General features: G+C 42.8%; 1 protein-coding gene across 1 annotated transcript; it reads right to left on the bottom strand.

The window, feature by feature from the left end:
- Positions 1 to 35,936: 35,936 nt before the first annotated feature.
- On the bottom strand, positions 35,937 to 53,739 carry LOC131190163 (16 kDa beta-galactoside-binding lectin-like). Its single transcript, XM_058167214.1, has 4 exons — positions 53,556 to 53,739; positions 47,646 to 47,725; positions 44,675 to 44,846; positions 35,937 to 36,296 (listed from the first exon to the last, which is right to left on the bottom strand). Exons 2-4 carry the CDS (start codon positions 47,720 to 47,722, stop codon positions 36,153 to 36,155), a joined length of 393 nt encoding a protein of 130 aa, XP_058023197.1. The 5' UTR covers positions 47,723 to 47,725; positions 53,556 to 53,739; the 3' UTR covers positions 35,937 to 36,152.
- Between the last annotated feature and the right edge of the window lie 18,350 nt (positions 53,740 to 72,089).

Below are 72,089 nucleotides of genomic sequence, written 5' to 3'. Positions count from 1 at the left end.
GGCATAAATGTGAGGATGGTCATAAGTGCAAGGACCGGTCAAAAGTGCAAGGACCGGTCAGAAATTTATTTTATTTTATTTTTATTTATTTATTAATCATATTTGTATCCCGCCCTTCTCCCGAAGGACTCAGGGCGGTTAACAGCCAATTTAAAAACACAATATCCAACAAGTTAAAAACAAGATAAAATTAATATAACTTATGGCCGAATTATCTAAAAACTAAACAGTAGCAATCTAAAACCCCATTAAAACAGCATTTTTAGGCTAGCCCTGCTTGATGGAATAAAAGAGTCTTCAGGTCGCGGCGGAAAGTCCAGAGGTCGGGGAGTTGGCGAAGCCCCGGAGGCAACTCATTCCAGAGGGCAGGAGCCCCCACAGAGAAGGCCCTCCCCCTGGGGACCGCCAATCGACATTGTCTAACCAATGGTACCCCGAGGAGGCCCGCCCTGTGAGAGCGCACAGGTTGATGGGAGGCTGTTGGTGGCAGTAGGCGGTCCCACAAGTAGCCCGGTCCTAAGCCATGGAGCGCTTTAAAGATGACAACCAGCACCTTGAATTGCACCCGAAAGACCACCGGGAGCCAGTGCAGGCCACGCAGGAGAGGTGTCACATGGGAGCCACGAGGTGCTCCCTCTATCACCCGCGCGGCCGCATTCTGGACCAGTTGGAGCTTCCGGGTGCTCTTCAAGGGGAGCCCCATGTAGAGAACATTGCAGTAGTCCAGGCGGGATGTAACGAGGGCATGGGTGACTGTGCAAAGGGAAACCCGATCTAGAAAGGGACGCAATTGGCGAATCAAGCGGACCTGATAAAAAGCCCCCCTGGCAACGGCTGTCAAGTGATCTTCTAGAGACAGCTGTGCATCCAGGAGGACGCCAAGATTGCGAACCCTCTCTGTGGGGGCCAACGACTCACCCCCAACAGTCAGCAATGGAGTAAGCTGACTGTACCGGGAAGCCGGCATAGCCACTCAGTCTTGGATGGGTTGAGCCGAAGCCTGTTTCTCCCCATCCAGACCCGTACGGCTTCCAGACACCGGGACATCACTTTGACGGCCTCGTTGGGGTGGTCTGGGGTGGAAATGTACAGCTGGGTGTCGTCAGCGTACAGGTGACAACGCACCCCAAAACCACGGATGATTTCACCCAGCGGCTTCATGTAGATGTTGAATAGAAGAGGCGAAAGGACTGACCCCTGTGGCACCCCACATAAGAGTCGCCTCGGAGTCGACCTCTGCCCCCCTGCCAACACCATCTGCGACCGGTCGGAGAGATAGGAGGAGAACCACAGATAAACGGTGCCCCCCATTCCCAGCCCCCCGAGCCGCCGCATCAAGATACCATGGTTGATGGTATCGAAAGCCACTGAGAGATCTAATAGGACTAGGACAGAGGAACAACCGCTGTCCCGAGCCCTCCAGAGATCATCAACCAATGCGACCAAGGCTGTCTCCGTGCTGTAACCGGGCCGGAAACCGGACTGGAGCGGGTCTAGATAGACGGTTTCATCCAGGTACTGGGGGAACTGTTGTGCGACCACACTCTCAACAACCTTCGCCACAAAACGAAGGTTGGAGAGAGGACGGTAATTTGCTAAAATGGCTGGGTCCAGGGAAGGCTTCTTGAGGAGGGGCCTCACCACCGCCTCTTTCAGGGCGGCAGGGAAGACACCCTCCATCAAAGAAGCATTAACAATTCTCTGAAGCCAGCCTCATGTAACCTCCCGGGTGGCCAGCACCAGCCAGGAGGGACACGGGTCCAGCAAACATGTGGTCGCATTCACCCTCCCCAGTAACCTGTCCATGTCCTCAGGAGCCACAGTATCGAACTCATCCCAGATGGGAACATCAAGACCAGCCTCCGCCATCCCACCTGACCCTACCCAATCTACGTCCAAACCTTCCCGAATCTGAGCGATTTTATCTTGCAGATACTGTACAAACTCCTCAGCTCGCCCTTGTAAGGGGTCTTCCAACGCCCCCTGTTGAAGAAGGGAGTGGGTCACCCCGAACAGGGCAGCTGGGTGGTTATCTGCCGATGCAATGAGAGTGGAAAAATTACTCCCGTTTTGCCACCCTCATCGCCACCAGAAATGACTTTTTTTAGCCCTCTGAGTAGTCCCTATGCACATAGCCACGGCCACCCGGTCACATGACCAGCTAGCCATGCCCACCCAGTCACATCACCAAGCCACACCCCAAAATAAGCCATGCCCACAGAACCGGTTGTTAAAAAAATTGAATCCCACCACTGACTAGAACATATACTAGAACAGTACTCTTCAACATCTTCATCAATGACTTGGACGAGGGGATAGATGGGGAACTCATCAAATTTGCAGATGACACCAAGCTGGCAGGAATAGCCAACACTCCAGAAGATAGGCTCAAGTTACAGAAAGATCTTGACAGACATGAACATTGGGCGCTATCTAACAAAATGAAATTCAACAGTGAAAAAAGTAAGGTTCTACATTTAGGCCAAAAAAACAAAATGCACCAGTACCGTATATGTGGTACCTTGCTCAATAGTAGTACCTGTGAGAGGGATCTTGGAGTCCTAGTGGATAACCATTTAGATATGAGCCAGCAGTGTGCAGCAGCTGTTAAAAAAGCCAACACAGTTCTGGGCTGCATAAACAGAGGGATAGAATCAAGATCACGTGAAGTGTTAGTGCCACTTTATAATGCCTTGGTAAGGCCACACTTGGAATATTGCATCCAGTTTTGGTCGCCACGATGTAAAAAAGATGTTGAGACTCTAGAAAGACTGCAGAGAAGAGCAACAAAGATGATTAGGGGACTGGAGGATAAAACATATGAAGAACGGTTGCAGGAACTGGGTATGTCTAGTTTAACAAAAAGAAGGACTAGGGGAGACATGATAGCTGTGTTCCAATATCTTAGGGGCTGCCACAAACAAGAGGGAGTCAGGCTGTTCACCAAAGCACCTGAGGGTAGAACAAGAAGCAATGGGTGGAAACTGGTCAAAGAAAGAAGCAACTTAGAACTAAGGAGAAATTTCCTGACAGTTAGAACAATTAATAAGTGGAACGACTTGCCTTCAGAAGTTGTGAATGCTCCAACACTGGAAATTTTTAAGAAAATGTTGGATAACCATCTGTCTGAGATGGTGTAGGGTTTTCTGCCTGGGCAGGGGGTTGGACTAGAAGGCCTCCAAGGTCCCTTCCAACTCTGATGTTATGTTATGTTATGTTATGTTATGTTATATGTGCAAGGGGAACCTTTAGCTTTTTACTGTGTGTTCTGCTTATTTCATATTTTCCCCTTTTAAACAAATTCCCTCTATATACCATGATTTAGCAGTGTTCCAGTATAGTCACTATTTGATGGATTAGACTACAAAGTTTTAAGAGAAACAGGAAAAAAAATTCCATTCAGGTAAAGTTTTTATTTGCTTTCTTCAGCAGTACAAAACCTAGCTTTCAGCTGTTGAAGGTAATAAGAGAGATTTCAGGAGTAAACAAAAATAAATCCAGCCTCCACCACATAATTTTGTGAAAAACTTTTATTTACTTATATTTCCTATTTTTTAACTGTCCATCTCCTTCAAAGAGGGGTTGTTTCCTTCACTTCTTTTCCTCTTACAAATATATTTATATAGTACCAAAGGTGAAATTATTTTTTTCCAAACTTGTTTAAAATTTGGTAAACATGTACTCCAAAAATTAATTTCCCACTTATCACCCAGCTGCATGGGTTTCGATCCTTGGTCCAATCACTTTCTCTCAGCCCTAGGAAGGAGGCAGTGGCAAATTAATTCTGAAAAAAACTTGCCAAGAAAAGACAAGATTGATGGGAAAAGCCCATCTGCAGGTTAGTCAATCTTCACGTTTTCAACCAAGTAACCATGAAAAATGCACACACACACCCCATTAGCCAATTGTGAAAATTAAAGCACAAAAAAATTGAGGGTCAGTTTATTGTGGATGGGCTTATCTGCAAGAATATATATGATCTGTTAAAATACATGCACCCATTGCTAGGTATGATACTTAACATAGCAATAGCACGTAGACTCATATACCGCTTCACAGTGTTTAACCCTCTGTTTAAGGATCAGAATATTGCCCCCAGTAATCTGGGTTCTCATTTTATCAAACTCAGTGGATGAAAGGATGAGTCAACCTTGAGATGAACTGCTGGCAGTTGGTAGAAGCATCACGGCTTAGAGACAGCGGTACTTAAAATAAATATTTATTCATATTTGCTAGTATCCAGTGCTATAACCTAATCCAGACAGTTATCCTTCTAAGGATGAGCAACAAAATAGTGCAACAAGATATCACAATATTGCTGTTTAAGGTACACGTAGATAATATCAAGGATACTAAAGAAGCCACCTTATGTATATATTTTTCCCTTCCCCCTTTTTTTCCTTTTGCATTTTTTTTCTTTTTTTTAAAAAAAATGCTTTGTATTAGAGTTGGGGTTTTTTTTTTTTGCATTTTTAAAATTTTAATAAAAATATTTTTAAAAAGATAGTATCAGGAAGGTTACTGCAAGTATGAAGCATAACAAAGAATCATTTCAATAGCTGATCAAAGCATTCAGAAGAAGGCAGACTTATTGAATTCTTTTTTATTTTACTGTTTCAAATGTTAATTAACCAAACCTATATAATCTGAGGAATGTTTTGCTCTGGAGTCACTTTCCTGCTGTAAGTGTATTTCAATAAAGTATACTTCATTGCACCTGTCTCCAAATGTTTCAGTTTTAATTTCATCTTTCCTTTAACCTCAGAACTCGGTTATTGTATTTTTTGGACATACCTTAGTTTTTGGGGAGGAAAATAAGAAAAAAGCTGATTGGCGGGTGGATGGCCTCCCGGAATACCCTCAATCAGCTGTTTCCAGAGGTGAACTTTAGTAACAGGTTCGTTGGTTGTGAGCTCTGTGCCTTACTTTATTTATTTATTTATTTTATTTATTTATTTATTTTGTCACAACAATATATGTAACTATCATACAGAAAGGTTATATAGTATATAAAGGTATAGAAGAAAAGAAAAACAATAGGACAGGAACGGTAGGCACGTTTGTGTGCTTATGCACGCCCCTTATGGTCCTCTTAGGAATGGGGTGAGGTCAATAGTAGAAAGTACTTTTTTTTCAGCCTTTGAAACCTCCCTTTAAGAGGCTTTTTTCAGCTTCTGAAAACTCCATTTCAGAGTCTGGGCAGGGCTACATTCGGTGTATAAGACGCACCCAAATTTTCACCCTGTTTTGGGTGGGGAGAAGGTGCATCTTATACTCCAAAAAATGCAATATATTGCTAAGATCTGAAAAAGTAGTTGACTTATTTGCACCACAAATGAAGAATGGTTGGAGGAATTGGGTATGTCTAGTCTAATGAAAAGGACTAGAAGTGACACGATAGCAGTGTTCCAATATCTGTCAGAAAGAAGGGATCAAAAAAGAGACTTTATACAGTTGATAATTTTGATTTTTGGGAATGAGCATTTGATCGTTGGGGATATTGCTTCCTCACAGCCACCAAGACAGGTGCATTCACTGCATTGTTTTGAGGACAGAAAATCTACACTCATACTCAAGTTTATTCCCGCAGCAACTTCCCAGGCTTCCATTCCTCTGCAGGGGATGAAACGAGAGGGCTTCATCCTAGAGCGGCAACGCTCCTCATGGAGAATAGTGTAGCTCACTTCCTGTCCTCGCCTTCAAAATCCCCCTTCAGCCAGAAAGGGAAAAGGAGAGGAAGAAAGGGAGGGGAAATAAGAGTAGGAGAGAAGGTTAGAGAGGGAGGAAGGAAGGAGGAGGGGGGAAAGGAAGAGGAAATAGAAAAAGAGGAGGAGAGGAGGAAAGAAGTAAGTAAAAGAGATAGAAGAAGGGGGAAAAATGCTTTTAAAGGATTCTGGTGATTAAGCAACTCAGCTGGGATCGTCAGAACCCTTTAAAAGCTTTTTTTCCCTCTGGCGATCCGAGCTGAGTTGCCTGATCATCACAGACTTTTAAAAGCATTTTTTTACAACCACTTCGGCCGAAGAGGTTGTACAAAAAAAAAATGCTTTTAAAAATACATTTTTAAAAAAAGTTGGCCACGCCCACCCAGTCACATTACCCTACCACCAAGCCACACCCACAGAACCGGTAGTGACAAATTTTACATTTTACCCCTGGGCGGGCCCCACCCGCGATCTCCGCTTCCGGTTTATCCAAACCAGCTGAAAAACCACCTCTGCCCAAAGATGCTTTTTTTTTTCCCCCGGAGTCAACTGGATTTTCTTATTTTTTTTCTTTGAAGACGACTTGCTTCTCATCCAAGAAGCTTGTTCAGCTCTAACAGGATAGTGGGGAATGGAAGCTCTGAATTCTGTCGGAGCTGAAGAAGCTTCTTGGATGAGAAGCGAAACATCTTCAAAGAAAAAACAAGAAAGTCCAGTTGCTTTTTGGGGAAAAAAGCATCTTTGGAGACAACCATGACCCAGCTGACTGAGAATCTCTACAGGCTTTTTATTCGGTTTAGCTACATTAAAAGCAAAATGAGTTGGTAAATGGAGATTCTATGGAGATTCCAAGTCATCCAGGTCACAGCTGTCCCCAGAAATGTTTTTTCCCCCCACTTGCCTCTATGTTCACTGCATATAAAGAAAATCAATATAAAATGTTTTATAGATGGCATATGCCACCTGAGAAACTGGCAAAAACGTTTAAAGATAAATCAGCTAAATGCTGGAAATGTCACCAGTTATACCAGGATCTTATTATCATATCTGGTGGACATGCCCGGAAGCCAAAAACTATTGGGAGAAAATAAAGGGTTGGTTAGAAGAAATGACCCAACAACACACTGATTCAAAACCGGAGTTGTTTTTATTGGGGATCCTACCAGAGAAAATTAGTAAAGAAAATATTTATTTGATTATACATGTAATTACAGCAACAAGAATTGTTTTTGCGCAAAATTGGAAAGCAGAGAAAATACCCCTGGAAGGAGAAATTATTAGAAAAAATTTAGATTGTGCAGAAATGAATAGATTAACTTTGATGATTAAAGAAAGAGAGGATTCAGAATACTTTAGTATGTGGGATAAATTTTATTACTGGTTAGAAGAAAGGTATAGACGAGCAATGGACAATTATAAGAAAAGGATAATAATGTATTTGTGGAAAAATGGTAATAGTTTAAATTGGAGTAAAGAAAGAAGAAACAACAAAAGACGGAGCCAGGAAGAAAACACCGAGATGTCACATGAAAGGAATTACTGATGTTTTAAACGTATGTTTGTCTGTAAAATAAATAAAAAAACTTTTTAAAAAAGGAAAAGAAAAAGGGGAACAAACAAGTTGGTCCCCTTTGGGGAACAAACGATTTGCTATTTTTCGAGGGTTGTCATACAGGGCGTTTGAACTCAAATAGCATTCAATAGTTGCAAATAGTTAATAGATTTCTTATGGTAATAAGTCTTTTCCCGATATTAAAAAAAATTCAGCAATCAACACGTTGAGATTTAAAACTTCAAAGAGTTTTGGAAAATAGAATTTCTGGCCCCATGGTTTCTCCTTTTCCTTCATTCCATGAACATTCAGATTGTCAACACAGAAACCATACAAGGAAGAAAGAAAAAGAGGACTTTTTAGATCAGTGGTCTCCAACCTTGTCAACTTTAAGCCTGGTGGACTTCAACTCCCAGAATTCCCCAGACAGCTTTGCTTTGCTGGCTGGGGATTTCTGGGAGTTGAAGCCCTCCAGGCTTAAAGTTACCAAGGTTGGGGACCTCTGTTTTAGATTCAGGGACCTTAAAAACAGCTTTTCTATGAGGCAGAAATACAGACTTAATCCTTTGTTGCCACCTACTGGATGTAGACAATCAAAGGATTCATTTTGTATAGCTTCAGGAATTAAGAGTTTGTGGCAGGAAAGAATAAACTAGAGAGAGATCTTCAAACTTGGCAGCTTTAAGACTTGTGGACTTCAACCTCTGGAATAAACAATGCAATGCGCCTGAATCAAATCCACAAAAGTTAGCTTCGCTGCAAACGCCAAAGTAATTCGGGGAGGGGGTTCCCCCCCCTCAGTTTCAGGGACGCTTTTAGCTGATCTTTAGTTATTTATTTTATTTATTTATTTTGTCAATCATATATAAGATAACAGGTAAAAGTATAAACATAATTTGGATACATGAAAAGAGTAAGTAAAAAAAGGAATATTAGGACAGGGACGGTAGGCACGCAGGTGCACTTATACACGCCCCTTACTAGCTTACTATGAAGCCTGCAAATTAGCTACAGTCACAAGGAGCTGCTTCTCCCCTTTCTTGCTCGCTGGAGTTTTGCAAGGGAAAAGGATGCCCTTCCTCCACGCAACGACCAGTCTCTTCCTATTTTCCTAAGAAACGGAGGAATCCTCTCCCTTCTTCTATGGGGCTGCCTGTGCACGTGCAGATTTTAACTTTGCACCGTGCGTTTTTCTTTCTTGCACACCACACAGGGAAAGAGAACTAAATTCGGAGATTTCTCCCCTCCCAGGCCCTCCCATCAGTAACAGTAACTGGAGTTGGAAGGGATCTTGGAGGTCATCTAGTCCAACCCCTGCTCACGCAGGAGACCAATAGTAGGGATTCGAACCACCGAACTGCCGACCTTTCTGATCGACAAGTCTTAGCCACTGAGCCACCTAGCCAGGCTACCATACAGATTCCCTTTAAATATTCGCCTTCAGTTAATTTTTGATATTTTCTTTCCGGACAACACATGGACTTTATGCTTGGGATCACGTCTCAGCGATTCCCTTTTCTCACAAGGGAAGCGTTCTTTAACCCGGTCATTCGAAGGGTTAAAATATAAGAGCACTTCTTCCTAGAGAGGAGAAATTCCACCGGGCCACCCTGGTTTCCTCTCCCCGCCTCTATAACTCCCCTTACGTACCACACATCCTCTTCGTCTATCGGCTAATGCTAACCGGCATGGGGCGCATGCTCAGTTCCATTTCGAAGCTAGACGAATGCCAGGTTCGCAATGAGAAGCTGGTTGCCGGATTTTGCAGCTGGATTTTGGGGATTCTCAGAGAAGCTTAGGATCTGAGGATGTACATGCATTTTATGCAAATGCAGTTAGGTGCATTGTGTGAACAGCATTTTAAGTACTGATAGAATTATTCCATTCCAGTTTATTGCGGTCGTACAGATAATAAGCACGCTAAATATTATATAAGTTATTTTACAACTGTAGTACAACACTAACATTTATGAGCGAGATCCAGGATACACATGATTATATAATGGATCATAATTAATATACCATTCATTTAAATTAATATGTTTAATGTACATTATTTCCCCTTTTCTCTGATACAACGTGTAATAGCGTAAGAGCTTTAAAAAAACTGTCAGAAGTTGGGAATCCTACAGAATTCATTTTATATTTCAGCCCATGAGAAGGCTTTAAAATCTTCCTTTTTAGTTTATTGATTGACTGATTGATGAGCCCCTTTACAGCATGGGACAGCATAATTCATTTAACAACTTTCTTGCTTTGCAACAGAAATTTTGAGCTCAATTGTAGTCATAAGTCAAGGAGTATCTGTACTTGATCTGTTTTGGTCACCCAGTCTCTATCCATAATTTCACCCGTTTGCTTTTATGGGGATAAAATAAAGGAGAGGGCAATGTAATCACACTGAACTGCTAGGAAAGGGGAAGAAAATATACATCTGAGAAAGAGGAAGAGATTAACTCCCAGCTTAATATATTGTACCCAATTAATTGTTAGGATAAAAATAAAGGAGTGTTTTGTTTGAGATATTTTACTTCTGCAAGAAGGCAAGCTATAAAAGCAATTAATCAAATTAGGTCCTCCAGATTTGGCTAATGGTCAGAGGTAATAAATGTTTTACTTTAAACCATCCAGAGAACACACTTTGCATATTCTTCTGTATTAATGCTTTTAAGACATAGTAGTTATATTATCTGCTTTTTTTGCAGTTTTGATCATTTGGGGGAGATTTTGACTTATCACAGTTCTAAAATCTTCCCAGTATATGCCATCTCTGATGATTAAATTATACAAATAAAGGTAAAGGCTCATTAATGCTGAATTTGCTTTCATGAGAAATAGAAGTTTGCCCACAAATAGGAAGATTTTCCATCCAATTTACTTAATGAAAATCAAGAATATCATCTGATGGCTTCATAGACCAACTTCCTAAACTCTAAGCTGCACAGGTGTCCATCAGATCAATATTTGGCTATAAAATCAATAGGAACCATTTTGTACATAAAAAAATGTCAAAAATGGATAAATACAACCCCCTGTACACCACTTTGATCTCTGAGGGCTAGGAAAATAAGGAGCAGTAATAAGCATTTTTTTTATTTATAATACATTTTAGCATACTGTCCATTAAAGTATTTCCAACATAGGATAATAAACACAATTGCATTCTTGCAATTTTTACCCTTGGCCAAGTCCTAGTTTCTAGCAGCAACAGTAATAGCAGTGGCACTTATACTTATATACCGTTTCACAGTGCTTTACTACCTCTCTAAGTAAACGGTTTTACAGAGTCAGCCTATTGCCCCCAACAATCTGGGTCCTCATTTTACCAACCTCGGAAGGATGGAAGGCTGAGTCAACCTTGAGCCTGGTGAGCTTCGAACTGCCAAATTGCTGGCAGCAGAAGTAGTCTGCAATACTGCATTCTAACCACTGCACCACCATGGTTCTAGAGGTAGCAAAGTTTATGTCTATGTGCCTTAGGTAGCATCCTTCTAATAGAGTCTTTCTAATTTTTATAGCTTTCTTGTTGTTGTTGGTCTTGTACACTCATCTCGGCTGTCACATTGCAAAAAATACAATGTCTGTATTTCAGACATCAATATATTAGAGAGGGTCCGAGATATTTTACTAGAAGAGTATTCAAATCTTCTGCTCAAAATAAAATTCCTATACTACCTGGCTTGAAATTTTAAGTTTGGATAGCCTCGAACTACGCCATCTATGTTCTGACATATGCTTAGTTCATAAGATTATTTACCAAAACGTTCTACCTGTAAATGGGTACTTTAATTTCAACCGTAATAACACAAAGGCTATCAATAGATTCAAACTTAATGTAAATCTCTCAAATCTTAATTGTAGGAAATATGACTTCTGCAATAGAGTATTAAATGTCTGGAATACTCTACCTGTTCCTGTTATTAGTCTCTAATCCCCATACTTGTTACCGTAAACTGTCTACTGTGGACCTTTCATGTTTCTTAAGAGGTTCCTAAGGGGGCGTGCATAAGCGCACCAGCGTGCCTACCATTCCTGTCCTACTGTGCCCATTTATAGGTAATCGTTCTATGTGTTTATGGCTATGTTTTGCCAATTTATATCTTTTTTTGTGTGTGTGCAAAATTTTTCATCGTCCATGTCTATGTCTATACTGTTACTTATTTCCTTAGCCTTGCTGACAAATAAATAAATAAATAAACTTTCTGCCTTGGCTATTCCTTTAACAAACTTCCGTAATTCCAACCTGAGACCTTCAATATTTCAAATATTGCAAAGTCCACCCCACGTGGTCTTCAGTGGACCCTGTAGTCCAGGGGTATCCAACCTTGGCAACTTTAAGCCTGGTGGACTTCAACTCCCAGAAAGCCCCAGCCAGCTTTGCTGGAAATTGAAGTCCTCCAGGCTTAAAGTTGCCAAGGTTGGAGACCCCTGCTGTAGTCAGTGAAGGCCTATGGGCTTGTGACAGTTTTCAGGCCTCCCAGGACCTCTCCCCAGCCTAGCACCCTTGCGCAAGTGCTTAACAATCGCTTTGTTCAGTGACAGAGATTCTGGCTCCAGTTGTGATAGGAAGTCAAGGATTCCTGTAACAAGAGTGTCAGTGGGTCCTAAATTATGACTTGTAGCAGGGGTCTCCAACCTTGGTCCCTTTAAGTCAGCTTTGCTGGCTGAGGGACTCTGGGAGTTGAAGTCCACAAGTCTTAAAGGGACCAAGGTTGGAGACCCCTGACTTATAGAACAAAACATAATATTTAGAATTTCTTGGACTTCGTTTGGTATATATAAAAAAAGGATTGTCAGCAGCATTTTGTGGGAGATGTAATAAGGATAATGCTCCTTTAAAACACTTGTTTTTACAATGTTCTATACTTGCTAGAAGTGGATGCGGTGGCTCAGTGGCTAAGATGCTGAGCTTGTCGATCGAAAGGTCGGCAGTTCAGCGGTTCGAATCCCTAGTGCTGCATAATGGGGTGAGCTCCCGTTACTTGTCCCAGCTTCTGACAACCTAGCAGTTCAAAAGCACGTAAAAAATGCAAGTAGAAAAAATAGGGACCACCTTTGGTGGGAAGGTAACAGCGTTCCGTGCGCCTTTGGCATTTAGTTGTGCCAGCCACATGACTGTGGAGGTGTCTTCGGACAGCTCTGGCTCTTCAGCTTTGAAATGGATATGAGCACCGTTCCCTAGAGTTGGGAACGACTAGCACATATGTGTGAGGGGAACCTTTACCTTTATACTTGCTAGATTTGTGGGAAAAGTGATGGATTATATAAATTTGATTGAGTGACAAAAGATTAAAAAGAGATAGTTTGGTCTGGTGGTTAAGGTACCAGATTAGAAAGCAGGAGACTGTGAGTTCAAGTCCCACCTTAGCCATCAAAATCAGCTGGGTGACTGGGCCACTTACTTTCTCTCAGTCCAACCTACCTCACAGGGTTGTTGTAGGGAAAATAGGAGGAGGAAGATATGTAAAATCTGTTCACTGCCTGAAGTTGTTTGTACAAATAATAAAGGCAAGATGCAAATAAAGAAATAACATTTTCAGTTTTCCCTTGAGCTATAGATGTGGTGCATGGCATTTGACAAATGGATAATATAAATGAATTCTGTGTGCCCTTACTATGGCCAAAAGACTGATTTTGCAATATTGAAAAAATATATGATCCCATTAACTCAATGGATCAAAGACTTGATTGCACCTACTTCCTATGAGTGCATTGACTATAGATGTAGACCTTGTATAGATAAATATATGAAATAGGGAACTCATTTATATAAAACACAATAAATTATAGATATGATAGTTTAGTTCTGCTGTCAGCTGCCTGCAATTTGGCAGTTCAAATCTCACCAGGCTCAAGGTTGACTTACCCTTCCATCCTTCTGAAGTCAGTAAAATGAGGACCCAGATTGTTGGGGGCAATACACTGACTCTATAAACCGCTTAGAGAGGGCTGTCAAACACTTGAAGAGCACCCGGAAGCTCCAACTGGTCCAGAATGTGGCCGCGCGGGTGATAGAGGGAGCATCTCGTGGCTCCCATGTGACACCTCTCCTGCGCGGACTGCACTGGCTTACGGTGGTCTTTCGGGTGCAATTCAAGTTGTTGGTTACCACCTTTAAAGCGCTCCATGGCTTAGGACCGGGCTATTTACGGGACCGCCTACTGCCACCAACAGCCTCCCATCGACCTGTACGCTCCCACAGGGAGGGCCTCCTTGGGGTACCGTCAGTTAAACAATGTCAACTGGTGGCCCCTTCTCTGTGGGGGCTCCTGCCCTCTGGAATGAGTTGCCTCCGGGGCTTCGCCAACTCCCCGACTTCCGGACCTTCTGCCGTGAGCTGAAGACTCTTTTATTCCATCGAGCAGGGCTAGCCTAAAAATGTAGTTTTAAGGGGGTTTCAGTTTTATTATTATTGTTAGTTTTTTAGTATTTCGGCCACAAATTATATTAATTTTATTGTATTTTTAACTTGTATTTATTGTGTTTTTTAACTGGCTGTTAACTGCCCTGAGTCCTTCGGGAGAAGGGCGGTATACAAATTCAATTATAAATAAATTATAAATAAATAAACTGTGAAGCAGTATATAAGTCTAAGTGCTATTGCTGTATATATATGTGTGTGTGTATGTATGTATGTATGTATGTATGTATTTATGTATAGGTGTATGTATGATATATCAGAGGTGGGTTTCAGCAGGTTCTGACTAGTTCTGGAGAACCAGTAATAAAAATTCTGACTGGCCCCGCCCACATCTATTCTCTGCCTCCCAAGTCCCAGCTGATCGGGAGGAAATGGGGATTTTGCAGTATCCTTCCCCTGGATTGGGGAAGGAATGGAGATTTTACAGTATCCTTCCCCTGCCATGCTCACCAAGCCACGCCCACCAAGCCATGCCATGCCCACCAAGCCGTACCCAGAGAACTGGTAGTAAAAAATTTTGAAACCCACCACTGGTATATGTATGTATCGATGTGTGTGTGTGTGTCTGTGTGTATAATCGGGTGAAATCTAAAAATTTTCCCTACCGCTTCTGTGTGCGTGGCTTAATTGGTGGGTGTGGCTTGGTGGTCAGATGACTGGGTCGGCGTGGCCAATAACAATAAATAATAAAAATAATAAATAAGGTATACAAAACAATAAGAGGTACGAAAAACCAACTTTCACACTTTACACACACAAAATACAACACAACTGACTCACACACAATGTAAAAGCAGCTGCACTTCACCCAAAATGGTCCCTGCAACAAGCAGGAACCTCACACTTTCACACTTTACACACACACAACACAACTGACACACACACACACATACAGCTTTGTGAGATTTTGTGAGTTTGTGTAGTTAGAGTGAAACACTACAGAAACACACCAAATCTCAGAAAACTCCACAAATATTTTTTTATTATTTTTATTTTTATTTTTTTAGAACAGGGGTCTCCGACCTTAGTAACTTAGTTTGTGGACTTCAACTCCCAAAGTTCCTCATTCAGCAAAGCAGGAAGTCAAAGCAAGCTTTTTTTTTTTTCTTCAGTAGCTGAAGAAAGAGTGGCGCTTAGCCGAAAGAGCAGTAATTATAGGTAAGTGAGGAGGGAATTGGCTGGGCATGGGTGGGGCTCTTGTAAGTGGGGGCTGTTAAAAAGTGAGTTTAAAAGCTGTGAGGATCAGGAAACTCCTCTGGGATCGCCAGAAGAGGCTTTTAAAACCTCGTTTGTTTGTTTTTTTTCCCCCTTCGGCTGAAGAGGGTTTTTTTTAAAAAAACTTTTAAAGGGTTTTGATGATCTCTGATCATCAGAGGTTTTTTTTTTTACTTTTAAAGACATGTTTCGGCTGAAGAAAAACTTTTAAAAGTAAAAAAAAAACCTCTGCTGATGGTGCGGCTGAGCAGAGGCGGGGGGGCGGGGCCAGGGATTTTTGCTACCAGTCTTCCGAACCAGCAGCTGCCATCGCTACCTAATCAGGCGAGCTGGTGCGAACCGGGAGCATTTCACCCCTCATATATGTGTGTGTGTATATATGTATGTATATATACACATGCACACATACACATACACATACACACACACACATACACACACATATATATGTAGGTTTATACTAGAAATATAGACTTGAATATTGGAATTAAATAAGTATATTTAGAGTAATAAGTTTGTTACGATACCTTTTTTGTTCTTTTCGGTTGTATTTTTTTCCACTTTTTAAAATCATTTTCTTTTTTTTTTCTTTTTGACAATGCATGCATGTTTACCATAATTATATTAATGTGTTATTTCTTTCATATTATTATTTTAAAAGGAATAAAAAAGAAACTGAGACAGAAGTCAAAACGACTTATTCATTCGCCTTTTTTGTATCTTATTCGGGAAATCCACAGGGTGGAAGTGTGACTATGTTTCATGAACACTTGAAAGACAGAAGGCTCATGTCTCCATCCACTGAGAAGAATTGGGCAGAATTCAGGCCAAGACGATTGGGGAAGCTGATTTCATGTCCATCAATCTTCACCTTTATCTCCCCAGATTGGTAGCAGAGGCACATCTGTTAAGAACAAGCCAACAAGTTAATTCCATATATATATGGGGGGGTGTCCTGTGTCCAAGCCCCCACCAACACAGGACACACCCCCAGCCAATCAGAGCACAAAAAACCCCCATCCAATCAGAGCACAGCCAAGCTCCCACCCAATCAGTTCAAACCCCCACTAGCAGTTAAAAGGAAGAAACAGCTGCGATCACACATTGCTCCCAGAAGCACGAAGCTGAAGCCTGAAGATGACGAATGAGACTTCGTCGAAACGTCGCCAAGACACTTCCAATTTTACGCGGGAGAAAACCCGAATAACCAAAGATCTACATGCAAACACCCGCGAAAACCTCAGAAAACAAATCCATAGGCAAAACTGTGTGTGTGTGTGTATATATAGTTTTGCCTATGGATGACCGAATACATAGTCTCCATTGCTCCAGTTATGGGAATAGGTTATGGGAATAAATCAGCTTGACTAGGTAGCTCAGTGGCTAAGATACTAAGCTTGTCGATCAGAAAAGTCGGCAGTTTGGATGTTCGAATCCCTGGTATAGATCTCCAGCATAAGGAAGGGGTTGGACCAGGAGTGAAATGTAAATTTTTTTACTACCGGTTCTGTGGCATGGCTTGGTGGGGGGTAATGTGACTGGGTGGGCGTGGCCAACTTTTTTTTTTTACTTTTAAAATCATTTTTTCTACAACCTCTTTGGCTGAAGAGCTTGTAGAGAAAATGCTTTGAAAGGGTTCTGACGATCCCAGCTGAGCCGCGCGATCATCAGAGGCTTTTTTTTTTAACTTTTAAAAGCATTTTTTTTGGCCGAAGAAAAAATGCTTTTAAAAGTAAAAAAAAACCTCTGATAATCATGCTCACTCATCTGAAAGTGGGAGGAAGGGATTTTTGCTACCGGTTCTCCGCCATCGCTATCAAATCGGACGATCCGGTCTGACCCGGGAGCATTTCACCCCTTGGTTGGACTAGATGACCTCCAAGGTCCCTTCCAACTCTGTTACTGTTAAAGCTGTGAAATAAAATACAGGTAGTCTTTGACTTACAACAATTCATTTAGTGACCATTCAAAATGTAACAGCACTGAAAAAATGTAACTTATGATCACTTTTCACACTTATGACCATTGCAGAATCCCCATGGTCACATGATTAAAATTTGGACATTTGGCAGCTGGCTCATATTCATGATGGTTGCAGTGTCCCTGGGTCGTATGATCACCTTTTGTAAGCTGGAGACTAAAACATATAAAGAACGGTTGCAGGAACTGGGCATGGCTAGTCTAGTGGAGGGAAGGACCAGGGGGGACATGATAGCAGTGTTCCAATATTTGAGGGCTGCCACAGAGAAAGGGCTCAACCTATTTTCCAAGGCACCTGAAGGCTAGACAAGGAATAATGGATGGAAACTGAACAAGGAGAGGTTCAACCTAGAAATAAGGAGAAATTTTCTGACAGTGAGAGCAATCAACCACTGGAACAGCTTCCCTTCAGAAGTCTCAGAAAAATCTATGAGCCACGGTGGTACAGTTGTTAGAATTCAATATTGCAGGCTAATTCTGCTAAGTGCAGACTACCTTTATTAGGTGCAAAGCTTAACAGAAGAAGTGACTTGAGTTTTCAGATTAAATAAGGGGGATGTAACTCTAATGGAAGGGACGTGTTGGCTTAGTGGGTAAGAGACACTGAGCTTGTCGATCGAAAGGTCGGCAATTTGGTGCTTCGAATCCCTAGTGCCGCGTAACGGGGTGAGCTCCCATTACTTGTCCCAACCTAGCAGTTCAAAAGCACATAAAAAATGCAAGTAGAAAAATAAGGACCACCTTTGGTGGGAAGGTAACAGCGCCCCGTGCGCCTTTGGCATTGAGTCATGCCGGCCACATGACCACGGAGACGTCTTCGACAGTGCTGGCTCTTAGGCTTTGAAAAGGAGATGAGCACCGCCCCTATAGTCGGGAGCGACTATCACATATGTGTGAGGGGAATCTTTATGTCGTGTCCAATCCTCCGCTGACGGCCGGGTCAGGAAATCCGAATCAGGCGTGCCTCTGCAGCTCTGCCAAAGTTCTAGCAAAGTTCTCAAGGCAGGCAGAAGACCAGAAAGTGACTTCAGCAAGATATGTTAGACTTTGCCTGACTCAGAGAATGCCAGAAAGCAGATCCTTTATAGGCCATGGGTGGCTCCATGACTCAGCACTTATCCAGGCCTGCCCCTCCTTCCTACTGTCGCCGCCGCCATCAATTCTTCTGAGCGAAGGTCACACCAGTCTGCAGCTGTTGGTAATTGACCTTCCTCAGGCTCACATGCTGTGCGGGAGGGGAGGTCTAGTTGCTCCGTTTGCCTGGGCATGGAGCCAGAGCTGGGGCTGGAGGTACTTCTTCCTCCTCAGCCTGTCTGGGCATGGAGCCAGGGCTGGGGCCGGGGCATACTAGGACATTCTTCAGCTTTGAAGCAGATAAGAAGGCCCGGCTGTGGTGAAAGCGACACACAACACTTTACCTTTACCTAACTCTAATGGATAAAAACCAATCAAATTGCATGATTAAGGGCAATATGAAGAGCGATGACTCAGTGGCTGGAATGCAGCATTGCAGGCTAACTCACCTTCGAGGTTGGGAAAATGAGGACCCAGATTGTTGGGGCCATGTGCTGACTCTGTAAACCGCTGAGAGAGGGCTGTGTTTTTAAAGCAGAACAAAGGAAAAACACATGAGCTCACTGTGGCAAAACTGAATGAAATGCGGGAAAAAGTCCGAAATCTGACGGCAGCACCCAGGCGTGTCAGTGACATATTAAACAGAGCAGTAGTTGAATTTTCTAAGGAATCATCATGTTTGCAAAAGAACGCTCATCTTGTTATTGAGTGTGACCACGGACAGATGGATTTCATCTCTGGCAAAGGACAGAACAGAATCGATATATTCTACATTGGTGACATCATCTATTGTAATGTATCTCGTACTTGGTTAATGAGCATAGTGAGGTTCCTACTGAGTTTGCCTAAATACTTGCCAAATCTTATAGAAATTGCAGCACGTGTAGTGCTACATGTTTTGTGATGTCCCTTTCATCCAGGCAATTACTTGGGATAAAGCCATTTCGATGGGGTTAAATTGTATTGAGCAGTGACTGCTGTAGGAACATCATTATTGCCACGTGTTTTATATCTGCATTAGAAATATTTTTCTACAAGAAACTCACTCAGTTGATTCTTCCAATAGGCAGAAGATGTAGGTGCTTAGGTACTCAAAATTGACCCAAAGCCTTAAAAGAATAGTTAAATTGAACTTTAGGATACATTCTGGACAAAAACTAAAACCTTAGCTTTGGAGAAATTTATTTCAAGAAAGACCCATTTATGCAGTGGTGGAACTCAATTTTTGTTACTACCGGATCTGAGAGAGTGGCTTCATGGGTGTGATGTGGCTTGGGGGCAGGGGGAAGGATACTGCAAAATCTCCATTCCCACCCCACTTCAGGGGAAGGATACTGCAAAATCCCATTCCCTCCCTGCTCCTGGGGGAAGGATATTGCAAAATCTCCATTCCCACCCACTCTGGGGCCAGCCAGAGTTGGTATTTGCCGGTTCTCTGAACTACTCAAAATTTTCGCTATTGGTTCTCCAGAACCTGCTGGATTTCACCCCTGCCTTTATGTATATATATTGTACTAATTTTCATCTAACTGATGAGTGTGTCTATGTGCCTCAGTTTTGACTTCTGGAAACTGCCTGGATTTAATCCCTGCAGTTTTCTTGACAAGATTTCAGAAAGTACTTTGCCATTGTCTCCTTCCTAGAGCTGAGAAAAAGTGAGTGGCCCAAGGTCACTCAGCTGGCTTTGTGCCCAAGGCAGGAGTAGAACTCACTGTGTCCTGATTTCTAGTCTGATGCCTTAACACTACAACATACTGACTCTTGATGAGTAGCTAAACTTGCATGTATTGTTTGCACACAGAGTTCCTTGCAATTGTGACGTGCGTGGATACTTTTTCCTTCCCGTTTGATAAGGATTGAGATCTAGTTACTTATGTCAATTTATAAGGTTACTATAGTCTAGTTCAGTAGGTCCCTTCATGTTTGTATCTGGCTACTGTCTGTGTAAGGGATGTGGCATAAGGGACATGGTGGCTCAGTGGTTAAGACGCAGAGCTTGTTGATAGAAAGGTCAGCAGCTCAGTGGTTCGAATACTTAGTGCTGTGTAACAGGGTGAGCTCCCGTTACTTGTCCCAGCTTCTGTCAACCTAGCAGTTAAAAATGCAAGTAGAAATATAGGGACAACCTTTGGTGGGAAAGTAACAGTGCTCTGTGCACCTTCAGCATTTAGTCATGTCGGCCACATGACCACAGAGATATTTTCGGGCAGTGCTGGCTTTTCAGCTTTGACACGGAGACGAGCATCGCCCCCTAGAGTTGGGAACGACTAGAACCAGTGGTGGGATTCTACCAGTTCTCACCGGTTCAGTGGAACCGGTTGTTAAGTAGTTAAGCAGTTCTGAGAACCTTGTTAAATAGTTAAGCAGTTAGGACAAATTGTTAAAAAAAATCTCATTTTGTTTTTTTCACTTTACTGGGTTAATCCTGTAAAGACTTACAGCCTTCTGGAGTTTCTTAGCCTAAACTTTATTGCCCTGCTTGCAGAAACTGCCTCTCCATTAGCCTTTATTTCATTCTTGGCAGTACTTCCGGTTCCCGAGCTTCTCCGAGTTTTTTTTCCCCCTTGACTTTCTTAAAGGAGAAGGGTTGTTTTAAGCATTTTACACCGCTGTTGGGAGGAAATATTCCCCTGTTGGAGTTCTTCCAGTCAGGATGCAATGATCAGCTCTTTGAAGAAATAATTGAATAACGAAGCAGAAGCTTTTAATGACAAGGAACCAAGCTGAGTGACATTCAGCGAGGTTTATTGGCTAGCTAGAAAGATTGACATTCAAACGTGAGCTTACATACCCTTTCTGACTTTTGGCCTAAAACTGATTTTTGGTGAAGTTCAATTCTGTGCTTGGTGATGAGATAATTTTCCCTATCCAGCTTTGTTTGGAAGGAAAAATGTTAATTTCTGTTCCTGAAAGAATCTGCTTCGGATATCTGACTAGTCCCTGTGTCTATTTGTTCTGGTAATTGGTTTAACAAGCAACAGATATTCTGTTTGCTCCTTTCCTTCATTCTGGAGAGCTTAAATGGCCTTTCTGCTAAAGGGTTTCACTTTATGAGCAAGAGTTGGCTGCTGATAGTTATCATTGCATTTTAACTATTTTAATTCCTCAAGGTGCTCTGGCACCCTGCTGATTTGCAGGTATTTCTAATCTAATGATTGATATTTAGGGCAGCTTTTTGCAAGCAAAGAAGCTTTTTGTATTTTTGTACAGTTCTTGACTTACAATAGTTTCAATGGCACTGAAAAAGTGACTTATGACTGTTTTTCACACTTATGACTGTTGCAACAAACTGTCATTAGGGCAAAGAAGCTATGTTACATGACCACCTGGCCACGCTGACCAGGTCACATGAAGCACCACAGTTGTGAAATGAGTGACATGGTTAAGAATGCTGCAACAGGCATAAATGATGACCCGTCATAAGTGCAAGCATCGTCAGAAATCACTTTTGTCAGCCCTCTGGGCTCAAAAAGTTATCTTTGACCTGTCCTTGCACTTTTGACCAGTCCTTGCATTTACGACTGTCCTCACATTTTGTGTTTTGCACTCTATTTTGTAACTGTAGTGAAGAGAAGCAGTTGTGAAATGAGTGACACGGTTGTTAAGAATGCTGCAATGGGCATAAATGTGAGGATGGTCATAAGTGCAAGGACCGGTCAAAAGTGCAAGGACCGGTCAGAAATTTATTTTATTTTATTTTTATTTATTTATTAATCATATTTGTATCCGCCTTCTCCAAGGACTCAGGGCGGTTAACAGCCAATATAAAAACACAATATCCAACAAGTTAAAAACAAGATAAAATTAATATAACTTATGGCCGAATTATCTAAAAACTAAACAGTAGCAATCTAAAACCCCATTAAAACAGTATTTTTAGGCTATCCCTGCTCGATGGAATAAAAGAGTCTTCAGCTCGTGGCGGAAGGTCCGGAGGTCGGGGAGTTGGCGAAGCCCTGAAGGCAACTCATTCCAGAGGGCAGGAGCCCCCACAGAGAAGGCCCTCCCCCTCCCAATGTCAACTGGGGACCGCCAGTCGACATTGTCTAACCGATGGTACCCCGAGGAGGCCCTCCCTGTGAGAGCGCATAGGTTGATGGGAGGCTGTTAGTGGCAGTAGGCGGTCCCTCAAGTAGCCCGGTCCTAAGCCATGGAGTGCTTTAAAGATGACAACCAGCACCTTGAATTACACCCGAAAGACCACCGGGAGCCAGTGCAGGCCGCGCAGGAGAGGTGTCACATGGGAGCCACGAGGTGCTCCCTCTATCACCCGCGCGGCCGCATTCTGGACCAGTTGGAGCTTCCGGGTGCTCTTCAAGGGGAGCCCCATGTAGAGAGCATTGCAGTAGTCCAGGCGGGATGTAACGAGGGCATGGGTGACTGTGCAAAGGGAAACCCGATCTAGAAAGGGACGCAATTGGCGAATCAAGCGGACCTGATAAAAAGCCCCCCTGGTGACGGCTGTCAAGTGATCTTCTAGAGACAGCTGTGCATCCAGGAGGACGCCAAGATTGCGAACCCTCTCTGTGGGGGCCAACGACTCACCCCCAACAGTCAGCAATGGAGTAAGCCGGCATAGCCACTCAGTCTTGGATGGGTTGAGCCGAAGCCTGTTTCTCCCCATCCAGACCCGTACGGCTTCCAGACACCGGGACATCACTTTGACGGCCTCGTTGGGGTGGTCTGGGGTGGAAATGTACAGCTGGGTGTTGTCAGCGTACAGGTGACAACGCACCCCAAAACCACGGATGATTTCACCCAGCGGCTTCATGTAGATGTTGAATAGAAGAGGCGAAAGGACTGACCCCTGTGGCACCCCACATAAGAGTCGCCTCGGAGTCGACCTCTGCCCCCCATAAACGGTGCCCCCCATTCCCAGCCCCCCGAGCCGCCGCAGCAAGATACCATGGTTGATGGTATCGAAAGCCACTGAGAGATCTAATAGGACTAGGACAGAGGAACAACCGCTGTCCCGAGCCCTCCAGAGATCATCAACCAATGCGACCAAGGCTGTCTCCGTGCTGTAACCGGGCCGGAAACCGGACTGGAGCGGGTCTAGATAGACGGTTTCATCCAGGTACTGGGGGAACTGTTGTGCGACCACACTCTCAACAACCTTCGCCACAAAACGAAGGTTGGAGAGAGGACGGTAATTTGCTAAAATGGCTGGGTCCAGGGAAGGCTTCTTGAGGCGGGGCCTCACCACCGCCTCTTTCAGGGCGGCAGGAAGACACCTCCATGAAAAAAGCATTAACAATTCTCTGAAGCCAGCCTCATGTAACCTCCCGGGTGGCCAGCACCAGCCAGGAGGGACACGGGTCCAGCAAACATGTGGTCGCATTCACCCTCCCCAGTAACCTGTCCATGTCCTCAGGAGCCACAGTATCGAACTCATCCCAGATGGGAACATCAAGACCAGCCTCCGCCATCCCACCTGACCCTACCCAATCTACGTCCAAACCTTCCCGAATCTGAGCGATTTTATCTTGCAGATACTGTACAAACTCCTCAGCTCGCCCTTGTAAGGGGTCTTCCAACGCCCCCTGTTGAAGAAGGGAGTGGGTCACCCCGAACAGGGCAGCTGGGTGGTTATCTGCCGATGCAATGAGAGTGGAAAAATTACTCCCGTTTTGCCACCCTCATCGCCACCAGAAATGACTTTTTTTAGCCCTCTGAGTAGTCCCTATGCACATAGCCACGGCCACCCGGTCACATGACCAGCTAGCCATGCCCACCCAGTCACATCACCAAGCCACACCCCAAAATAAGCCATGCCCACAGAACCGGTTGTTAAAAAAATTGAATCCCACCACTGACTAGAACATATGTGCAAGGGGAACCTTTAGCTTTTTACTGTGTGTTCTGCTTATTTCATATTTTCCCCTTTTAAACAAATTCCCTCCATATACCATGATTTAGCAGTGTTCCAGTATAGTCACTATTTGATGGATTAGACTACAAAGTTTTAAGAGAAACAGGAAAAAAAATTCCATTCAGGTAAAGTTTTTATTTGCTTTCTTCAGCAGTACAAAACCTAGCTTTCAGCTGTTGAAGGTAATAAGAGAGATTTCAGGAGTAAACAAAAATAAATCCAGCCTCCACCACATAATTTTGTGAAAAACTTTTATTTACTTATATTTCCTATTTTTTAACTGCCCATCTCCTTCAAAGAGGGGTTGTTTCCTTCACTTCTTTTCCTCTTACAAATATATTTATATAGTACCAAAGGTGAAATTATTTTTTTCCGAACTTGTTTAAAATTTGGTAAACATGTACTCCTAAAATTAATTCCCCACTTATCACCCAGCTGCATGGGTTTCGGTCCTTGGTCCAATCACTTTCTCTCAGCCCTAGGAAGGAGGCAGTGGCAAATTAATTCTGAAAAAAACTTGCCAAGAAAAGACAAGATTGATGGGAAAAGCCCATCTGCAGGTTAGTCAATCTTCACATTTTCAACCAAGTAACCATGAAAAATGCACACACACACCCCATTAGCCAATTGTGAAAATTAAAGCACAAAAAAATTGAGGGTCAGTTTATTGTGGATGGGCTTATCTGCAAGAATATATATGATCTGTTAAAATACATGCACCCATTGCTAGGTATGATGCTTAACATAGCAATAGCACGTAGACTCATATACCGCTTCACAGTGTTTGTTTACAGACCCCTCTAAGCAGTTTAAGGATCAGAATATTGCCCCCAGTAATCTGGGTCCTCATTTTATCAAACTCAATGGATGAAAGGATGAATCAACCTTGAGATGAACTGCTGGCAGTTGGTAGAAGCATCACGGCTTAGAGACAGCGGTACTTAAAATAAATATTTATTCATATTTGCTAGTATCCAGTGCTATAACCTAATCCAGACAGTTATCCTTCTAAGGATGAGCAACAAAATAGTGCAACAAGATATCACAATATTGCTGTTTAAGGTACACGTAGATAATATCAAGGATACTAAAGAAACAACCTTATGTATATATTTTTCCCTTCCCCCTTTTTTTCCTTTTGCATTTTTTCTTTTTTTTTCTTTTTTTTAAAAAAATGCTTTGTATTAGGGTTGGAGTTTTTTTTTTGCATTTTTAAAATTTTAATAAAAATATTTTTTAAAAGATAGTATCAGGAAGGTTACTGCAAGTATGAAGCATAACAAAGAAATCATTTCAATAGCTGATCAAAGCATTCAGAAGAAGGCAGACTTATTGAATTCTTTTTATCTTACTGTTTCAAATGTTAATTAACCAAACCTATATAATCTGAGGAATGTTTTGCTCTGGAGTCACTTTCCTGCTGTAAGTGTATTTCAATAAAGTACATTGCACCTGTCTCCAAATGTTTCAGTTTTAATTTCATCTTTCCTTTAACCTCAGAACTCGGTTATTGTATTTTTTGGACATACCTTAGTTTTTGGGGAGGAAAATAAGAAAAAAGCTGATTGGCGGGTGGATGGCCTCCCGGAATACCCTCAATCAGCTGTTTCCAGAGGTGAACTTTAGTAACACGTTCGTTGGTTGTGAGCTCTGTGCCTTACTTTATTTATTTATTTATTTATTTTATTTATTTATTTTGTCACAATAATATATGTAACTATCATACAGAAAGGTTATATAGTATATAAACGTATAGAAGAAAAGAAAAACAATAGGACAGGAATGGTAGGCACGTTTGTGCGCTTATGCACGCCCCTTATGGTCCTCTTAGGAATGGGGTGAGGTCAATAGTAGAAAGTACTTTTTTTTCAGCCTTTGAAACCTCCCTTTAAGAGGCTTTTTTCAGCTTCTGAAAACTCCATTTCAGAGTCTGGGCAGGGCTATATTCGGTGTATAAGACGCACCCAAATTTTCACCCTGTTTTGGGTGGGGAGAAGGTGCATCTTATACTCCAAAAAATGCGATATATTGCTAAGATCTGAAAAAGTAGTTGGTTTATTTGCACCACAAATGAAGAATGGTTGGATGAATTGGGTATGTCTAGTCTAATGAAAAGGACTAGAAGTGACACGATAGCAGTGTTCCAATATCTGTCAGAAAGAAGGGATCAAAAAAGAGACTTTATACAGTTGATAATTTTGATTTTTGGGAATGAGCATTTGATCGTTGGGGATATTGCTTCCTCACAGCCACCAAGACAGGTGCATTCACTGCATTGTTTTGAGGACAGAAAATCTACACTCATACTCAAGTTTATTCCCACAGCAACTTCCCAGGCTTCCATTCCTCTGCAGGGGATGAAACGAGAGGGCTTCATCCTAGAGCGGCAATGCTCCTCATGGAGAATAGTGTAGCTCACTTCCTGTCCTCGCCTTCAAAATCCCCCTTCAGCCAGAAAGGGAAAAGGAGAGGAAGAAAGGGAGGGGAAATAAGGGTAGGAGAGAAGGTTAGAGAGGGAGGAAGGAAGGAGGAGCGGGGAAAGGAAGAAGAAATAGAAAAAGAGGAGGAGAGGAGGAAAGAAGTAAGTAAAAGAGATAGAAGAAGGGGGAAAAATGATTTTAAAGGATTCTGGTGATTAAGCAACTCAGCTGGGATCGTCAGAACCCTTTAAAAGCTTTTTTTCCCTCTGGCGATCCGAGCTGAGTTGCCTGATCATCACAGACTTTTAAAAGCATTTTTTTACAACCACTTCGGCCGAAGAGGTTGTACAAAAAAAAAATGCTTTTAAAAATACATTTTTAAAAAAAGTTGGCCACGCCCACCCAGTCACATTACCCTACCACCAAGCCACACCCACAGAACCGGTAGTGACAAATTTTACATTTTACCCCTGGGTGGGCCCCACCCGCAATCTCCGCTTCCGGTTTATCCAAACCAGCTGAATACCACCTCTGCCCAAAGGTGCTTTGTTCAGCTCTAACAGGATAGTGGGGAATGGAAGCTCTGAATTCTGTCGGAGCTGAAGAAGCTTCTTGGATGAGAAGCGAAACATCTTCAAAGAAAAAACAAGAAAGTCCAGTTGCTTTTTGGGGAAAAAAGCATCTTTGGAGACAACCATGACCCAGCTGACTGAGAATCTCTACAGGCTTTTTATTCGGTTTAGCTACATTAAAAGCAAAATGAGTTGGTAAATGGAGATTCTATGGAGATTCCAAGTCATCCAGGTCACAGCTGTCCCCAGAAATGTTTTTTCCCCCCACTTGCCTCTATGTTCACTGCATATAAAGAAAATCAATACAAAATGTTTTATAGATGGCATATGCCACTTGAGAAACTGACAAAATTTTTTAAAGATAAATCAGCTAAATGTTGGAAATGTCATCAGTTACCAGACTCTTATTATCATATGTGGTGGACATGCCTGGAAGCCAAAAACTGTTGGGAGAAAATAAAGGGTTGGTTAGAAGAAATGACCCAACAACATATTGATTCAAAAACGGAGTTGTTTATATTGAGGATCCTACCAGAGAAAATTAGTAAAGAAAATATATATTTGAGTATACATGTAATTACAGCAGCAAGAATTGTTTTTGCGCAAAATTGGAAAGCAGAGAAAATACCCCTGGAAAGAGAAATTATTAGAAAAAAATTAGATTGTACAGAAATGAACAGATTAACTTTGATGATTAAAGAGAGGATTCAGAATATTTTAGATATGGGATAAATTTTATCATTGGTTAGAAAAAAGGTACAGATGATCAATGGAAAATTATGTAAGAAAATGATAATAATGCATTTGCGGAAAAATGGTAACAGTTTAAATTGGAATGAAGAAAGAAGAAACAATAAAATAATGGAGCCAGGAAGAAAACACCGAGAGGTCACAAGGAAGGAATTACTGATGTTTTAAATGTATGTTTGTCTATAAAATTAAAAATAAAAAAACTTTTTAAAAAAGGAAAAGAAAAAGGGGAACAAACAAGTTGGTCCCCTTTGGGGAACAAACGATTTGCTATTTTTCGAGGGTTGTCATACAGGGCGTTTGAACTCAAATAGCATTCAATAGTTGCAAATAGTTAATAGATTTCTTATGGTAATAAGTCTTTTCCGATATTAAAAAATTCAGCAATCAACACGTTGAGATTTAAAACTTCAAAGAGTTTTGGAAAATAGAATTTCTGGCCCCATGGTTTCTCCTTTTCCTTCATTCCATGAACATTCAGATTGTCAACACAGAAACCATACAAGGAAGAAAGAAAAAGAGGACTTTTTAGATCAGTGGTCTCCAACCTTGTCAACCTTAAGCCTGGTGGACTTCAACTCCCAGAATTCCCAGACAGCTTTGCTTTGCTGGCTGGGGATTTCTGGGAGTTAAGCCTCCAGGCTTAAAGTTACCAAGGTTGGGGACCTCTGTTTTAGATTCAGGGACCTTAAAAACAGCTTTTCTATGAGGCAGAAATACAGACTTAATCCTTTGTTGCCACCTACTGGATGTAGACAATCAAAGGATTCATTTTGTATAGCTTCAGGAATTAAGAGTTTGTGGCAGGAAAGAATAAACTAGAGAGAGATCTTCAAACTTGGCAGCTTTAAGACTTGTGGACTTCAACCTCTGGAATAAACAATGCAATGCGCCTGAATCAAATCCACAAAGTTAGCTTCGCTGCAAACGCCAAAGTAATTCGGGAGGGGTTCCCCTCAGTTTCAGGGACGCTTTTAGCTGATCTTTAGTTATTTATTTTATTTATTTATTTTGTCAATCATATATAAGATAACAGGTAAAAGTATAAACATAATTTGGATACATGAAAAGAGTAAGTAAAAAAAGGAATATTAGGACAGGGACGGTAGGCACGCAGGTGCACTTATACACGCCCCTTACTAGCTTACTATGAAGCCTGCAAATTAGCTACAGTCACAAGGAGCTGCTTCTCCCCTTTCTTGCTCGCTGGAGTTTTGCAAGGGAAAAGGATGCCCTTCCTCCACGCAACGACCAGTCTCTTCCTATTTTCCTAAGAAACGGAGGAATCCTCTCCCTTCTTCTATGGGGCTGCCTGTGCACGTGCAGATTTTAACTTTGCACCGTGCGTTTTTCTTTCTTGCACACCACACAGGGAAAGAGAACTAAATTCGGAGATTTCTCCCCTCCCAGGCCCTCCCATCAGTAACAGTAACTGGAGTTGGAAGGGATCTTGGAGGTCATCTAGTCCAACCCCTGCTCACGCAGGAGACCAATAGTAGGGATTCGAACCACCGAACTGCCGACCTTTCTGATCGACAAGTCTTAGCCACTGAGCCACCTAGCCAGGCTACCATACAGATTCCCTTTAAATATTCGCCTTCAGTTAATTTTTGATATTTTCTTTCCGGACAACACATGGACTTTATGCTTGGGATCACGTCTCAGCGATTCCCTTTTCTCACAAGGGAAGCGTTCTTTAACCCGGTCATTCGAAGGGTTAAAATATAAGAGCACTTCTTCCTAGAGAGGAGAAATTCCACCGGGCCACCCTGGTTTCCTCTCCCCGCCTCTATAACTCCCCTTACGTACCACACATCCTCTTCGTCTATCGGCTAATGCTAACCGGCATGGGGCGCATGCTCAGTTCCATTTCGAAGCTAGACGAATGCCAGGTTCGCAATGAGAAGCTGGTTGCCGGATTTTGCAGCTGGATTTTGGGGATTCTCAGAGAAGCTTAGGATCTGAAGATGTACATGCATTTTATGCAAATGCAGGCAGGTGCATTGTGTGAACAGCATTTTAAGTACTGATAGAATTATTCCATTCCAGTTTATTGCGGTCGTACAGATAATAAGCACGCTAAATATTATATAAGTTATTTTACAACTGTAGTACAACACTAACATTTATGAGCGAGATCCAGGATACACATGATTATATAATGGATCATAATTAATATACCATTCATTTAAATTAATATGTTTAATGTACATTATTTCCCCTTTTCTCTGATACAACGTGTAATAGCGTAAGAGCTTTAAAAAAACTGTCAGAAGTTGGGAATCCTACAGAATTCATTTTATATTTCAGCCCATGAGAAGGCTTTAAAATCTTCCTTTTTAGTTTATTGATTGACTGATTGATGAGCCCCTTTACAGCATGGGACAGCATAATTCATTTAACAACTTTCTTGCTTTGCAACAGAAATTTTGAGCTCAATTGTAGTCATAAGTCAAGGAGTATCTGTACTTGATCTGTTTTGGTCACCCAGTCTCTATCCATAATTTCACCCGTTTGCTTTTATGGGGATAAAATAAAGGAGAGGGCAATGTAATCACACTGAACTGCTAGGAAAGGGGAAGAAAATATACATCTGAGAAAGAGGAAGAGATTAACTCCCAGCTTAATATATTGTACCCAATTAATTGTTAGGATAAAAATAAAGGAGTGTTTTGTTTGAGATATTTTACTTCTGCAAGAAGGCAAGCTATAAAAGCAATTAATCAAATTAGGTCCTCCAGATTTGGCTAATGGTCAGAGGTAATAAATGTTTTACTTTAAACCATCCAGAGAACACACTTTGCATATTCTTCTGTATTAATGCTTTTAAGACATAGTAGTTATATTATCTGCTTTTTTTGCAGTTTTGATCATTTGGGGGAGATTTTGACTTATCACAGTTCTAAAATCTTCCCAGTATATGCCATCTCTGATGATTAAATTATACAAATAAAGGTAAAGGCTCATTAATGCTGAATTTGCTTTCATGAGAAATAGAAGTTTGCCCACAAATAGGAAGATTTTCCATCCAATTTACTTAATGAAAATCAAGAATATCATCTGATGGCTTCATAGACCAACTTCCTAAACTCTAAGCTGCACAGGTGTCCATCAGATCAATATTTGGCTATAAAATCAATAGGAACCATTTTGTACATAAAAAAATGTCAAAAATGGATAAATACAACCCCCTGTACACCACTTTGATCTCTGAGGGCTAGGAAAATAAGGAGCAGTAATAAGCATTTTTTTTATTTATAATACATTTTAGCATACTGTCCATTAAAGTATTTCCAACATAGGATAATAAACACAATTGCATTCTTGCAATTTTTACCCTTGGCCAAGTCCTAGTTTCTAGCAGCAACAGTAATAGCAGTGGCACTTATACTTATATACCGTTTCACAGTGCTTTACTACCCTCTCTAAGTAAACGGTTTTACAGAGTCAGCCTATTGCCCCCAACAATCTGGGTCCTCATTTTACCAACCTCGGAAGGATGGAAGGCTGAGTCAACCTTGAGCCTGGTGAGCTTCGAACTGCCAAATTGCTGGCAGCAGAAGTAGTCTGCAATACTGCATTCTAACCACTGCACCACCATGGTTCTAGAGGTAGCAAAGTTTATGTCTATGTGCCTTAGGTAGCATCCTTCTAATAGAGTCTTTCTAATTTTTATAGCTTTCTTGTTGTTGATGGTCTTGTACACTCATCTCGGCTGCAACATTGCAAAAAATACAATGTCTGTATTTCAGACATCAATATATTAGAGAGGGTCCGGAGATATTTTACTAGAAGAGTATTCAAATCTTCTGCTCAAAATAAAATTCCCTATACTACCTGGCTTGAAATTTTAAGTTTGGATAGCCTCGAACTACGCCATCTATGTTCTGACATATGCTTAGTTCATAAGATTATTTACCAAAACGTTCTACCTGTAAATGGGTACTTTAATTTCAACCGTAATAACACAAAGGCTATCAATAGATTCAAACTTAATGTAAATCTCTCAAATCTTAATTGTAGGAAATATGACTTCTGCAATAGAGTATTAAATGTCTGGAATACTCTACCTGTTCCTGTTATTAGTCTCTCTAATCCCCATACTTGTTACCGTAAACTGTCTACTGTGGACCTTTCATGTTTCTTAAGAGGTTCCTAAGGGGGCGTGCATAAGCGCACCAGCGTGCCTACCATTCCTGTCCTACTGTGCCCATTTATAGGTAATCGTTCTATGTGTTTATGGCTATGTTTTGCCAATTTATATCTTTTTTTGTGTGTGTGCAAATTTTTTTTCATGCGTCCATGTCTATGTCTATACTGTTACTTATTTCCTTAGCCTTGCTGACAAATAAATAAATAAATAAACTTTCTGCCTTGGCTATTCCTTTAACAAACTTCCGTAATTCCAACCTGAGACCTTCAATATTTCAAATATTGCAAAGTCCACCCCACGTGGTCTTCAGTGGACCCTGTAGTCCAGGGGTCTCCAACCTTGGCAACTTTAAGCCTGGTGGACTTCAACTCCCAGAAAGCCCCAGCCAGCTTTGCTGGAAATTGAAGTCCTCCAGGCTTAAAGTTGCCAAGGTTGGAGACCCCTGCTGTAGTCAGTGAAGGCCTATGGGCTTGTGACAGTTTTCAGGCCTCCCAGGACCTCTCCCCAGCCTAGCACCCTTGCGCAAGTGCTTAACAATCGCTTTGTTCAGTGACAGAGATTCTGGCTCCAGTTGTGATAGGAAGTCAAGGATTCCTGTAACAAGAGTGTCAGTGGGTCCTAAATTATGACTTGTAGCAGGGGTCTCCAACCTTGGTCCCTTTAAGTCAGCTTTGCTGGCTGAGGGACTCTGGGAGTTGAAGACCACAAGTCTTAAAGGGACCAAGGTTGGAGACCCCTGACTTATAGAACAAAACATAATATTTAGAATTTCTTGGACTTCGTTTGGTATATATAAAAAAAGGATTGTCAGCAGCATTTTGTGGGAGATGTAATAAGGATAATGCTCCTTTAAAACACTTGTTTTTACAATGTTCTATACTTGCTAGAAGTGGATGCGGTGGCTCAGTGGCTAAGATGCTGAGCTTGTCGATCGAAAGGTCGGCAGTTCAGCGGTTCGAATCCCTAGTGCTGCATAATGGGGTGAGCTCCCGTTACTTGTCCCAGCTTCTGACAACCTAGCAGTTCAAAAGCACGTAAAAAATGCAAGTAGAAAAAATAGGGACCACCTTTGGTGGGAAGGTAACAGCGTTCCGTGCGCCTTTGGCATTTAGTTGTGCCAGCCACATGACTGTGGAGGTGTCTTCGGACAGCTCTGGCTCTTCAGCTTTGAAATGGATATGAGCACCGTTCCCTAGAGTTGGGAACGACTAGCACATATGTGTGAGGGGAACCTTTACCTTTATACTTGCTAGATTTGTGGGAAAAGTGATGGATTATATAAATTTGATTGAGTGACAAAAGATTAAAAAGAGATAGTTTGGTCTGGTGGTTAAGGTACCAGATTAGAAAGCAGGAGACTGTGAGTTCAAGTCCCACCTTAGCCATCAAAATCAGCTGGGTGACTGGGCCACTTACTTTCTCTCAGTCCAACCTACCTCACAGGGTTGTTGTAGGGAAAATAGGAGGAGGAAGATATGTAAAATCTGTTCACTGCCTGAAGTTGTTTGTACAAATAATAAAGGCAGGATGCAAATAAAGAAATAACATTTTCAGTTTTCCCTTGAGCTATAGATGTGGTGCATGGCATTTGACAAATGGATAATATAAATGAATTCTGTGTGCCCTTACTATGGCCAAAAGACTGATTTTGCAATATTGAAAAAATATATGATCCCATTAACTCAATGGATCAAAGACTTGATTGCACCTACTTCCTATGAGTGCATTGACTATAGATGTAGACCTTGTATAGATAAATATATGAAATAGGGAACTCATTTATATAAAACACAATAAATTATAGATATGATAGTTTAGTTCTGCTGTCAGCTGCCTGCAATTTGGCAGTTCAAATCTCACCAGGCTCAAGGTTGACTTACCCTTCCATCCTTCTGAAGTCAGTAAAATGAGGACCCAGATTGTTGGGGGCAATACACTGACTCTATAAACCGCTTAGAGAGGGCTGTCAAACACTTGAAGAGCACCCGGAAGCTCCAACTGGTCCAGAATGTGGCCGCGCGGGTGATAGAGGGAGCATCTCGTGGCTCCCATGTGACACCTCTCCTGCGCGGACTGCACTGGCTTACGGTGGTCTTTCGGGTGCAATTCAAGTTGTTGGTTACCACCTTTAAAGCGCTCCATGGCTTAGGACCGGGCTATTTACGGGACCGCCTACTGCCACCAACAGCCTCCCATCGACCTGTACGCTCCCACAGGGAGGGCCTCCTTGGGGTACCGTCAGTTAAACAATGTCAACTGGTGGCCCCTTCTCTGTGGGGGCTCCTGCCCTCTGGAATGAGTTGCCTCCGGGGCTTCGCCAACTCCCCGACTTCCGGACCTTCTGCCGTGAGCTGAAGACTCTTTTATTCCATCGAGCAGGGCTAGCCTAAAAATGTAGTTTTAAGGGGGTTTCAGTTTTATTATTATTGTTAGTTTTTTAGTATTTCGGCCACAAATTATATTAATTTTATTGTATTTTTAACTTGTATTTATTGTGTTTTTTAACTGGCTGTTAACTGCCCTGAGTCCTTCGGGAGAAGGGCGGTATACAAATTCAATTATAAATAAATTATAAATAAATAAACTGTGAAGCAGTATATAAGTCTAAGTGCTATTGCTGTATATATATGTGTGTGTGTATGTATGTATGTATGTATGTATGTATTTATGTATAGGTGTATGTATGATATATCAGAGGTGGGTTTCAGCAGGTTCTGACCAGTTCTGGAGAACCAGTAATAAAAATTCTGACTGGCCCCGCCCACATCTATTCTCTGCCTCCCAAGTCCCAGCTGATCGGGAGGAAATGGGGATTTTGCAGTATCCTTCCCCTGGATTGGGGAAGGAATGGAGATTTTACAGTATCCTTCCCCTGCCATGCTCACCAAGCCACGCCCACCAAGCCATGCCATGCCCACCAAGCCGTACCCAGAGAACTGGTAGTAAAAAATTTTGAAACCCACCACTGGTATATGTATGTATCGATGTGTGTGTGTGTGTCTGTGTGTATAATCAGGGGTGAAATCTAAAAATTTTCCCTACCGCTTCTGTGTGCGTGGCTTAATTGGTGGGTGTGGCTTGGTGGTCAGATGACTGGGTGGGCGTGGCCAATAACAATAAATAATAAAAATAATAAATAAGGTATACAAAACAATAAGAGGTACGAAAAACCAACTTTCACACTTTACACACACAAAATACAACACAACTGACTCACACACAATGTAAAAGCAGCTGCACTTCACCCAAAATGGTCCCTGCAACAAGCAGGAACCTCACACTTTCATACTTTATACACACACAACACAACACACACACACACACACACACACACACACACAATGCCACATACAGCTTTGTGAGATTTTGTGTGTTTGTGTAGTTAGAGTGAAACACTACAGAAACACACCAAATCTCAGAAAACTGCACAAATATTTTATTTTATTAATTTTTTTTTTATTTTTTTAGAACAGGGGTCTCCAACCTTACTTAGTTTGTGGACTTCAACTCCCAAAGTTCCTCATTCAGCAAAGCAGGAAGTCAAAGCAAGCTTTTTTTTTTCTTCAGTAGCTGAAGAAAGAGTGGCGTTGCCAGCCCGAAAGAGCAGTAATTATAGGTAAGTGAGGAGGGGGAATTGGCTGGGCATGGGTGGGGGCTCTTGTAAGTGCGGGCTGTTAAAAAGTGAGTTTAAAAGCTGTGAGGATCAGGAAACTCCTCTGGGATCGCCAGAAGAAGCTTTTAAAACCTCGTTTGTTTGTTTTTTTTCCCCCTTCGGCTGAAGAGGGTTTTTTTAAAAAAAACTTTTAAAGGGTTTTGATGATCTCTGATCATCAGAGGGTTTTTTTTTTTACTTTTAAAGGCATGTTTCGGCTGAAGAAAAACTTTTAAAAGTAAAAAAAAAAACCTCTGCTGATGGTGCGGCTGAGCAGAGGCAGGGGGGGCGGGGCCAGGGATTTTTGCTACCAGTCTTCCGAACCAGCAGCTGCCATCGCTACCTAATCAGGCGAGCCGGTGCGAACCGGGAGCATTTCACCCCTCATATATGTGTGTGTGTATATATGTATGTATATATACACATGCACACATACACATACACATACACACACACACATACACACACATATATATGTAGGTTTATACTAGAAATATAGACTTGAATATTGGAATTAAATAAGTATATTTAGAGTAATAAGTTTGTTACGATACCTTTTTTGTTCTTTTCGGTTGTATTTTTTTCCACTTTTTAAAATCATTTTCTTTTTTTTTCTTTTTGACAATGCATGCATGTTTACCATAATTATATTAATGTGTTATTTCTTTCATATTATTATTTTAAAAGGAATAAAAAAGAAACTGAGACAGAAGTCAAAACGACTTATTCATTCGCCTTTTTTGTATCTTATTCAGGAAATCCACAGGGTGGAAGTGTGACTATGTTTCATGAACACTTGAAAGACAGAAGGCTCATGTCTCCATCCACTGAGAAGAATTGGGCAGAATTCAGGCCAAGACGATTGGGGAAGCTGATTTCATGTCCATCAATCTTCACCTTTATCTCCCCAGATTGGTAGCAGAGGCACATCTGTTAAGAACAAGCCAACAAGTTAATTCCATATATATATGGGGGTGTGTCCTGTGTCCAAGCCCCCACCAACACAGGACACACCCCCAGCCAATCAGAGCACAAAAAAACCCCCATCCAATCAGAGCACAGCCAAGCTCCCACCCAATCAGTTCAAACCCCCACTAGCAGTTAAAAGGAAGAAACAGCTGCGATCACACATTGCTCCCAGAAGCACGAAGCTGAAGCCTGAAGATGACGAATGAGACTTCGTCGAAACGTCGCCAAGACACTTCCAATTTTACGCGGGAGAAAACCCGAATAACCAAAGATCTACATACAAACACCCGCGAAAACCTCAGAAAACAAATCCATAGGCAAAACATGTGTGTGTGTGTATATATAGTTTTGCCTATGGATGACCGAATACATAGTCTCCATTGCTCCAGTTATGGGAATAGGTTATGGGAATAAATCAGCTTGACTAGGTAGCTCAGTGGCTAAGATACTAAGCTTGTCGATCAGAAAAGTCGGCAGTTTGGATGTTCGAATCCCTGGTATAGATCTCCAGCATAAGGAAGGGGTTGGACCAGGAGTGAAATGTAAATTTTTTTACTACCGGTTCTGTGGCATGGCTTGGTGGGGGGTAATGTGACTGGGTGGGCGTGGCCAACTTTTTTTTTTTACTTTTAAAATCATTTTTTCTACAACCTCTTTGGCTGAAGAGCTTGTAGAGAAAATGCTTTGAAAGGGTTCTGACGATCCCAGCTGAGCCGCGCGATCATCAGAGGCTTTTTTTTTTAACTTTTAAAAGCATTTTTTTTGGCCGAAGAAAAAATGCTTTTAAAAGTAAAAAAAAACCTCTGATGATCGCGCGGCTCAGCTGGGCATGCGGGGGAAAGTGGGAGGAAGGGATTTTTGCTACCGGTTCTCCGCCATCGCTATCAAATCGGACGATCCGGTCTGAACCGGGAGCATTTCACCCCTTGGTTGGACTAGATGACCTCCAAGGTCCCTTCCAACTCTGTTACTGTTAAAGCTGCGAAATAAAATACAGGTAGTCTTTGACTTACAACCATTCATTTAGTGACCATTCAAAGTTATAACAGCACTGAAAAAAAAACTTATGATCACTTTTCGCACTTATGATCATTACAGCATCCCCATGGTCACATGATTAAAATTTGGACGCCTGGCAACTGGTTCATATTTATGATGGTTGCAATGTCCCTGGGTCGCGTGATCACCTTTTGTAAGCTGGAGACTAAAACATATAAAGAACGGTTGCAGGAACTGGGCATGGCTAGTCTAGTGGAGAGAAGGACCAGGGGAGACATGATAGCAGTGTTCCAATATTTGAGGGGCTGCCACAGAGAGAAAGGGCTCAACCTATTTTCCAAGGCACCTGAAGGCTAGACAAGGAATAATGGATGGATACTGAACAAGGAGAGGTTCAACCTAGAAATAAGGAGAAATTTTCTGACAGTGAGAGCAATCAACCACTGGAACAGCTTCCCTTCAGAAGTCTCAGAAAAATCTATGAGCCACGGTGGTACAGTTGTTAGAATTCAATATTGCAGGCTAATTCTGCTAAGTGCAGACTACCTTTATTAGGTGCAAAGCTTAACAGAAGAAGTGACTTGAGTTTTCAGATTAAATAAGGGGGATGTAACTCTAATGGAAGGGACGTGTTGGCTTAGTGGGTAAGAGACACTGAGCTTGTCGATCGAAAGGTCGGCAATTCGGTGCTTCGAATCCCTAGTGCCGCGTAACAGGGTGAGCTCCCATTACTTGTCCCAACCTAGCAGTTCGAAAGCACATAAAAAATGCAAGTAGAAAAATAAGGACCACCTTTGGTGGGAAGGTAACAGCGCCCCGTGCGCCTTTGGCATTGAGTCATGCCGGCCACATGACCACGGAGACGTCTTCGTACAGTGCTGGCTCTTAGGCTTTGAAAAGGAGATGAGCACCGCCCCCTATAGTCGGGAACGACTATCACATATGTGTGAGGGGAATCTTTATGTCGTGTCCCACTCCTCCGCTGACGGCCGGGTCAGGGAAATCCGAATCAGGCGTGCCTCTGCAGCTCTGCCAAAGTTCTAGCAAAGTTCTCAAGGCAGGCAGAAGACCAGAAAGTGACTTCAGCAAGATATGTTAGACTTTGCCTGACTCAGAGAATGCCAGAAAGCAGATCCTTTATATAGGCCATGGGGTGTGGCTCCATGACTCAGCACTTATCCAGGCCTGCCCCTCCCTTCCTACTGTCGCCGCCGCCTATCAATTCTTCTGAAGCGAAGGTCACACCAGTCTGCAGCTGTTGGTAATTGACCTTCCTCAGGCTCACATGCTGTGCGGGAGGGGGAGGGGTCTAGTTGCTCCGTTTGCCTGGGCATGGAGCCAGAGCTGGGGGCTGGAGGTACTTCTTCCTCCTCAGCCTGTCTGGGCATGGAGCCAGGGCTGGGGCCGGGGGGCATACTAGGACATTCTTCAGCGTTCGGAAGCAGATAAGAAGGCCCCGGCTGTGGTGAAAGCGGACGACACACAACACTTTACCTTTACCTAACTCTAATGGATAAAAACCAATCAAATTGCATGATTAAGGGCAATATGAAGAGCCGCGATGACTCAGTGGCTGGAATGCAGCATTGCAGGCTAACTCACCTTCCGAGGTTGGGAAAATGAGGACCCAGATTGTTGGGGGCCATGTGCTGACTCTGTAAACCGCTGAGAGAGGGCTGTGAAGCGGTATATAAGTCTAATTGCTATTGCTATTGCTATTCAACTTCATTTTAATCTAAGCAGTGGATACAACCTGAGAGTCCTCATTACCTTGGGAGAAAAAAAAAGTGAACAGCTAACATTCTTGTCAACATGGTGCCCCTAGTGGCCTTTCACATGGAGCAAGTCAGGAAGATCAGGTGAAGGTTCAGAGAAAGGATTCCTGTTTAATGCCCAACCACATTTTTTTTAAAGAGATCCCATATCTTTTGAACTGACACTTCAGTGTCTTAAATGTTCTTCCTGACCTTGATTTCAGCTCCTTCCTGGAACGGGAATATCGATGGCCGTACCTCTGCACCCCACTGACCATTCGATTTGGAATTACACACCACCTTCTTGACGTCTCCTTGGGCTTGAAAGCGAACGCTCAGGTGAAGGGCCAGATTTGAATCATCGCGACCTAAGTTGATGATAAAACTGAACAAAGGGAAGGGCGACACACATTAAACACACATTACGTAAGCCAATTTCAAAAATTGCAGTCCCGTTTTCAGTGGTTTGGCAGCGAGGCTGGGCTGGTTGCTTGGGCTGCTCTTCAGACTGGATTTTATCCATCACAAGGTTTGTGTTGTGACTCGTCCTCCTTCCTCTCCTCAGCTGGGCCCCTCCCGTCTCCAACCGGACCTTTTATCAGACTCCGAGTCTGATAATGAAGATGAACGGCCTGTCATGACTCAGCCCCCGGCCCTGGCCCCATGCCCGGAGAGGATTCAAGGAGTGAAAGGAGAAGTCTGATAAACCTCACTCATACAGCGTGTGTTCCTTTGGCTCAGCCTTTAGAGCAGGAAGCCAGCCAGGTGGTAGAATTACCCGGGCCTACTCCCTCTGACCCCTCCCTTTTCCAGACACTGACAGCAGATCCAGCTGAAGACAATTCAGCGTGGGTGGACCCTCGCTTCCGGAGATCTGAGAGGCGACACCAGCAGAAGGACGGGTGGGGCAGGCCTGGATAAATGCTGAGTCATGGAGCCACACCCCACAGCCTATATAAAGGACCTGCTTTTGGCATTCCAACCTTGAATCAAGCAAAGTCTTATATTGGACCCTATCGCTGAAATCACAACTTGGACTCCTGCCTGCCCTGATAAACCTCGAAGGAACTTGGCAAGCTGCAGAGGCTTCGTTGCCAAGTTTGTTACAGACTTCCTTGACTCGTTCGTCGGAGTGGGGGTGGGACACGACAGTTTGATTCATTCTTTCCCTTTTTCTTTTCTTCATTTAGGGAAAGCAAGCCTTGGGGTTAACTCCTGGAGGAACTGGTCTACCACTGCTTGCTTTTCCCTGCAGGACAGGCATCCTCAAACTATGGCCCGCGGGCTGGATACGGCCTGCCGATCCAATGTATCTGGCTCATGGAGTGCTGGGGTTCAGCCCCGCCCCTCTCTCCTCCCAGCCACTCCCCACGTGGCTGGCTTTTCCTGGCTGACGGAGCCCTGGGGAGGAGGTGCCTTGCCTACTGCAAGGCTGCGCCACCCACATCGCCCCTCCTCCAGCGGTCGCCCTTATCTTCCACTGCACTTCCCACTTCTGCTCATTTCAACAGTTCAATGCTCACCATACTACAGCTGCCGCAAAGGTATGGCCGAACAGTGCAGGTGGGCAGGGGAGGCGCACAGGCAGACGGGTCATGCCGCCAGTGCAGCCACATGCTCCTGGGCCGGAGGATGGGCAGGTGAGCAGCTGCGTCTCGCTCCCCTCATCCCAAAAGCAGCAACTTCACACTCTCCCCTCTCTGCTAGCGGCTGCCCCCTTCTCCACATGGGATTGCCCGGCAGCTTCACATGGGATTCCCCACTTAGGCCACGGCGACTTCGGGGAAGAGCCAGGGAGAGCTCTGATGCTGCCGTTTCCCACATGCTCCCCTCACCGTCACCGCCCTGGCCACAGTCTCAAAGACTGTGTATTGTTCAATGGACCGCTAAATTGGCAAAATTGACTGCTAAATTGGCCACACCCACCCAGTCACATGACCACCTGGCCACACCCACCCAGTCACATGAGTACCTAGCCATGCCCACCCAGCTGGTTTCCCCCCCCCAACCCTCCAGGCCTAACTCCAGTCCGTAGCCCGCAGGGAACTGGGCCACACTACAGACAATGTACACAATCATGCACCCCCCCAAGTCCGCAGAAAAAAACACTCTCCATGTAACCGGTCCTTGGTGCCCAAAAAGTTGGGGGCCACTGAATGTTAAGACTTGAGGATTTCAATTCCCAGAATTCCCCAGCCATGGATGCTGGCTGAATTCTGGGATTTGAATTCTAAATTCAGAGACTTGACAGCCACGCATCTTAAAATTATCCAGGTTCCACTGTACTCCTAGCTGTTTCTTAAGGCAACTTCAGAAATTTCAGTTGTGGACTGCAGTGGATGGGGCCAAAGTTAATTTAGGGGGTAATTTCCTGCTGAAGATAGACCAGTGTTGTGGGTATTGTGGTTTATTCACCAAATCACAGTACACTATGTGAACGCAATCATTACATTTATCAATCACATTATCTGCTCATCATAACCAATGGTGGAATTCATTTTTTTTTACTACCGGTTCTGTGGGCGTGGCTTGGTGGGCGTGGTGTGGCTTGGTGGGTGTGGCAGGGGAAGGATACTGCAAAATCCCCATTCCCACCCCACTCCTGGGGGAAGGATATTGCAAAATCCCCATTCCCTCCCCACTCCTGGGGCAAGGATATTGCAAAATCTCCATTCCCACCAAACTCTGGGGCCAGCCAGAGGTGGTATTTGCCGGTTCTCGGAACTGCTCAAAAATTCCGCTACCGGTTCCCCAGCACCTGCTGAATAGCACCCCTGATCATGACCACATTCTCTCGTCCTCCCCCCGCCATGCTTACAAAGATTTGCAAAACAAAAATGACTTTGGGGAAATCTGGGGATATTTAAAAAAAGGCTGCATTGTTGAAAACAGATTGAAGGTGGCTCATTATCCATCTCCACACCAGCAAACCATGGTGCCTGTCAAGGTGCTCAGTCATTTCATATCCGTTGTTGGTCATTTTAAGATATTCTGTTCGCAAACTGTGTTTCTTAAGCTCACCGCCAATGAAAACACTACATTAATAATATTTATAGGAGCAACAGAAGTGGAAAAGGAAGACTTTTTAAATCTGCCCAAAGCCAGAAAGGACCTAACGTCATTTCAGACCTGCCTAAAAGCCAATTAATCATACAAACCTCTTGGCCCCCTGATGAATTTTCCCCTTCAGTTTGATGCAGTCACCAGGTTTCACTGACAAATCGAGGACTCTCATGATCTGAAAGAGAAACGAACAATTGTGTGTGTTGTGATGTACATGGCTTTTAGGAACAAAACACTTAATCCCTACAAACTCAATGGGATAGGATACAATCTTCCACTATGAATGCTCTACCAAGAAATCCCCTGGATGTCTTCAGGTGTGTTGGGACCTCTCTGCCAAGAACTTGTTGCAAAAAATGACAAGGAATTTGAGTACTGTTAGATCTGGTAAACATCACGGTGCCAAAATCATGTTGTCAGGTTTCCCTAATTAAATCATGAATCTCGAGCCAAGCTTCAAAAGAAATCCAGATGTTTATTAGGACCTTCATGTCTGCATGTTCCCAAATGAAGCCAGCTCTGACCCTACGTAATTTATGCTCCAATCATGACCCTGTTTTCCCCCTCCCCCCAGGGTGTGTCATTTGCCAACGGAGCAATTTTGTGGGTTGTAGAGGTCACTCCTCTTGCTGCTGTAAATAATCCTGGGATACAGCCAGAGGTGAATTTTTACCGGTTCGGGCCAGTTCGCCAGAATCAGTAGTAAAAAATGCTTCTGGTTCGCTGAACCGGTAGTAATTTTTTTTTTTAAAAAAAGTTCCAACGATGAGCTGAGTGAAGTGCAATTGTGAGAACTATTTTTTTTACTTTAAAAAGTAAAAAAAAAAAAGTTCCAATGATCGCACGTCACTCAGCTGATCATTGGAATTTTTAAAAAACTTTTTAAGCATTTTTTGGCGAAGAAAAATGCTTAAAAGTAAAAACCTCTGATGATCGCGGCATCAACTGCGAGGAAAGTGGGAGGAAGGGATTTTTGCTACCGGTTCTCCGAACCACCCACCGCCATCGCTATCAAATCGGACGATCCGGTCTGAACCGGGAGCATTTCACCCCTTGGTTGGACTAGATGACCTCCAAGGTCCCTTCCAACTCTGTTACTGTTAAAGCTGTGAAATAAAATACAGGTAGTCTTTGACTTACAACAATTCATTTAGTGACCATTCAAAATGTAACAGCACTGAAAAAATGTAACTTATGATCACTTTTCGCACTTATGACCATTGCAGCATCCCCATGGTCACATGATTAAAATTTGGACGCCTGGCAACTGGTTCATATTTATGACGGCTGCAATGTCCCTGGGTCGTGTGATCACCTTTTGTAAGCTGGAGACTAAAACATATAAAGAACGGTTGCAGGAACTGGGCATGGCTAGTCTAGTGGAGAGAAGGACCAGGGGAGACATGATAGCAGTGTTCCAATATTTGAGGGGCTGCCACAGAGAGAAAGGGCTCAACCTATTTTCCAAGGCACCTGAAGGCTAGACAAGGAATAATGGATGGAAACTGAACAAGGAGAGGTTCAACCTAGAAATAAGGAGAAATTTTCTGACAGTGAGAGCAATCAACCACTGGAACAGCTTCCCTTGAGAAGTCTCAGAAAAATCTATGAGCCACGGTGGTACAGTTGTTAGAATTCAATATTGCAGGCTAATTCTGCTAAGTGCAGACTACCTTTATTAGGTACAAAGCTTAACAGAAGAAGTAACTCTAATGGAAGGGACGTGTTGGCTTAGTGGGTAAGAGACACTGAGCTTGTCGATCGAAAGGTCGGCAATTCGGTGCTTCGAATCCCTAGTGCCGCGTAACGGGGTGAGCTCCCATTACTTGTCCCAACCTAGCAGTTCAAAAGCACATAAAAAATGCAAGTAGAAAAATAGGGACCACCTTTGATGGGAAGGTAACAGCGTTCCGTGCGCCTTTGGCGTTGAGTCATGCCGGCCACATGACCACGGAGACGTCTTCGGACAGTGCTGGCTCTTAGGCTTTGAAAAGGAGATGAGCACCACCCCCTACAGTCGGGAACGACTATCACATATGTGTGAGGGGAACCTTTACCTTTACCTAACTCTAATGGATAAAAACCAATCAAATTGCATGATTAAGGGCAATATGAAGAGCCGCGATGACTCAGTGACTGGAATGCAGCATTGCAGGCTAACTCTCCTTCCGAGGTTGGGAAAATGAGGACCCAGATTGTTGGGGGCCATGTGCTGACTCTGTAAACCGCTGAGAGAGGGCTGTGAAGCGGTATATAAGTCTAATTGCTATTGCTATTCAACTTCATTTTAATCTAAGCAGTGGATACAACCTGAGAGTCCTCACTACCTTGGGAGAAAAAAAAAGTGAACAGCTAACATTCTTGTCAACATGGTGCCTCTAGTGGCCTTTCACATGGAGCAAGTCAGGAAAATGAGGTGAAGGTTCAGAGAAAGGATTCCTGTTTAACGCCCAACCACATTTTTTTAAAGAGATCCCACATCTTTTGAACTGACACTTCAGTGCCTTAAATGTTCTTCCTGACCTTGATTTCAGCTCCTTCCTGGAACGGGAATATCGATGGCCGTACCTCCGCACCCCACTGACCATTTGATTTGGAATTACACACCACCTTCTTGACGTCTCCTTGGGCTTGAAAGCGAACGCTCAGGTGAAGGGCCAGATTTGAATCATCACGACCTAAGTTGATGATAAAACTGAACAAAGAGAAGGGCGACACACATTAAACACACGTTGCGTAAGCCAGTTTCAAAAATTGCAGTCCCATTTTCAGTGGTTTGGCAGCGAGGCTAGGCTGGTTGCTTGGGCTGCTCTTCAGATTGGATTTTGTCCATCACAAGGTTTGTGTTGTGACTCGTCCTCCTTCCTCTCCTCAGCCGGGCCCCTCCCGTCTCCAACCGGGCCTTTTATCAGACTCCAAGTCTGATAATGAAGATGAACGGCCTGTCCAGCCCCCGGCCCTGGCCCCATGCCCGGAGAGGATTCAAGGAGTGAAAGGAGAAGTCTGATAAACCTCACTCATACAGCGTGTGTTCCTTTGGCTCAGCCTTCAGAGCAGGAAGCCAGCCAGATGGTAGAATTACCCGGGTCTACTCCCTCTGACCCCTCCCTTTCCCAGACGCTGACAGCAGATCCAGCTGAAGACAATTCAGCGTGGGTGGACCCTCGCTTCCAGAGATCTGAGAGGCGACGCCAGCAGAAGGACGGGTGGGGCAGGCCTGGATAAATGCTGAGTCATGGAGCCACACCCCACAGCCTATATAAAGGACCTGCTTTTGGCATTCCAACCTTGAGTCAAGCAAAGTCTTATATCGGACCCTATCGCTGAAGTCACAACTTGGACTCTTGCCTGCCCTGATAAACCTCGAAGGAACTTGGCAAGCTGCAGAAGCTTCGTTGCCAAGTTTGTTACGGACTTCCTTGACTCGTTCGTCGGAGTGGGGGTGGGACACGACAGTTTGATTCATTCTTTCCCTTTTTTCTTTTCTTCATTTAGGGATGGCAAGCCTTGGGGTTGACTCCTGGAGGAACTGGTCTACCACGGCTTGCTTTTCCCTGCAGGACAGGCATCCTCAAACTACGGCCCGTGGGCTGGATACGGCCCGCCGATCCAATGTATCTGGCCCATGGAGTGGTGGGGTTCAGCCCCGCCCCTCTCTCCTCCCAGCCCCTCTCTCCTCCCAGCCACTCCCCACGTGTCTGGCTTTTCCTGGCTGATGGGGGCCCTGGGGAGGAGGTGCCTTGCCTACTGCAAAGCTGCGCCACCCACATCGCCCTTTCTCCAGCAGTCGCCCTTATCTTCCACTGCACTTCCCACTTCTGCTCATTTCAACAGTTCAATGCTCACCATACTACAGCTGCCGCAAAGGTATGGCCGAACGGCGCAGGTGGGCGGGGGAGGCCCACAGGCAGGCGGGTCATGCCGCCAGTGCAGCCACATGCTCCTGGGCCAGAGGATGGGCAGGTGAGCAGCTGCGTCTCGCTCCCCTCGTCCCAAAAGCAGCAACTTCACACTCTCCCCTCTCTGCTAGCGGCCGCCCCCTTCTCCACATGGGATTGCCCGGCAGCTTCACATGGGATTCCCCACTTAGGCCACAGCGACTTCGGGGAAGAGCCAGGGAGAGCTCTGATGCTGCCGTTTCCCACATGCTCCCCTCACCGTCACCACCCTGGCCACAGTCTCAAAGACTGTGTATTGTTCAATGGACTGCTAAATTGGCAAAATTGACTGCTAAATTGGCCACACCCACCCAGTCACATGACCACCTGGCCACACCCACCCAGTCACATGAGTACCTAGCCATGCCCACCCAGCCGGTTTCCCCAACCCTCCAGGCCTAACTCCAGTCCGTAGCCCGCAGGGAACTGGGCCACACTACAGACAATGTACACAATCACGCACCCCCCCAAGTCCGCAGAAAAAAACACTCTCCATGTAACCGGTCCTTGGTGCCCAAAAAGTTGGGGGCCACTGAATGTTAAGACTTGAGGATTTCAATTCCCAGAATTCCCCAGCCATGGATGCTGGCTGAATTCTGGGATTTGAATTCTAAATTCAGAGACTTGACAGCCACGCATCTTAAAATTATCCAGGTTGAGCAACACTGTAATCCAAGCTGTTTCTTAAGGCAACTTCAGAAATTTCAGTTGTGGACTGCAGTGGATGGGGCCAAAGTTAATTTAGGGGGTAATTTCCTGCTGAAGATAGACCAGTTTTGTGGGTATTGTGGTTCATTCACCAAATCACAGTACACTATGTGAACTCAATCATTACATTTATCAATCACATTATCTGCTCATCATAACCAATGGTGGAATTCATTTTTTTTTACTACCGGTTCTGTGGGCGTGGCTTGGTGGGCATGATGTGGCTTGGTGGGTGTGGCAGGGGAAGGATACTGCAAAATCCTCATTCCCACCCCACTCCTGGGGGAAGGATATTGCAAAATCCCCATTCCCTCCCCACTCCTGGGGCAAGGATACTGCAAAATCTCCATTCCCACCCCACTTTGGGGCCAGCCAGAGGTGGTATTTGCCGGTTCTCAGAACTGCTCAAAATTTCCGCTACCAGTTCCCCAGAACCTGCTGAATAGCACCCCTGATCATGACCACATTCTCTCGTCCTCCCCCCCCCCCATGCTTACAAAGATTTGCAAAACAAAAATGACTTTGGGGAAATCTGGGGATATTTTAAAAAAGGCTGCATTGTTGAAAACAGATTGAAGGTGGCTCATTATCCATCTCCACACCAGCAAACCATGGTGCCTGTCAAGGTGCTCAATCATTTCAATGTCATTTCATATCCATTGTTGGTCATTTTAAGACATTCTGTTCGCAAACTGTGTTTCTTAAGCTCACCGCTAATGAAAACACTACATTAATAATATTTATAGGAGCAACAGAAGTGGAAAAGGAAGACTTTTTAAATCTGCCCAAAGCCAGAAAGGACCTAACGTCATTTCAGACCTGCCTAAAAGCCAATTAATCATACAAACCTCTTGGCCCCCTGATGAATTTTCCCCTTCAGTTTGATGCAGTCACCAGGTTTCACTGACAAATCGAGGACTCTCATGATCTGAAAGAGAAACGAACAAATTGTGTGTGTTGTGATGTCCATGGCTTTTAGGAACAAAACACTTAATCCCTACAAACTCAATGGGATAGGATACATCTTCCACTATGAATGCTCTACCAAGAAATCCCCTGGATGTCTTCAGGTGTGTTGGGACCTCTCTGCCAAGAACTTGTTGCAAAAAATGACAAGGAATTTGAGTACTGTTAGATCTGGTAAACATCATGATGCCAAAATCATGTTTTCAGGGTTCCCTAATTAAATCATGAATCTCGAGCCAAGCTTCAAAAGAAATCCAGATGTTTATTAGGACCTTCATGTCTGCATGTTCCCAAATGAAGCCAGCTCTGACCCTACGTAATTTATGCTCCAATCATGACCCTGTTTTCCCCCTCCCCCCATGGTGTGTCATTTGCCAACGGAGCAATTTTGTGGGTTGTAGAGGTCACTCCTCTTGCTGCTGTAAATAATCCTGGGATACAGCCAGAGGTGAAATTTTACCGGTTCGGGCCAGTTCGCCAGAATCAGTAGTAAAAAATGCTTCTGGTTCGCTGAACCGGTAGTAATTTTTTTTTTTAAAAAAAGTTCCAATGATGAGCTGAGTGAAGTGCAATTGTGAGAACTATTTTTTTTACTTTTTTAAAAAGTTGGCCACGCCCACCAAGCCATGCCCACAGAACCGGTTGTTAAAAAATATCTCCTTTTGTTTTTTCCCTTGACTTTCTTAAAGGGAAGGGTTGTTTTAAGCATTTTTTGGCGAAGAAAAATGCTTTTAAAAGGCTCCTTCTGGTTAATAGCACCAGTGTCCATTCTTAACCACAAAGATGCCAAACCAATGAAATTTCATGAATCAAGCACCACCTTTTTCTTCTTAGATTGCTACATGGTACATCAAGGGTGAGACACAACAAGGTTGTAGTGCTCATTTCATCTCATGTTGGCTGTCAAAAAAGTCAACACAGTTCTAGGCTGCATAAACAGAAGGATAGCATCAAGATTACGTGATGTGTTAATACCACTTTATAATGGTTTGGTAAGGCCACGCTTGAAATACTGCATTCAGTTTTGATCGCCACAATGTAAGAAAAGATGTGGAGACTCTAGAAAGAATGCAGAGAAGAGCAACAAAGATGATTACGGGACTGGAGGCTAAAACATAAGAAGAATGGTTGCAGGAACTGGGTAGGTCTAGTTTAATGAATAGAAGGACTAGTGGCTGTCACAAAGAAGAGGGAGTCAAGCAGGGGTGAAATGCTCCTGGTTCAGACCGGATTGCCCAATCTGGTAGCAATGGTGATGGGTGGTTCGGAAAACCGGTACAAAAATCCCTACCCTATCCCCCCGTCCCAGCTGAGCCGCGCGATCATCAGAGGTTGGGTTTTTTGTTTTTTTTTAATTTTAAAAGCATTTTTTTTCGGCTGAAAAGATGATGGAGGAAAAGAAAGCATGGAGAAAGAAAGGAGGTGGAAATGAGAGGGAGGAAGGAGGAGAAGGAAAGAAGGAAGGAAGGAAAAAGAAGGAAGGAGATGGAAATGAGAGGAGAGAGAAAAAGGAGATTCGGCTGAAAAATGCTTTTAAGCTCTGATGATCCCAGATCAGCTTGCCTGTTCACAGAACCTCTTAAAAGCATTTTTACAACCTCTTCAGCTGAAGAGGTTGTAAAAAAAAAACAAAAAGGCTCTCTGGTGCTCCCAGATGAGTTGCCTGTCACCAGAACCTCTTAAGCATTTTTACAACCTCTTTGGTCGAATGCTAAGTAACAACAGTTGGTCAAGCCCACCCAGTCACATTAACCCCCCAAGCCATGCCCACAGAATCGGTAGTAACAAACTTTACATTATTCTCCAAAGTGCCTGACAAGAAGCAATGAGTAGAAAGTAATTAAGGAAAGAAGCAACCTAGAACTAAGGAGAAATTTCCTGACAGTTAGAACAATTAGTCAGTGGGACAGCTTTTTTTTTTTTATTTGCATTTATATCCCGCCCTTCTCCAAAGACTCAGGGCGGCTTACACTATGTCAAGCAATAGTCTTCATCCTTTTGTATATTATATACAAAGTCAACTTATTGCCCCCAACAATCTGGGTCCTCATTTTACCTACCTTATAAAGGATGGAAGGCTGAGTCAACCTTGGGCCTGGTGGGACTTAAACCTGCAGTAATTGCAAGCAGCTGCTGTTAATAACAGACTGTCTTACCAGTCTGAGCCACCAGAGGCCCCAGAGCTTGCCTCCAGAAATTGTGCGTGTTACAACACTGATGATTTTTAAGAAGAGATTGGACAACCATTTGTCTGAAATGGTATAGGGTTTCCTTCATGAACATGCGGTTGGACTAGATGACCTCCAAGATTCCTTTGTACTGGTGCTTTGCATATATTTTAAGCTTATTTTTATCACCGTAATTATATTCTATTCGTAGGACACCCAGATTAACCATAATGACAAAAAAAGTTAAAGCTGAAACTGAAACTGAAACTAACTTAAACACTTTAGCATCCCCATGGTCACATGATCAAAATTCAGATGCTGGGCAACTGCCAGTTGGGGTCATGTGATCACCTTGCATGACCTTCTGACAAGCAAAGTCAATGGAGAAGCCGGATTCACTTAACAACTGTGTTACTAACTTAATGATTGCAGTGATTCACTTAACAACTGTGGCAAGAAATGTCATAAAATGAGGCGAAACTCACTTAATAATTGTCTTGCTTAGCAACAGAAATTTTGGGCTCAATTGTGGTCATAAGTCAAGCACTACCTTTAAAGCAATATTTAAATAAGTGAAACCAAGCCAGGCTCCAAGAAAAGGGGCTTTCATTTATGTGCACTATCTAATGCTGTCCCAAAGGTGCTTTTTCAGGAGGCAACTGGGCTTCTTTGTTTTTTCTTTGAAGACGTTTCGCTTCTCGTTCAAGAAGCTTCTTCAGTTCTGTATGAGAAGCGAAATGTCTTCAAGGAAAAAAAACAACCTTTGGGACAACGATGACTTGGATGACTGAGAATATATATAGACCAGTGATGGGATTCAAGTAATTTAACAACCAGTTCTCTGCTCTAATGATTTCTTCCAACAACCAGTTTGTGAAACTGCTCAGAAAGTTAACAACCGGTTCTCCCGAAGTGGTGCGAACTGGCTGAATCCTGATATAGACTATTATCTAATGCTAAAACTTGGCAACTTTAAGGCTTCTGGATGTCAACTCCCAGAATTCCTCAGCCAACGCTGGCTGAAGAATTCTGGGAGTTGAAGTCCACAAGTCTTAAAATTGCCAAGGTTGGAGACTCCTGGTCTAACACTTCAATCCTAGGGATTTTAAGACTTAATGTCAGGGATTGTACGGTAGATGGGTTTCTCAGCTGAATTATTCTCAGCTTCAGGAAGCACCTGGTCCCTGCTGCTGAATGCAACGTTATCAAATTCGAACATCTGCTCCTTGGAAGGTCCCCAAAGGAAGTCTAGCAGGGTGTGGACCGGTGCTTCCTGCCCTGAACACTGAAGAAAATTAAAAGTAGTTATGACCTCTGGGAAAGCCCAGTGCTTTTTTTTTGCTTGGCTTAAACAAACACCGCCCAGTGTGCAGAAACGTCCCAACACTCCAAGAGTGCTTTCCCTGTAAATCTCAATGCGCACTTATGCCCTTGTACAGGTAAGAATAGCCATGCAAACTTCAACAAGTAAACTTTCACGAAGCATGATTGTTCATCTATTCACCTGTCTTCTGCCACCCTTGCTGATCTGATGTCTGAGGTAAGTATTTGCAATCAACACGTGGAAGTTTAGCTGCAGGTGAGTGTTGCTGTAGAGCAACAAATTATGTTATCCACATAAAATGATTTGGAAATAGTGTGCAGTTTTACAGGGGAAGACTACAATGCTTTGTACTTTTGAGTTTAGCAAAAAAAGATGGGTGGTACATAAGATCATGTAAAAAACCTAGCGTAGAACATCTAGCTAGAATTATTATTATTATAAACTTTTATTCATTAAACATGAAACTCAGTCAACTGAACATTCAAAAAGGCATCAAAATACCATTGACTGGTGCTAATGGTTGATACGGGTTGCTGCCAGCGTCCTAGGTATCAACTAAGTACCTTCTTAAGATGTACGATGTTCCAAGTAGTGCAGTTTTTTGCAGTTCCGCCGGTGTTATTGCAGGAAGCTGCAATTTATTGATGTACCTTATAAAATTCTTGGACATGGTACCAAGTGCCCCGATGACAATGGGTATCACTGTTACATGTTTCATCCATAGCCGTGTAGTTTCGATGGCCAGGTTATTATTATTATTTACATTATTCGTTAAACTCAGTCAACTGAACATTCAAAAAGGCATCACAAATACCATTGACTGGTGCTAATAGTTGATACGGGTTGCTGCCAGCATCCTAGGTAGCAATTGTTGTTGTTGTTGTTGTTGTCTCTTGCACTTTTTAAACACCTTGAAGCTGAGATTTGAATTGAGGGGGAAAAAATGCTGAACCAATTAAAGGAACTTTGTGTGCTAAAAGCAAACAGTTTTGATGGCTGTATGTAGCCTTCAGATTGAGTCTACCTAGAAAAATGCTGTGCCCTCTCCTTTTTCCCCTCCCTCCCTCGCTTCTTCTCTTTCCCCTCCTTTTTAACTTTTAAAAGCATTTTTTCGGCTGAAGAGGGTTTTTAAAAAGTTGGCCACGCCCACCAAGCCATGCCCACAGAATCAGTAGTAAAAATGCTTCTGGTTCGCTGAACCAGATACTCAAAAAACCCTTACCTGAAAAGATTTGTCCAGGGATTTCAAGAAAAATCAAAACCAACACTCATATTGTAAGTTTTGTAGACAGTCTATGGAACTCATTCATTTCATTCAACTTGCAACAAGACTCAGATAGAACTTTAGCATAGAAAGTTCTTAATTTCTGATTCCAATGACAGTATCACCAATATCGTGATATTTTTTCACGGAAGCAGTTCGGACATGTAATCAAACATCTATGATTACCATATTGGTCTTTATATAATTTAATATCTTATTCTAGATGGATTATTGATCATAATAAACATTGTAGGTAATATGGAGCTAGTATGAAGCTTCAGTTCTGGCTCATAATGACCGACCAATCTACAGGCTTTAGTCATAACACAGTACAATGGATACAGGGTGGACCAAAAGTCAGGTGCCATAGACAGAGTATTATATACATGTATTAAATATCACAATTGGTTACCATTTTCTTCTAAATGCTTTCTAACTCATCATGCATGACATTTGAAAATTCCTAAGTATGGTAACATGGAAAAGAAACCGATAAAACATATAGATCCTGACTTTTGGATAACGGTGTATATACTCCAAAAACAAACATTACATTACGGCAGAGCAGGATCTGTGAACCAGACTATTATGGTTTGTAAACCATGATTTTTGCCTTAGCATTGTGTGCAAAGAACAAGCTAGTTAAAACAATCTGGTTTATCACATTATGCTTGAAGTGTCCTTGAAAATATACAAACGACTAAGAGAGTATCAATTACCTGTATTTTTCCAGTAGGAGTTTTAGCTTTTTAATAAGGATATTTTACTACCACATCATCCCAAAGTAAAACTTTATAGTTAAAAAATGAGGTCTTAGAATGAGCTGCAAAAAGCTATCATTTTCTACGCTCCAGAAATCTGAAGAATCATGAAACTTTGTCCCAAGACCATCTGATCTCTAGGTCTCCTGGCATAATATCAAATGCATGCAATCCATCCTATCCTTATACAAATATATTAAGGGAAGGGAAGCTTACTAAGTGCTCAACTGTTTGCTGTACCCAACAACCTATCTGCCCAGTTAAAGACAACTTACTGATTGTTTGATGATTCAGTTCTAGGAAGAGTTGCAAGAATGACCAAGGTGTGTCCCCTGTCTAAATTTTAAACGTTGGCTTGAAGAGGCATTGCCATTTCCCCAGCCAATGAGGTGCAGGTCCATAGACAATCAGGAAAAAATGGGCTGACCCTTGAAAAACTGAACTCATTCTACTGCTTGGCTTAATGGTTTATGTCATTTGCAGACAAGGTGTGGGAGAAGGAGTGGCGGAACCTGGGCGGAGTCAGAAGGAGTCAGCCTAGAATCAATAAGTACCCACAAATGGACTAAGTCCAACTGCTCTTGAATTTAGTTGGTCCTTATCTAATGCCAAGATAGTGCTCACTATTAGATTAGAGAATCTATTAGAATAGATTCTTGCGCATAGGCATGATTACTGATAAATCAGTTTAATTGGAACTTCATATATGGTCTTGGTCTTTTATGCCCGACCTAAGGGCAGGTAGAAGTCAAGTGTAGAACAAGGAAGAAAAGCCTTTAAAAAAGAAGATAGATGTGACCCGCGTGTTTTTCAGTGATATTTTTGAGCAGGGTCTTTAACTCACTAGATATTATTACAACTATCTTGCACAAACTTGTCCTTTATTTAAATCGGCATTAATTCTGAGCTTGCACTAAAACCTAAACTAGGCACACTGGCTTGTTCTGCACAACATTCTAGGCTAAAATGAGGTTGGCTAATGATTAGTAATTTAGGCAGGGATGAAATGCTACCGGTTCAGGCAAACTGGTAGTAATAAAAGCTACCAGTTTGGGCAAACAGGTAGTCAAAAAATGCTACCAGTTCAGACGAATCGGTATTTCCAATGATCAGCTGTGCTGCGCGATTTATATTCTTTGTAGCGAATCTAAATTATGCAGCACAGCTGTTCCCTCACCCTGCTGTTCTACTTACCTTAGAAAGTCTTAAGCCTCCTTTTTTAGTGTTGCGCGGCAGTGCCTGCGGTGCGCATGCACAACAAACCAGTAACAAAGCGAACTGGTAGCAGACCTCAGAACATTTCACCCCTGACCTTAGGGCAACCTAGCTAGTGTCAAATCCTTCTGTATTCCGTGGCATTTATTGTCCTTAATGTGGAGCTCTTTTCTAAAAGCTTTTTCAACCAGCTGGACTTCCAACCTATACTGGAACAACTGTTTCCCAACTTCCCAGCCAGCAAAGCAAATGATTATGTAAGCTGTTGGAGTTTGAGCCTCAACATATCTGGAGGGCTGCCTTACTGGGGGAAGATGCTAAGGTCAATGGTATTTACTTTTGAAAGACAAGTGAAGGATTGTAGTGTTATTCCACATTCATACGCTCACACTGAAACATGTTTCTGTCAACACACAGTTTTCTGGCTAAGTCAGAATAGTCTGGGTTCTGATACAGCCTTAAGCTGTAAATCCCAATTGATGCAGATGCTAATAGGATTCAACCAAACAGTTAAATCATATGTTGGTTTATTAGATTGTAAGAACTAGAGCTAAGTCTGTGGTTGCTACCATGGCTCAAGACTGAGTGTTTTTGGGACTGCTTTTTCCAAAATGTTTCTGTCTATTCTATCTGAAAAGTCCGTATCGTCAAGGCTATGGTTTTCCCAGTTACAATGTATAGCTATGAAAGTTGCCAAAGAATTGAGGCCTTTGAACCATGGTGCTGAAGAAGACTCCTGCAAGTCCCTTGGACTGCAAGGCGAACAAACCGATCAGTCATAGAGGAGATCGACCCTGACTGCTCCTTAGAAGGCCAGATCCTGAAGGTGAAACTCAAATATTTTGGCCACCTAATGAGAAGGAAGGACTCACTGGAGAAGAGCCTAATGCTGGGAACGATTGAGGGCAAAAGAAGAAGGGGACGGCAGAGAATGAGGTGGCTGGATGGAGTCACTGAAGCAGTAGGCATGAGCTTAAATGGACTCCGGGGGATGGTAGAGGACAGGAAAGCCAATGGGTTGGACATCACTATGCAACTAACAACAAAAATTCTATCTGAAAGGAAGCATAGGCTATGGGTCTGTATCAAAAAGTACGCTGTAATGGTGGGTCTTCCATCACAGATTTCCTCGTCTGGGACAGCTTTTGTCCCCTGACACAAGGACAGCCTCACACCCTTCCTTTGTGGACTTCCAGAAAGAAGTGAAAACATAGCTGTGCTAGAAGGTCCTTGGGGATTAACTGCAACCTCTTCAAATTCTATCAAATGAATTTTAGCTGGTGGCTTTCACTATTCAGTTTAGTAGCCAATGAGACTGGAGCTCTTATTTTAATTATTTGTGTTGTGTTTTATATGAGAGCCGCTAAAAAAAAAGGGTAGGCAAATCTCATAAATAAAGCGCAAGTGGTCCTCGACTTACGACCATATTTAGGACCAGAATTTCTAAGTGCTAAGCAAGGCGGTTGTTCAGTGAGTTGAATCCCATTTTACGGTCTTTTTTTTTAATGTATCATGGTTGATAAGTGAATTGTGTGGTCATTAAATGAGTCTGGATTCCTACGCTGGTTTTGTTTGTTGGAAGCTAGTTGGAAAGGTTGCAAATGGCAATTCTGTGACCCCAGAACAGGGCTCTCCAACAAAGCTGGCTGAGGGATTCTGGGAGTTGAAGTCCACAAGTCTTAAAAGTTTCCAAGGTTGGAGAGCCCTGCCCCAGGACACTGCAGCCATTGTAAATACATTGCCAAGCACCCAGATTTTGATCAAATGATCATGGGGATGCTGCAATGGTCATAAGGACTGATCACTTTTTCCAGTGATGTTCAGAACTTCAAAAATTCATTGACCAAATGGTTGTAAGCTGTGGATTACCTGATTAGATTCAAAACTGCAGGTTTTCAATTTCAGTAAGCATTTATTCATACTAAGGAATGTTAGCCATGTAAGCATTTATTCACCCTAAAGATTTTTTTTTTATTCAAAAGGTTTTACAGAAAATTTTTCCTCCCTTCCCCCCTCCCCTCCTTCACAACCCCTCCCCCGACTTTCCGGAACGAGCACAAGGTATAGTTAAAAATAAAACAAACATATGCTAAAAAAATTTCGTCCCAACTTAATTATACCCCTACAATCATCAATTCCTAACTTCCCCCGAAAACAATCAAAAATAATACATCATAATCATTCAAAAACAGTCTGATAATTCTTAGTCTGATATCTACTTTGAATATAGTCAATCCATTTTTCCCATTCCTTTAAGTATCTTTCTTGCGTATTGTCTTTCAAAAAGGCTGATATCATCTCAGCCAAATTGGCAACTTTCAATATCCATTCTTCTATTGTAGGTACTTCTTTTTTCTTCCACTATTATTATATGATGGATATATGAGACTTGAAGGATTAAGGATGGTGGTAGACTTCAGGACACTGTCGGCAGTTAGGGTCATAAGGCAAGGATTACCTGTACTGCAAGGGCTTGGTCTACAGCTTAGACTAAACTTTTTTTGGGCGGGGCGGTAGTGGGAGATGAACTCCAAAAAGCAGTAAGAGCAGGATAAATATTTAATGTAATTTAGTTTTTAAAAAATTGCAATTCAGCAGGAATTTTTGGAGGGCCCTAGAGGAATTCCCCAACTCTTTCAGGGATTGCCTGCAACCCCAAAGAGATAAATCCATTGGGATTCCCAGTATTTTCTGTTTATGATTGTTGTTATTTTACTCCCCTCCGGTACAAGAAAGTGTGCCTTTTGGTGCAGTTTCTTGCGTACACCAGCAGGAGGCAAAATTGAGCATCCATAGATTTCCCAGGCAGATTGACGCCAAGGGGAACAAAATAACCTGTCTTTCCAGAGACCCATCAATATATTTTTTAGGATTATGTCAACCCGATGGTGCAATTACATTCCCTGCATTAACAAACTATATTAACAAAAGTTGAGCAGACACTGTTCAGGTGTTTTAAGGCTTTTAAAAAATAATGATCCTCATTTCTGCATTTGTGAATTCTGTGCTCTCAAACTGACATTCCCCCTGGGGTGACTCGGACTGCAGTAATTTCCTTTGACACCTGCAGTAATGACAATATAATGATTGGAACAAAGAACCTGGTGCTTAAAGCAATCCCTGGGGGCCCCAGCGGCTTCCAAAGTTGCCAGAGGCAGCTGATTGCTTTCTTCTTTTCCAACTTTCTTTTATTCTCCCTGAGAAAGTTGAGACACTTATAATCATAATAATTAAGTGGCTGCTTCTTTGAGTCTCCATATTCTCCCCTTCTAAGGGTATACAGAGTTCTAAATAAGCTGTGAGAGGTAGTGACACAAAGCCTTAAGGGAATATGGCTGAAATTAAAATAAATAATGGCAAAGGGCCAAACATTTCACATTGCATAACAGATAAATTGCCTTGCTATCCAGATGGCACAGTATCAGCAATTGGATGAAATACAATACATGCTTAGGCCTGCCTAGAGCAGCTGCGTTGCAGGCTAAAGTTAAGAAATGACTTATCAAATGAATTTATTGCATATACTTTATTGGTGAATGCCACCTGCTTCAATGAAATACACAATCAGTTAGGCACACAGAACTGCATAAAAGTGAGACTTGGATTCAATGGATCTCATTTAAAAGACTTTGGATGCAAGCAGAACAAACCATTTTGCATCCCCTTGTAATAATAAGAGGCCTGCTGCATCGAAAGAAGTGAAGTGTTAATACCACTTGGGATACTGCATCCGGTTTTGGTCACCACAATGTAAAAAAGATGTGGAGACTCTAGAAAGAGTGCAGAGAAGAGCAACAAAGTTGATTAGGGGACTGGAGCCTAAAATATATGAAGAACGGTTGCAGGAACTGGGTATGTCTAGTTTAATGAAAAGAAGGACTAGGGGAGACATGATAGCAGTGTTCCAATATCTCAGGGGCTGCCACAGAGAAGTGGGAGTCGGGCTGTTCTCCAAAGCACCTGAAGGCAGGACAAGAAACAATGGATGGAAACTAATCAAGGAGAGAAACAACTTAGAACTAAGGAGAAATTTCCTGACAGTGAGAACAATTAATCAGTGGAACAACTTGCCTCCAGAAGTTGTAAATGCTCCAACACTGGAATTTTTTAAGAAGAAATTGGATAACCATTTGTCTAAAATAGGGTAGGATTTCCTGTCTAAGCAGGGGGAATTTAACCTGAATTCTGAGGTTTTAGTTTAGAAAAACAACTCATACATTAACATCTTTTGTCTTAAAAGAAAAATGCAGTAATAGAGCTTTCAATGATACTGTTGGAAGAAATATCCATCTGGGTTCAGTTCCAAGTGGGGACAAAGACACTGGAAACATGGAGGCTGCTTGGAAAGATGGTTTAATGGTGGTCAGGATCACATGGCTTGAGTTCCTGAACAGAAAAGGGCTGAGATCCTGTGTGCTCCCTGGTTTTATGCTTTTTCTGAGCTTTGAATTTCCTGGGGCACAGGAAGAGTATCCTGATTGGTTGTCAAACTCCCAGGTGGTCTAGGGGTCTTAGTTGTTATAGGTTGTCCCTCAAGCTTGCCTGAGCCTTGCCATGTGGTGAGTTTCTGTTCTATTGTGTTGCAAAAGATGGTCATTGACAAAGGTGGGGGGGATTGAGTGAGCTTGGCTGAAGCCTTAATTGCCCATTGACAAAGGTGGGGAGAATGAGTGAGTTTAGCTGAAGTTATAATGGCTCATTGACAAAGGTGGGGGGGGGAGTCAGGAAGCTGCTTTGTCTTTAAAACATGTTTCTCCATTTCTCATCCAGGGAAATATATTCTGCCTTTTAAAATATTTTCTAAAATATTTCATTCTTCTAGGAGGGGGGTGGGTGCTAAATTCCTACAATACAACTTTTTACTGAAAGGTAAAGTTTGCATTTGGCATGCTTTTGAACTTGGGAACATAACATAACATAACATCAGAGTTGGAAGGGACCTTGGAGGCCTTCTAAGACTTTTAGAGACAAATTATGAACAGTTTTGATTCAGGCTTTGGAGATTACTTTCAGAACCAGCTTATGATCAGGCGGGGGTGGGGGGAACCAAGTTACTGATCTGGAGGATAATTCGGCTAATCAATAACTGGGACTCCTCCCACGACGAATCCCTTTCCTTACCGGGGGTCTCCTTCCCCACTTCGCTTCCAGACATCCGGGCCAGCACCCCCACCAGCAGCAACAGGGGGACCCCAGCAGAGCCCATGGATGCTGCTGCCCCACAAGCACCCCCAAAGAGAGAGGAAGAAAGGCACGGATGCTCCCAGCCCCAGAGGAGGAATCGGTGGGTCTGGAGGAGGCGAATTTCCTCGAATTTCGGAATTGGGAGTGCCCAGAAAAGCGGAAAGACCAATCGGAATTCTCCCTTCTGCAGCGTCATCGGTCTCCGGGCAGTCTGCCTTGACTTTATCGCAGGAGAAAATAGTTTGGAGTATAGAGAGAGAAGCGGAGAAAGTGGGACGGGGATATATATATATATATCCACCTTGCCGCTCTCACCGTTCCTAGCATTTTCAGAGAGCTGCGTTTTCATAGAACGTTTTTGTTGTTCAAGTCAAACATTAATCGATGTTTTTATTGTTCGATCACTTGCTTTCTTGCGGACCACATATCCCAAATGTACTCTAGAAATAGATGACCCTCCTCCCCCTTTAATAAAATCTTTTTGCTTTGCCTGAATTACTTGATGATTCATTTTTGGGTGGACATTAAGCTCCTTTGCAAAGGTAAAAGTCCCTCCCACTCTCTGTCTCACACACACACAAACGGGAAACAGAGTTGCATTGTTTTTTACAGAATTGTAAGAAGATATGTTAAGGAACACGATGGCTCAGAGGCTAAGATGATGAGCTTGACTGTCGAAAGGTTGGCAGTTCAGCAGTTCAAATCCCTAGTGCCGCCTAACGGGTGAGCTCCCATTACTTGTCCCAGCTTCATCCAACCTAGCAATTCGAAAGCAGGTGAAAAATGCAAGTAGAAAAATAGGGACCACCTTTGGTAACAGCGTTCTGTGCGCCTTTGGCATTTAGTCATGCCGGTCACATGACCACAGAGACGTCTTCTGACAGCGCTGGCTCTTCGGCTTTGAAACGGAGATGAGCACCACCACCTAGAGTTTGGAACGACTAGCACATATGTGTGAGGGGAAGAAGAAATGTTGGCCTGTGAAGAAAATACATCATATATGTTTCTAATCTTAGGAGCTAGGCTGAAGCCTGAGGATTATATGTAGGAGCTAGGATTAGAGGCCTTTGCTATGCTAGAAACCGTCTATAACCAGAATTTATTGATCTGATAGTTACTCTAGAGACAACCCCTAGGAACTAGGACCATAAAAGGGAATTTATAAATAAGGGTAGGGGGAGACACAATTAGAGTAGTGGGAGATGTAATCAGAGGTGGAGATAATGTATTCATTTTAGACACTTTGGATAGGTTATGACATCATTATTACTAAGCCAATGAAGAAGAGGTGGGAGGTAAATTTATAAAGGTACTAGAGAATATAAGGCAAATGTAGTGATGATTTAGGATGGGGTCTCCAACCTTGGTCCCTTTAAGACTTGTGGACTTCAACTCCCACCCAGCTTTGCTGGCTGAGGGACTCTGAGAGTTGAAGTCCACAAGTCTTAAAGGGACCAAGGTTGGAGACCCCTGATTTAAGATATGTCTACTTTAGCTGTGTGTGCGTGGTCCACCCGCTTTGCAAGGTGAAGAATAAAATTACCATCGTTTTCTCTTGGAAATTTTGGCTGGTGATTGTTTATTTCCAGACTAGACAACGAATCACACACACACAGATACACAGAGACACAGACAGACAGACAGACAAATTCAGGGATAAAGTTCTTAATAGCTCAATGCCTGAGTTTTTATCAGGATGCTTGAGTTCTGAGGCAGCAGCCTTTTCTGTGAGAGTTCCTAATAACAACAACCTTGCGAAGTTGATCCGGCCAAAAGAATGTGACTGTCGTCCAATCAGTTTTGAGTAGGACTTGCACCTGGATCTCAAGTCACTAGACTATTTTTAGTGGAAAGCACTCGCTTTCAGACACACACACACAAATCCTTTGTGAAAATAATGTACAACAAGCATTCCGTCAAGAAGAAAACAGGAGGTAACTGTTCAAATAGGGTTGCGTACAGGGGTAAAATGCTCTCGGTTCAGACCGGATCGCCCGAACTGGTAGCAATGGCGGCGAGTGGTTCAGAGAACCGGTAGCAAAAATCCCTGCCCCCGCCACCCGCCCACGCCCAGTTGAGCCGTGTGATCATCAGAGGTTTTTTCTTTACTTTTAAAGCATTTTTCTTTGGGCGAAAAAAGGCTTTTAAAAGTAAAAAAAAAAAAGCCTCTGATGATTGCACAACTCAGCTGGGATCGTTAGAGCCTTTTAAAAGCATTTTTTTACAACCTCTTCGGCTGAAGAGGTTGTAGAAAAAATGCTTTTAAAAGTAAAAAAAAAACCTCTGATGATTGCAACTCAACTGGGATCGTTAGAAACCTTTTAAAAGCATTTTTTACAACCTCTTGACTGAAGAGGTTGTAGCATCTTTTAAAAAAAAAAAAAGTTGGCCACACCCACCCAGTCACATTACCCCCTCCCACCGAGCCACGCCCATAGAACCGGTAGTAACAAATTTTACATTTCACCACTGGTTGCATATATCCAAACGAAATGGCACCAGAATGAGTATAAATCTTCAAAAGGAACCATTTGGTGGCACTGTCAAAGACTAATCATTGCCACCCAACATAGTCCATCAATGGGATAACAGTTGGGCACTGACAGTTAACAGTTGTGATGTCACACACAGAGAGAGTAGCTGATTGGCTGGGAAGAAAAATAAAGCAACTGGGCAGTTAGGCTTTGCAAGTAAAGCAGGTGGGAAGTGTCCAAGGTCCCTCCAATGAAGCCAACAAGGAGACTTTTGAAGGATACAAATTAAGGGATTCCCATCACTTTCGCACTTCACCAAAACCCTCCTTGGATTAAGCTTGTAGATCCAGTTGAGCATCATCCTTAGGATTTAAGATTTGAAAAGTAATATGGTTCAAGTTGAAATGCACCTGCTGAAAGTTGGTAAATTTGTTGATTCAGAAAAGATTTTAAAGATTTAAAATCTTTAAAAAGGGGTGGGGTGGGGGAAATGATGTGTATTCGTCAACAAAGTCAGGGGTCTCCAACCTTGGCAACTTTAAGACTTGAAGACTTCAACTCCCACAATTGCTCAACCAGCAAAGCTGATGATGATACCACTCTAATGGTAGAAAGTGAAGAGGAAATAAAGAACCTTTTGATGTGGATGAAGGAGGAGAGTGCAAAAGCTGGCTTGAAACTCAACATTAAGAAAACTAAGATCATGGCATCTGGCCCTCTCAATTCCCGGCAAATAGATGGGGAAGAAATGGAGATAGTGACAGATTTTATTTTCCTGGGCTTCAAGATCACCGCAGATGGGGACTGCAGCCAAGAAATTAAAAGACGCTTGCTCCTGGGGAGGAAAGCTATGGCAAATCTAAACAGCGTACTAAAAAGCAGAGATATCACCCTGCCAACAAAAGTGTGTATAGTCAAGGCTATGATTTTCCCAGTTGCAATGTATGGCTGAGAAAGTTGGACCATAAGAAAGGCTGAGCACCAAAGAATTGAGGCCTTTGAACTCTGGTGCTGGAGAAGACTCCTGCAAGTCCCTTGGACTGCAAGGCGATCAAACCGGTCAGTCCTAGAGGAGATCAACCCTGACTGCTCTTTAGAAGGCCAGACCCTGAAGATGAAATTCAAATACTTTGGCCACCTAATGAGAAGGAAGGACTCACTGGAGAAGAGCCCAATGCTGGGAAAGATGGAGGGCAAAAGAAGAAGGGGACAACAGAGAACGAGGTGGCTGGATGGAGTCACTGAAACAGTAGGTGTGAGCTTAAATGGACTCCAGGGGATGGTAGAGGACAGGAAGGCCTGGAGGAACGTTGTCCATGGGGTCACGATGGGTCAGACACGACTTTGCAACTAACAACAACAATGGAATTTCCAGGTCCTACAATTTTCCTGTGCAGGTCACTGAGCATTTTTTAAAAAGGTTATATTAGGGAATAAGAGGTTCTCAAATGGCAGTCACGTAATCCAATGCCACATATTCCGAGAGAGTATTGTTAAGTCAACCACTGTAGCCCTGGCTTCACCAAGATTGAGATATTCATTGAATAATGGCATCTCAGAGTGCTTACAGCAGCCCAGCTGTGAAAGCATGTTGATAATAAATTCTACCCACATTTGTGTGAAATTGTACCAGAGTGAGTGCAAATCTCCCTGCCATTTTCAAAAGGAACAATCTGGTCACACTATCAAAGACCAATTGCTGCCATCCAGCATAGTCCATCATGGGGGCAACAGTTGGGAACTGACAGTTAGTGGTTGTGATGTCACATAGAGACAGTAGCTGGTTGGCTGGGAGAAAAGATATAACAAATGGGCAGTTAGGCTTTGCAAGGAAAGCAGTTGGGAACTGTCCAAGGTCTCTCCAATAATTATCTTCACCTTTAATATTTTTACCACTATCCGGATACCATACGCAATAATAAATAAAATAATTTGGGGATTCCTAATCCACCTTCCTTTTGATTTTGATACCACATTTTCTTCACTAATCTAGGTCTTTTGCCACCGTTACAAAATTTATCCAGTTTTTTCTGATATCCTTCAATATCTTTCTCTGTCAAATTTAGTGGTAGCATCTCGAATAAGAAGTTGAACTTAGGCAGCAACATCATCTTACACATTGCAATTCTACCAAACCAAGACAAATTTAAAAATTTTATATTTATCTATCTTCTTCTCAATTTCGTTAATCACAGACACAAACTTTAGAGGATAATTAGAACAGTAGAAAAACAATTGCTACCAACCTGCCTTCCATTGAGGACCTGTATACTGCACGAATCAAAAGAGGGCTGTGAAAATATTTACAAACCCTCATATCCTGGACATAAACTGTTTCAACTCCTACCCTCAAAACGACGCTATAGAGCATTGCACACCAGAACAACTAGACACAGGAACAGTTTCTTCCCAAATGCCATCACTCTGCTAAACAAATAATTCCCTCAACACTACCAAACTATTTACTAAATCTGCACTACTATTAATCTTCTCATCGTTCCCATCACCCATCTCCTTCCACTTATGACTGTATGACTGTAACTTTGTTGCTTGTATCCTTACGATTTATATTGATATTGTCTCCTGATTGCTTATTTGTATCAGTGACCTATGACTATCATTAAGTGTTGTACCTTATGATTCTTGATGAAAGTATCTTTTCTTTTATGTACACTAAGAGCGTATGCACCAAGACAAATTCCTTGTGTGTCCAATCACACTTGGCCAATAAAAAATTCTATTCCATTCCATTCCATTCCATTCCATTCCATTCTATTCTATTCTATTCTATTCTATTCTATTCTATTCTATTCTATTCTATTCTATTCTATTCTATTCTATTCTATTCTATTCTATTCTATTCTATGAACCGTTACAGCATCTCCGTGGCCACGTGATCAATATTCAGACATTTGGCAACTGACTCATATTTATGATGGTTGCAATGTCCCAGAGTCATGTGATCACCTTTTGCCACCTTCTGACATGCAAAGTTAATGAAGAAGTCATATTCCCTTAACAAGTGTGTTACTAGTTGAACAACTGCAGTGATTCACTTAACCACTGTGGAAAGGAAGGTCATAAAACGGGGCCAAATTCACTTAACAATTGTCTCACTTAGCAACAGAAATGTTGGGCTCAATTATGGTCATAAGGCAAGGATTACCTGTACTGCAAGGGCTTGGTCTACAGCTTAAACTAAACTTTTTTTGGGTGGGGCGGTAATGGGAGATGAACTCCAAAAAGCAGTAAGAGCAGGATAAATATTTAATGTAATTTAGTTTTTAAAAATTTGCATTTCATTTTTTTTTTTTTTTTTTTTTTTTTTTTTTACTGTTCCAACTGATACTGTTGGAAAATTGCAATTCAGGAGACGACTTCCGGTATCCAGCGGCAGCGGGCGTCTGGAAGGCTTCTCCTGCCTCAGCGCCGAATCCGGCCGCCGAGGCCTCAGGGCCAGGTGTTCGAAAAGGACACCTGCCGCGCGACGGCTCGCCAGGGTCTCCCAGCCGACATACAGGACTGTGGGGACCGATGCTGGCGCGTCCTAGGCTTGGCGGGGTTTGGAGGCCACAGGCGCGGCCATTATTTTGGTCGTCGCCTGGGCGCTGTGTGTGACACCGGGGCATTGGATTTATAACTGCAGCAGCCTGGTGGTGAACAGGGAGCGGAGAAGAATTGAGGAGGAGAAGGAAGGGAATATCGGTGGCGTGGTGGAGTGCTCCGGAGTGCGGGGGTTTTCTCCCCTGCGGTTGGAAGGAGCACGAGTTATTCTGGAGAGGAGAACTTAAAATAAGAAGATTACGGTTTGTGGAGCTCTGGAGAAGAGGTGATGGAGAAATTTAGGAGGAAGGTTTGAGGCCCCCTCCTTCTGGGGAACAGTGGTGGCGTCCAGCTTCCGCCTTCACTATGAGAATTTTGATGACATCACTTCCCTTGACTTCCTGGTTGACTAACTGTACTCTGGACTCGTTGCTCCTGTGAGTGCCCCTGGTGGATCCGGAGGAAATTACAAGGATACTGTGCCTGCCTGAGGATTTTGTATTTTTTTTTTCCTTAATGGCAAAGGTCAGAGACCAACTGCTGGAGAGATGGAGAGATTTTTGGAAAAGTTATCTAATATGGACAAGAAATTGGATGAAATAAGAGCAGAAATTGTGACTATCCAAAAGGATTTAAAGGATACTCAACAAGTTTCAGCAGAAAACAAGCAGAAAGTGGAAGGTTTGGAGGGTGAGATGCGGGCAGTGCAGAAAGAGAGGAGCGACAGGCAATGCTGTGCTTGGACAACAGATGGATAAAATGTCTTATTTCCTTAGGTTTCAAAATTTGGAAGAAGTGGACCAAGAAGACTTGAGAGATGTTGTGACTAAATTGTTGGGAGAATTTCTTGGGAGAGGTGTTGATTTCATGAATTGGGATGTGGATCGAGTTTATAGAGTTAATTCGCAATATGCACGCATGCAGTTCCCAGAGAGGTTCATGTCAAATTTGTGAGAAGAGGCGAGATGAAATTCTTAGAAAACATAGGAGTGGGGCACTGATTTACAGGGGCAGGAGATAGCCATTCTGAGGCAGATTCCCAGACAGGTGCGTGAAAAAGAAAGAAATATTATTTTTGTCAAGCAAATTGTACCAGAAGGGAGTGGGCTTCAGATGGCTGATGCCAGAGGATTGATGATTTTCCGGGAGGGCATTACGAAAAAATCAGTACAATTGCGGAGGCTACGGCCTATGTGGAGGAACACAAAGCCCTCCTGGAATCAGATGACCCAGGAATTGAAGAAGGAGGTTATAGATCATGGGGGAGCGGCTGCCGCTGTTGCGGCCCTGGAGTTAGGTCAGGCTGAACCCAGAGTTCTGAGATCCAAAACTAGGAAGTGATAAAGATATTTGGGATTGTGTTGGTTTTCCTTATTCTCTTTTATACGATATTCTGTTTATTCTTGACTCTTCTTTATTACGTATTTAAAAATTTGTAAACTTAGCTACTTTGTCACCTGCTTGCCATATGGCTGTTGTATGTGTTAAAAATTTGAGTAAAATTCTTATTTTAGATAAGAAAAATGAAAATCTACCATACCTGATATGTATTTGTATAAACCTTTTTTGACTAATAAAAACTTTTTGAATATAAAAAAAAAAAAAAAATTGCAATTCAGCAGGAATTTTTGGAGGGCCCTAGAGGAATTCCCCAACTCTTTCAGGGATTGCCTGCAACCCCAAAGGGATAAATCCATTGTGATTCCCAGTATTTTCTGTTTATGATTGTTGTTATTTTACTCCTCCGGTACAAGAAAGTGTGCCTTTTGGTGCAGTTTCTTGCGTACACCAGCAGGAGGCAAAATTGAGCATCCATAGATTTCCCAGGCAGATTGACGCCAAGGGGAACAAAATAACCTGTCTTTCCAGAGACCCATCAATATATTTTTTAGGATTATGTCAACCCGATGGTGCAATTACATTCCCTGCATTAACAAACTATATTAACAAAAGTTGAGCAGACACTGTTCAGGTGTTTTAAGGCTTTTAAAAAATAATGATCCTCATTTCTGCATTTGTGAATTCTGTGCTCTCAAACTGACATTCCCCCTGGGGTGACTCGGACTGCAGTAATTTCCTTTGACACCTGCAGTAATGACAATATAATGATTGGAACAAAGAACCTGGTGCTTAAAGCAATCCCTGGGGGCCCCAGCGGCTTCCAAAGTTGCCAGAGGCAGCTGATTGCTTTCTTCTTTTCCAACTTTCTTTTATTCTCCCTGAGAAAGTTGAGACACTTATAATCATAATAATTAAGTGGCTGCTTCTTTGAGTCTCCATATTCTCCCCTTCTAAGGGTATACAGAGTTCTAAATAAGCTGTGAGAGGTAGTGACACAAAGCCTTAAGGAATATGGCTGAAATTAAAATAAATAATGGCAAGGGCCAAACATTTCACATTGCATAACAGATAAATTGCCTTGCTATCCAGATGGCACAGTATCAGCAATTGGATGAAATACAATACATGCTTAGGCCTGCCTAGAGCAGCTGCGTTGCAGGCTAAAGTTAAGAAATGACTTATCAAATGAATTTATTGCATATACTTTATTGGTGAATGCCACCTGCTTCAATGAAATACACAATCAGTTAGGCACACAGAACTGCATAAAAGTGAGACTTGGATTCAATGGATCTCATTTAAAAGACTTTGGATGCAAGCAGAACAAACCATTTTGCATCCCCTTGTAATAATAAGAGGCCTGCTGCATCGAAAGAAGTGAAGTGTTAATACCACTTGGGATACTGCATCCGGTTTTGGTCACCACAATGTAAAAAAGATGTGGAGACTCTAGAAAGAGTGCAGAGAAGAGCAACAAAGTTGATTAGGGGACTGGAGCCTAAAATATATGAAGAACGGTTGCAGGAACTGGGTATGTCTAGTTTAATGAAAAGAAGGACTAGGGGAGACATGATAGCAGTGTTCCAATATCTCAGGGGCTGCCACAGAGAAGTGGGAGTCGGGCTGTTCTCCAAAGCACCTGAGGGTAGAACAAGAAGCAATGGGTGGAAACTAATCAAGGAGAGAAGCAACTTAGAACTAAGGAGAAATTTCCTGACAGTGAGAACAATTAATCAGTGGAACAACTTGCCTCCAGAAGTTGTAAATGCTCCAACACTGGAATTTTTTAAGAAGAAATTGGATAACCATTTGTCTAAAATAGGGTAGGATTTCCTGTCTAAGCAGGGGGAATTTAACCTGAATTCTGAGGTTTTAGTTTAGAAAAACAACTCATACATTAACATCTTTTGTCTTAAAAGAAAAATGCAGTAATAGAGCTTTCAATGATACTGTTGGAAGAAATATCCATCTGGGTTCAGTTCCAAGTGGGGACAAAGACACTGGAAACATGGAGGCTGCTTGGAAAGATGGTTTAATGGTGGTCAGGATCACATGGCTTGAGTTCCTGAACAGAAAAGGGCTGAGATCCTGTGTGCTCCCTGGTTTTATGCTTTTTCTGAGCTTTGAATTTCCTGGGGCACAGGAAGAGTATCCTGATTGGTTGTCAAGACTCCCAGGGGGTGGGAGTCTTAGCTAGCCTTGTAGGTTGTCCCTCAAGCTTGCCTGAGCCTTGCCATGTGGTGAGTTTCTGTTCTATTGTGTTGCAAAAGATGGTCATTGACAAAGGTGGGGGGGATTGAGTGAGCTTGGCTGAAGCCTTAATTGCCCATTGACAAAGGTGGGGAGAATGAGTGAGTTTAGCTGAAGTTTTAATGGCTCATTGACAAAGGTGGGGGGGGGAGTCAGGAAGCTGCTTTGTCTTTAAAACATGTTTCTCCATTTCTCATCCAGGGAAATATATTCTGCCTTTTAAAATATTTTCTAAAATATTTCATTCTTCTAGGAGGGGGGTGGGTGCTAAATTCCTACAATACAACTTTTTACTGAAAGGTAAAAGTCTGCATTTGGCATGCTTTTGAACTTGGGAAGATTAAAATAGTCAAGGCTTCTGGGTTATAGGTGTTGTGTATGTAAGATAACGCAGCAAACCCTAGACTTTTAGAGACAAATTATGAACAGTTTTGATTCAGGCTTTGCAGATTACTTTCAGAACCAGCTTATGATCAGGCGGGGGTGGGGGGAACCAAGTTACTGATCTGGAGGATAATTCGGCTAATCAATAACTGGGACTCCTCCCACGACGAATCCCTTTCCTTACCGGGGGTCTCCTTCCCCACTTCGCTTCCAGACATCCGGGCCAGCGCCCCCACCAGCAGCAACAGGGGGACCCCAGCAGAGCCCATGGATGCTGCTGCCCCACAAGCACCCCCAAAGAGAGAGGAAGAAAGGCACGGATGCTCCCAGCCCCAGAGGAGGAATCGGTGGGTCTGGAGGAGGCGTTTTCCTCGAATTTCGGAATTGGGAGTGCCCAGAAAAGCGGAAGGACCAATCGGAATTCTCCCTTCTGCAGCGTCATCGGTCTCCGGGCAGAGTCTGCCTTGACTTTATCGCAGGAGAAGATAGTTTGGAGTATAGAGAGAGAAGCGAAGAAAGTGGGACGGGGATATATATATATATCCACCTTGCCGCTCTCACCGTTCCTAGCATTTTTCCAGAGAGCTGCGTTTTCACAGAACGTTTTTTGTTGTTCAAGTCAAACATTAATCGATGTTTTTATTGTTCGATCACTTGCTTTCTTGCGGACCACATATCCCAAATGTACTCTAGAAATAGATGACCCTCCTCCCCCTTTAATAAAATCTTTTTGCTTTGCCTGAATTACTTGATGATTCATTTTTGGGTGGACATTAAGCTCCTTTGCAAAGGTAAAAGTCCCTCCCACTCTCTGTCTCACACACACACACAAACGGAAACAGTTGCATTGTTTTTTACAGAATTGTAAGAAGATATGTTAAGGAACACGATGGCTCAGAGGCTAAGATGATGAGCTTGACTGTCGAAAGGTTGGCAGTTCAGCAGTTCAAATCCCTAGTGCCGCCTAACGGGTGAGCTCCCATTACTTGTCCCAGCTTCATCCAACCTAGCAATTCGAAAGCAGGTGAAAAATGCAAGTAGAAAAATAGGGACCACCTTTGGTAACAGCGTTCTGTGCGCCTTTGGCATTTAGTCATGCCGGTCACATGACCACAGAGACGTCTTCTGACAGCGCTGGCTCTTCGGCTTTGAAACGGAGATGAGCACCACCACCTAGAGTTTGGAACGACTAGCACATATGTGTGAGGGGAAGAAGAAATGTTGTGAAGAAAATACATCGTATATGTTTCTAATCTTAGGAGCTAGGCTGAAGCCTGAGGATTATATGTAGGAGCTAGGATTAGAGGCCTTTGCTATGCTAGAAACCGTCTATAACCAGAATTTATTGATCTGATAGTTACTCTAGAGACAACCCCTAGGAACTAGGACCATAAAAGGGAATTTATAAATAAGGGTAGGGGGAGACACAATTAGAGTAGTGGGAGATGTAATCAGAGGTGGAGATAATGTATTCATTTTAGACACTTTGGATAGGTTATGACATCATTATTACTAAGCCAATGAAGAAGAGGTGGGAGGTAAATTTATAAAGGTACTAGAGAATATAAGGCAAATGTAGTGATGATTTAGGATGGGGTCTCAACCTTGGTCCCTTTAAGACTTGTGGACTTCAACTCCCACCCAGCTTTGCTGGCTGGGGACTCTGAGGTTGAAGTCCACAAGTCTTAAAGGGACCAAGGTTGGAGACCCCTGATTTAAGATATGTCTACTTTAGCTGTGTGTGCGTGGTCCACCCGCTTTGCAAGGTGAAGAATAAAATTACCATCGTTTTCTCTTGGAAATTTTGGCTGGTGATTGTTTATTTCCAGACTAGACAACGAATCACACACACACAGATACACAGAGACACAGACAGACAGACAGACAAATTCAGGGATAAAGTTCTTAATAGCTCAATGCCTGAGTTTTTATCAGGATGCTTGAGTTCTGAGGCAGCAGCCTTTTCTGTGAGAGTTCCTAATAACAACAACCTTGCGAAGTTGATCCGGCCAAAAGAATGTGACTGTCGTCCAATCAGTTTTGAGTAGGACTTGCACCTGGATCTCAAGTCACTAGACTATTTTTAGTGGAAAGCACTCGCTTTCAGACACAAACACACAAATCCTTTGTGAAAATAATGTACAACAAGCATTCCGTCAAGAAGAAAACAGGAGGTAACTGTTCAAATAGGGTTGCGTACAGGGGTAAAATGCTCTCGGTTCAGACCGGATCGCCCGAACTGGTAGCAATGGCGGCGAGTGGTTCAGAGAACCGGTAGCAAAAATCCCTGCCCCCGCCACCCGCCCACGCCCAGTTGAGCCGTGTGATCATCAGAGGTTTTTTCTTTACTTTTAAAAGCATTTTTTTCTTTGGACGAAAAAAGGCTTTTAAAAATAAAAAACCTCTGATGATTGCACA

This window comes from Ahaetulla prasina, chromosome 2, assembly GCF_028640845.1.
Source record: "Ahaetulla prasina isolate Xishuangbanna chromosome 2, ASM2864084v1, whole genome shotgun sequence".
In the NCBI taxonomy this organism is placed as follows: Eukaryota; Metazoa; Chordata; class Lepidosauria; order Squamata; family Colubridae; genus Ahaetulla; species Ahaetulla prasina.
Note: the sequence above shows the minus strand (reverse complement) of the source record. Positions and strands in the feature narration are given on the sequence as shown.

Bases quoted from the DNA above. Each gene is read 5' to 3' on its own strand.
- LOC131190163 (XM_058167214.1), bottom strand. From the start codon at position 47,722: ATGAGAGTCCTCGATTTGTCAGTGAAACCTGGTGACTGCATCAAACTG. The intron at 44,847-47,645 runs GTTTGTATGATT...CTCTTTGTTCAG, and splicing joins ATTCATCAGGGGGCCAAGAG to TTTTATCATCAACTTAGGTC. The intron at 36,297-44,674 runs GTCAGGAAGAAC...TGTTCTTAACAG, and splicing joins AGGAAGGAGCTGAAATCAAG to ATGTGCCTCTGCTACCAATC.